Genomic DNA, 72,089 nt, shown 5'->3' with positions numbered 1-72,089 from the left:
GTATTTTTACCCTATAGTTACTTGATAAATTCTTGCCGCACGTGCACCAACAGGAATTTTCCTTTTTTTCCCAACAGGGGTTTTCTTTTTTTTTCTTTTCTAGACTTATCTCTTTTCTTATATGATAAGTCTCCCCGAACATGTTTTCCTTTGCATATCATGTGGGATCTGTGCCTTTATTCACTATCCTATCATGCAATGCTAGATTCAATGACCCATCTAACACGTTTCTTTATGCAACACAGAATATGGGATTTGTTCGCCGTGTCCCTTCTACTTTTGGCACGTTGCTCTCTTCATTTGGTTCCAACCCCTGCGTCCTTTGCCATTCCACCTTCCCAAAACTGTCAGCATCTTATTCTTCAGCTTCTCTCATTCTCTTTTCTTGCTCTAAATAACTTTTTCATTCACCTAAGTCTTCCTTCTCTTGCCTTCAAATCTCCCTGTGCTTTTCTCAAATGGCTCCCAGAAATGTTTCTCAATACGCTTCTCGTCAAACATCTGGTGGTCTCATGGACCTGAATCCTCTCAACCCGCTACCTCTGAGCAAAACCGTCGGGTGGCGATCACTTCTCAAAAACTTTGGACTCTATGAGGGAGTGGTTCGACATTCCTAACTCACTTAGGTTGAACCTTTCCTACTCCTGTGACGGTATAGTCAGTCTCGACAGGACTGCAAGGCATGTCATTCTTAATATAGGGATGTTCCAAAAGGGGTTGAGGCTTCCCTTTTGTCACTCCCTCCAAGAAGTTCTAGATTTCTTGGAGACGGCTTTTACTTAGTTGTTGCCAAATGCCCGGAGGATTCTAATGTCTTGTTATGTGGTGTGGAGGCAGGCTCTCGAAGAAACCGGAGTTGAGAATCCAAACTTGGTTGGCTGCTAATTTTTCTACATCCATGGCATGCGGAGGCATGATGGGAATCAATGCACCCTCCGCTCACCTACTAGTTACCGTGTTATCCATTAGGAGTCTTGGTACTCCCATGTCAAGAATTGGAACATAACATTTTTCTGTGCATAAGGGGAAGGTTGGAGTTCTTGATTGGCGAGGCTACCCAACATGAGTTTTCGATCAGGTCCTCTTAGCGTGCAGTTCTAGATGGTCGTTGCTTTGTGGTGACCCCTACGCTTAATGTGATATTGCATCTCGATCTTGCTTACACATGGGTTAAGGAGAACCCCAACTTTTCCAATTCTGATCTTGATCTTACTAGGGAGAATATCAATTGCTTTCTAGTCATGTTGGATCGGTATGGTGTTATTGGCTACTTGGTTTCAGGGCCTATGAGTCTTAGGTAAACCTATGACCGTAAGAGGGCCGCCTTCCTCTTCAAACCCCAGGGGAAAAAGATCTTGCACAGAGGAGCCCGAACTGCGGTGAGATTCCTGTGCACGAGCCGACCCCACTAGTTCTAAAGGGGGAGGGGTGCCGTCTCTGCTTTTGAAGGTGGATGAGAGAGCTAGCAACCTCCACCTTCATTACACGCCGACTGCCTTGCGAATATGATAGGGGCCCAGGATTTGGATTCACTCTTGGATCCCAATTTTTTTACGTGATTCTAGACACTTTCTTGGGCTCCTTCCCATATCCTTCTCTTGAGAGGTTTGTGTCATCTTCCTCTTCTTCCCCGACTTCTAGTGTCTTGGTAGAGGTGATAAAGATGAGGGAAGGAACAGGTGCCCAAAGCACCACTGAAGGTGTGATAAAATGAGTTAGGGCGTATGTCAGGCCCTCTAATTGCAATGAACAGTCCACGACACCGGCCCTTGGTGTTCTGCTGGGCGTCAGTGATTTTGTTAAAGGAAAATTTGCTTATACTAAGGGGCATTCCGTTATGCCAGTGAGGCTTCTCAAAGTGATGCTCCAAGTATTGATGAACAAGGAATGGTTCTAGAGGGTGTGTCGGAGCAAAACAAGGTCCCTGTGGATTCATGGCCTAAGTGTTTGGACAATGACATTGTGTTGCCCCCAGGCTTGCCTTCTTCAAACTAGTGTCCTCTAGGGGTGACTACTATTAAGGGTGTTGTCCGAGGATCTCCGCCTTATCCAGATACCTGCTGCCCAGAGCTTGGTGAAACTTCTAGCCCGCCTGTTGCTGGGTGTGACCTTGTCCCAGAGAGCTTTGCAAGTTGGGATTTGGTCTCCTCCGATCTACATGTTGAGTCTCCTCTTGGTGCACCTTCATCATCTAAAGGCACGTCACCTTTCACCGGAAGTCCTCCCTAGGTGCCCATTTCCAAAGACATTCCTTAGAGTACTTCACCTTGTCCCTTGTGTCTTGATGCAAATTGCTTGCTGCCTCCTCCCCTCAACCTTGAGGCTAGTGAAACTTTTAACCCTTTTGTTGTGGAATTTACCTGGGAGCTTAGTGAATTCCTCACTCTGGCTACCTTATTCATTTGCGGGTTTTATGCATGTCACTGTTTGGATTTACCTTATACTTTCCGCGAGGACTATCCTCTCTGGCTCAGTGGATCACCCAGAGCTATAGCCATTAAGTGACAAGTTAACAAGGAGTTACAAGCTAGGTTGGAGGAGGTATCCAAGGTTGCCCAAGTGGAGAAATATCATAGTACAATATGTTTGCAACGAGAGAAGAATCACGAAGACAACTTTCCAATGACCTTAATTATGCCCAGGCGGAGCTAAAGGACCTCACAGTCCGTTACGGGTCCTTTCGGGAAGAACTCCACAAGGCCAATGGTAGATATGTGCATCTGGTTGAGCATAATGAGGCCATGCGGGGGAAGTTGGCAATGGCCTCGCAACAAACTTGGATCTACATGGTGTCTTTCCTAATGTGGCGGCCTTGGCCATACTGGATTATCCACGGGATGATGTGATGTCGGACACGTTCTTCACCCAACAGGTTCCTCTTCCTGATGGTGGCCCATGAACCTAGGGTCGAGGCATGTTCCTTCCTTTGTTTTGTGTTGATAATCTTGAAACTCGTATAGTTTGTTTTAGATTTATCTTGTAATTAACTTACCATGTTATGTACATAATCTTTTGGTGTTCGATGTATGTTTTTGGCCTATTGTACATGCGAACCTTGTTTTTGTCCTTTGTTTCCTTTTATCCCGCTGGCCAATCTGATTGTTGTTTGGGTGAAGGCTAACTCCGGTCTCATGCATGTACGTTGGCCTTTGGTCGCTGCCAATTGGTGGGAGTGTTAACTCTAACCACATGGGCATTGTTAATACTCAGTTGTTCGCCCCCAAGGGACACGTTGTGGGAGCAGGAGATTTTCTCGACCACAGTTTGGGCAACTACTAACCTTGGTCGCATGCATGTGCGTTAGCCTTTGGTCGCCACCGATTGGTGGGATTGTTAACCCTAATAGAATACTCGCTGTTAACACTCGGTTGTTCGCCTGAGGGGCGTGCTAAGGGAACAGGAGTTTTTGTCAACCGTAACTTGGGCGATGTCTAACACCGGTTGCATGCGTCTGCGTTAGCCTTTGGTCACTGATTGATAATTGCGAGTGTTAACCTTGATTGCATATGCGCTATTAACATTTGGCTGCTCGCTCGAAGGGCTCTAACGTTCTTGCTGAAACTCATTTGAAATGAGTCATTGCATGAAATATTGTGAACTCATAATTAGGTTTTTTTATTTCATATCCAAGTTACAAGGTATTAGCTAGACAAAAATTTTTCTTCAAGTGTTCTACATTCCATGGGTGTGGCAGTCTCTTTCCGTTCATGTCCTTTAAGTGGTATGAGCCTAGCCTATTGTTTGCTACTATGACTAATGGTCTTTTCCAACTAAGTTTGAGCTTTCCCTATTCTTGCCTCTTGGAGGTTGTCCCAGCTTCTCTCAACACAAGGTCTCCAACATTGATTGCCCAGTGCTTGACTTTCTTATTGAAGTATTGCATAGTTCTTCTCCTATAGGTTGCTGCTCTTACCTCTGCCTCTTCTCTCATTTCCTCCAATAGGTCCAGGTTGCCTTCCAAGCCTTTGTCGTTTGACTCTTCACAATAGTGTAGGACCCGACGACTTGGCATGCCGATTTCCACTAATATCAAAATCTCACTACAGTAGGTCATCGTGAATGGGATTTCTCCAGTTGTGGTCTTCATGGTAGTTCTGTACACACACAGCACCCTTGGAAGCTCTTCAGCTTGTGCTCATTTTTTTCGGCTAGCTTCTACTTCACTCTACGGAACACGAACTTGTTCATCGTCTCTAATTGCCATTTAGCCTAAAGACAGTCAATGGAAGAGTATTTGACCTTGATTCCCAACTCCACACACCAATCTCTGTAATGGTCGTTCGTTGTCTAAGGCTAGAGACCGTGGTATGCCGAATTGACTCAAGATGGATTTCCAGAGAAGTTTTATGATGCTTCCAATCGTGATTGTCACCAATGCCTCCATTTCTACCCACTTCATGAAGTAGTCAATGGTGACCACTCTGAACTTGACACCTCCCTTTCCCAACGGCATAAGTCCTACAATGTTGATTCCCCACTGTGCGAAAGACCATGATGTCGTTATTGTGGTTAACTCTTTCGGCACGCTGTGAGGCACAATCGCATTTGACTGAACATACTTCCTAACGAACTCCTTCGCATCCTTCAGTGTGTGGGGCCAATAGTATCCTACTCTCTTGGCATTCTACACTAGGGCTCTACCATCAGAGTTATTCCCACAGACTCTTTCGTGTATTTCTACCCTTAGATACTGCACTTCCTCTATAGAGATACTATGCAAGAGTGGAGCAGAGAAACCTCCTTATATAATACCCCTTCTATAACGGTAAATCTAGTTGCCCTAGATTTCATTTTCCACACTTCCATTCATTCGTTCGAGAGTTCCCCTAGGGTCAAGTATGTCGCCACATCGTGTGCCCACTAAGGCATAGTTGCTCCTACTGCTAATACTTTGCTTCCAAAAGATAGGGTCTCCAATACCTACATCGTTATGTCCTATAGGGGAAGGAGCCCTCCATTCCTAAGGCGACTCGTGCGAGCTTTTCCACCAACCAATTTTCTTCGTGCAGTATTTGTCAAATGCTTAAGTATTGGAATCGGTCATGCCACTCCCATACCCATTACAAATACATTTTCAGCCTTTCTCCTCTCACCAGGTACTCCCCCATCACTTGGTTCACCACTAGCTAGAAGTCTACATATATGTCAACTTCGTTTGTGCCCAACCTTTTGGCCACGACAAGTCCTGCCAAAAGTACTTTATACTATGCTTCATTATTGGTTGTCTCGAACACTAGTGTCACGATGTAACGAATTTCTTCGCCTCTTTCGGTTACAAGGTAAAGGCCTACTCCCCCGCCACTACGACATAAGCAGCTATCAACATACACTTTCCAATGGGTTCCTTTCAGTGCCGCCTGTGGCTTTTCTAGGAAATTAATAAACTCTGCAACAAGTTTCACTAGGATTATTTCCTTCATGGCTCTTCTCGGCAAGTAATTGATGTTGAGCTCACTAAACTTGATTGACCAATTCACCAGCTGACTCGACGTGTCAGGCCTGTGTAAGACTTTCTTCAAAGGGCATTCTATCAGCACTAAGCCTGGAATTAGGACTTTAATCGGTGCATTGCCACCATTAGAGAGGACGCTAGCAACTCCACTTGTGGATAGGGGTGAGCACTGACTTAGTCAGAGTTCATGGACTCCAACTCCAACTCCAACTTGTGTAGGTTCTAATCCGACTTCAACTCCGACTTGTAGGAGCAGAGTTGGATTTGGGCTTTCAGCTTTGGGCTTCTTCTTTTTTAGCTTCATATTTAGCCCATTTAAAAAATAATTTTTTGTGTGCTTTCAAATATCAATTTTTTGAAAAAATTAAAAATTAAAACTAAATCATTCGCTGCTAATTTACTTCTATACTAAGAAAATGAAGTCTCCTCTCTGGTTTTGCCTTTGGCGATTCTAGAGGTGGTGTTTTCAAATTTCGAAGGGAGTGTGTGTGGTAGCCCCAAAGCTACGCAAGATGGAAGATTTGGAAGATCGATGGAAACAACTATGCCTCTATTCGGAGGAAGAGGTAGTTCTTGAGTTACCTGTTGAGGAAGAAGAGGAAGTACTATGTAAACGTGAACGTAGTCTCATTGGGAAAGCATGCAGTGATCATGTTATTGGAAAAGATCTTATTTCAAATACGATGGCTAAAATTTGGAGGATTAGCAAAAGGGTTGTATTCCAAGAGGTGGATAAGAATGTTTTCGTCGTAACTTTTGAAACGCATGCAGATAAGAACAAAATCTTAAAAGGTAGGCTTGGCTTTTTGATAATATGTTGTTTCCCCTGCGTCCTTATGATGGTAGGCTGAAACCTACTTAGATTAAGTTTGAATCTGAGATCTTCTGGTTACAAATGCATAACCTACCTCTGGGGAAGATGACATAGGAATGTGGAGAGCAGATAGGTGCCTCTGCTGGCAAGGTTTTAGAGGTGGATGCAACGGATGATGGTGTAGGGTGGGGACGATTTCTTCGAGTGAAAATTGATATGCCTCTATTTAAACCTATTGCTCTTGGGAGATTTATTCACTCGATAGGTGGGAAGCTATGGGTGCCTTTTCAATATGAGAAACTTCCAAAGATCTGTTTCAGGTGTGGATGGCTGGTTCATGATGATGCTGGTTGTTCTAAAAGTGGACCAGGATTTGTCATGGATGATAACTTCTGTATGCAGTTTGGTGCATGGCTTCGTGCGGAGGGGAGTACCCTTCGTAAATTACCTCATTTGTCTCCTATTGCAAAGGAGGGCACGAAGGAGGGAGACGGTGGTGTGGTGATGGAGGAATAGGTTCATCAGACTACGGTGGTGGAGGAGATGCAGTTAGTACAGAATGAGGGGGTAGGTGGTCATGGTAGTGGCAATTTCACAGGCATGGATCTCGGAGAGGGTCAACTACTGTTCAACAATTGGATAGTGGAGGAAAGGATAAGCCGGTGCTGAATGAACGTGGATTCTGTTTTGGTAGTAGCAAGTTTTTAGGAATGAAATTCGGGAATGAGCCAACTTTACCTCAGGAATCTGAAAGTGTGGGACTTTCAAAACAGCGGATAAATGAGACCGATAGTAGTGTGCATGCTACTCCTTTTAACCCGCAAACTTCTGTTGAAAACACGATACAATAGAAAGGCCATGATGGGCTTTCGCGACCTGTCCAGACGAAGATGCCTAATAGGTTACAACACAAAGGGGGAAGGCCCAGCAACCCTGCATCCCAAGTCTCAACGGACTTAACGGCTTCTGTGTTAGATACATCAACCTATCGGTAGGTGGTACAGGTGAGTGAAAGTGATCCTATTCAGTGCTTACAGACGAAGGGTGGCAAGTGGAAGTGACGGGCCCGTCTTCAAGGCAAGTCTGCTTCACGACCTACTTCTCAATCTGGTCGAAAAATATTAGTTGATGAAGATGACGAATTGTTCCCAGATGCAATATGCTTGAAGAAAGGAAGACTTGAGGGGGATCCATAAAATGATTTGGCGGAGGCTGTGTGTCAGCCCCGCCAAGCATTATGAAAATTCTAAGTTGGAACTGTCAGGGGCTTGGGAACCCCCGAACAGTTCAAAGCCTTTGCTCCATAGTGAAGGCTAAAGGACCCGAGGTGGTATTTGTTATGGAGACGAAGCTATCAGTTCAGCGTGCATGATTAATAGCAACAAAAGCAAGGTATGACAATTGCTTGGGGGTGGATGCTATTGGCAGGAGTGGTGGTCTTATGCTTATGTGGAAACATGATAAAAATATTGAATTGCTTAATTACTCTAGTAGGCATATTAATGTCGTGGTTTCAGATGCTTGTGGTAAAAATAAATGGCTGCTTACTTGTTTTTATGGTCATCCAGAGGTTAGTCAGAGGAGAAGATCTTGGGATTTATTAAAATCTTTTAAACTTGTTCTATCAAGTTGGTGTGTCATTGGAGATTTCAATGAGATTCTCTCCAATGATGAGAAGGTGGGAGGCTGTGTGCGAAGTGAGAGTAAAATGGAGTTGTTTAGACAAGTTTTAGAACAGGGACGGTTACATGATTTGGGCTGGAGAGGGGAGAAGTACACGTGGAGTAATCCTCATGGAGATGCTACCTACACCAAGGAGAGACTTGATAGAGTTCTGGCTACTCAGAACTGGATAGATGGTAATAGTCAGTATAAGGTTGAATCTCTGGCAGCTATTTGCTCTGATCATCAACCTATTCTACTTGAATGGGGTTCGGGCAGTGCAATTTAGAGATGAGGTTCTAGTAGTTTCAAGTATGAACATAATTGGGGTAGAGAAGCTGGTTGTAGTGCTTTAGTAGCATTAGAATGGCGAAATGGAACTGTGGGGACAAATATGTTAGAAACTGTGCAGTCCAAGCTAAAGTATTGCAGTAAAGAACTAAAGAAATGGAGCAAGAACTTGGATAGTGAGAGAACTAAATTCATAAAGGAAAAATCAATATTGTTGGATTAGCTTCAACAAAATGAAGACCCGTGTTCTATGACTACTCAGAAACAGCTTCAGAAGGATATAGATTTTCTTCTGGATCAAGAGGATATCAAATGGAAGCAAAGGGCAAAGAAACATTGACTAGAAAAGGGGGATCGTAATACTAAGTTTTATCATGCATGTGTCAATCAGAGGAAGAAGAAAAATTCAATCCAAAAAGCTGTCACTGCTGAAGGGGTGCTTTTGACAAAACCTAGAGAAATTTTGCTTGGCTTTGGGAAGCATTTTTCTCAGGTATTTCTTTCTACTCATCCTCCTAGAGATATCATTTTGCAGTGTTTAGCAGGAGTGGATACTATAATTTCTGATGTCATGAGACTAGATTTGGAGAGGGGTTTCTCAAGTGCAGATGTACTATTTGCATTAAAACAAATGTCTCCTTTTAAATCCCCAGGGGCAGATGGGTTTAGTGCTAGTTTCTTTTTAGATCACTGGGATATTGTGGGAACGAATGTCTCTAATGTTGTCTTGGAGTTCTTGAGCAATGGAATTATGCCTGCAGGACTAAATCATACTTTGATTGCTTTGGTGCCAAAAGTTAATTATCCTTCCTCTATGCATGATTTTCGACCAATTAGCTTATGTAATGTATTATATAAGCTAATTTCAAAAGTCTTGGCAAACAGAATGAAAAAAGTGTTGTCTACGGTTATATCATGGAACCAAAGTGCATTTATCCCAGGTAGGCTCATAACTGATAATATTATGGTAGCCTATGAACTCCGTCATACTATGCAGTCTCAACAAAAAAGTAAGGTGGGAAGTTTGGCCATTAAATTAGATATGTCCAAAGCATATGACAGGGTGGAGTGGGATGTTTTGGAATCCATGATGTTGAAGTTGGGATTTGGTAACAAGTGCACAAGTTTGATAATGACTTGTGTAAAATCTGTTACTTATTCTATTAAGGTAAATGGGGTTCCAGGTAACATTATTTTCCCTTCTCGACGCCTTAGACAAGGAGACCCATTGTCTCCTTATTTATTCCTCCTATATACTGAAGACCTCAGTTCTTTATTCCAACAAGCTGAGAGAAATGGTCTTCTTAAGGGTGTTGCTGCTTCAAGGGGAGGCATGCCCATTAATCACCTTCTTTTTGCAGACGATTGTATCATTTTCTATGAAGCAAAGCAAGAGGAGTGGAGTCACGTAGAACAGATCCTATGGCTGTATGAGTGTGCTTCAGGTCAGACTATGAACAAGCAAAAAATGTCTATACTCTTTAGTTCAAATACTGTCACTGCAGCAAGGGAGTTGATCATTGAGTCTACAAATGGGGTACTATGTGGCAATTACAACAAGTATTTAGGCTTACCTACAATGGTAGGTAGGTCTAAGTACAATACTTTTAGATGTTTGAAAGAGAAGGTTTGGAGAAGAATTAATAGATGGAAAGCATAAATGTTATCGGCAGCAGGAAAGGAAATTCTTATAAAGAGTGTTTTGCAAGCTATTCCAGCATACACCATGAGTGTGTTTAGCTTACCATATGTTTTGTTAAAAGAAATATAAGCTATGATTTCTAGATTCTAGTGGAGTCACAAGAAAACAGGTAAAGGTATTCATTGGAGGAGTTGGGCAAGACTAGGGGAAGTAAAAAATAAACTCCTTAGTTTCAGGAATCTAACTAGTTTTAATAGGGCCCTATTGGCTAAACAAGTTTGGAGATTACTTCAAGCACAAAATTCCTTGGTGGCACAGATCTTCAAAGGGAAATATTTCCAAAATTGTAATATTTTGGACTCTAAGCCAGGTTATTCTCCTTCTCACATATGGAGAAGCATTTGGTCTTTTATTAATTTGGTCAAAGAAGGGGTAGTGTGGCGGGTCGGGAATGGACATAGCATTCAAGTATGGCATGACAGATGGCTTCCACAGCCTCTTATTTATCGAGTTCAAACTCCTATCAATAGACTATCTACAGACTCAACAGTGGCTGAGCTGATTGATGCTGAATCTTTAACATGGAAGACTGACTTAGTAGAAGGAGTATTTAACTCTGATGCGGCACAACTAATCTGTAGTATTCCACTCAGTCTGAGGAATGACAGTGACCAAATGATATGGGTGAGAAATGCAAAGGGTGTTTTCTCTGTGAAGAGTGCTTGTTTCTTGGATTGCCTTATGACAAAACAGTCTGTTGGTGAAGCTTCGAATGGAGTGGCTGTAGAAGAGCTATGGAGGAATTTATGGTAGTTACATGTTCCAGGGAAGATCAAACACTTTCTATGGAAGGCACTTACTAACATTCTACCTACAAAACAGGTGCTACTGAAAAAGCAAATTGTGGAAGATGGCCTCTGTCCTATCTGTCAAGTAATGAGGAGAATGTTATTCATGTTCTTTGGAATTGTTCTGCTGCTATGGATGTTTGGGGGGAGAGAGAGAGTCCTCTAAACAAATGGAGCTCTGATTATAAGGATTTCAGATTGTTATGGTTGGATATGGTTAATAGGTTGGATGTTGTGCAACTAGATCGAGTGGTTGTTATTCTTTACAAGATCTGGGCTAGAAGGAATTATTTTTTCTTTAAAAAAAATTTTAATAGTCCACTTGCTTTAGTTAAATCAGCTTTGAATGATGTAGAAGTTTTTCATGAATCTCAGTTGAGATTAACTTATGTTGCAGACAGACTACCTCCACAGATCACTAAAGTAGAATGGAGGCCACCAATAGATCCTTTTTATAAGTTAAATTTTGATGCTGCCTTTGATTCTGAGAAGAGGCTGATGGGTATTGGCATAGTGGTGAGGAACAGCAGAGGTGAGGTGCTAGCCGTGGTTTCTGCTCCAAAAAGTCATGTTTGTTCTGAATTTTCTGTAGAATGCTATGCACTTTTAAGAAGCATCAAGTTGTGCCAAGAGTTATGCTTATACCAGGTAGTGCTTGAGGGCGATGCAAAGGCGGTAGTGGATAGTGTTAATGGTTATAACAACAACCATTCCTGGCAAGGGCTTTTGATTGACGACATACAATTTTTAATGAAGGGAAATGCAGATTGGAGCTTGATGTTTACTAAGAGACCTGGAAATAAAGTTGCTTATGTTGCAGCAAAGTTAGACATGTATTTAGATAGTGAATCAGTATAGATAGAGGAGGGCCCTCCAGAAGTTTTGTCAGTTACTTTGCTTGAGAAGCCATGTACTGTTTTGATTTGAAGTAATGGAATTATATTCTCTTTTTTCAAAAAAAAAAAAAAAAAAACTTCTATACTAATATCTAATTTATTTTTATACTAGATATATACTATAGTGTCTAATTACATATTATCATACTATAGTATTACATATTATTTTTAGTGTCTAATTACATATTATTATACTATAGTATTACATGATATTATATTATACTAATGTCTAACTTATTTATATACTAGACTTATTTCTAGTGTCTAATTATATGTTATTATACTTTAGTAAATTGGTATTATGTGTTATTAACTTATTATACTAGACTTATTAGTTATTTTGATACTAGTGTCTAATTTATTACTATACAAGACTTATACTATAATGTCTAATTACATGTCATTATACTAATGTCTAACTTATTTCTAACTCAATTATATACTAGACTTTCTAGTGTCTAATTACATATTATTATACTTTAGTAAACTAGTAGTATGTATCATTAACTTATTATACTAGGCTTATTTAAAAACTAGTGTCTAACTTATTTCTATACTTGATTATGTATGATAGTAATACTATAATGTTTACATCTACTAAACTATCATTAATCTATTTATATTATAGTATAAGTATATCATTTTATAATAATTAGCTCATAGTAGTATATTATTGAATTTAACTATTTAAGTTCTATAACTATAGAATTATATTATTATATATGATAAATATTATAAATACATATTTTTATAACATATATACAATATCAGAGTAGGTTTTGGAGTCGGAGTCTGAGTTGGAGTCGGAGCATAAAGTCAAAGTTGGATCAGATCGAAGTCGGAGTCGGAGTCAGAGTAGGAGTCGGAGTCGAAGCATAAAATCAAAGTTGGATCAGATCAAAGTCGGAGTCGGTTCAGAGACACCTCTGACTCCATTTTGTCGGAGTTGGATTCTGAGTTGGATTTTTGGACTTTTGCTCAGCCCTACTTGTGGATAGCCTATTTCTACTTCACTTAAGGCCTTACTCATGTAGTACACTGGCTTCTTCTTCCTTTCTTCTTCCCTAACTAGAGCAGCTCTTGTAGCCTCCGATGCAACAAACAAATACAGATAAAGGTCTCCCCCTGTTTGGTTTGACTCGGGAGGCGAGGGTTGGACAGGTATGCCTTCAATTGCATGAACTTCTTGTTGCATTCTTCATCCCAATTTTGGGTCTTCCATAACACTCGGAAGAATGACAAGCATTTGTCCATTGATCTTGACACAAATAGGTTCAGAGCCACTATTTTGCCAGCTAGCTTCTGTACTTCTTTTAAGCTCTAAGGGGCTTCATATCCATTATTGCCTTGATCTTTTCTAGGTTGGCTTCAATTTCTCGTTCTGACACCATAAAACCTAAGAACTTACTCGATCCCATGTTGAAGGCCCATTTGGCCTAGTTGAGTAACATCTTATATTTTTGCACCACAATGAAGGCTTCTCGCAAGTTTGCTACATGGCCGTTTGCCTCTTTGCTCTTAACTAGTAGGTCATCTATGTAGACCTCCATATTGCATCTGATCTGCTATTTGAATATGCGGTTAATTAGCCTTTTATGCATTGCCCCTACATTTTTCACGCCAACGGCATTACTTAATAACCATACAACCCCCTATTCGTTATGAAAGACGTATTTTCTTGGTTGCCTTCATATATCCGTATTTGGTTATAACCTATATAGGGATCCATAAAAGTCAACATCCGGTGGATTGTTGTTGAGTCGACTATCAGGTCAATCGTGACAGGGGAAACTATCTTTTGTGAATATCTTTTTTTTCATATTGGTGAAATCTACACACTTCCACTACTTACGTTCGCCATCTTTACTAACAGGACATTCGAGAGCCATTTTAGGTATTGAGCCTCTCAAATAAACCTTGCCTTTAAGAGGCGTTCCACCTCTTCCACGATTGTTACATACTTCTCAAAATTGAAACTTCTCTACTTTTGCCTCACTTTCTTGGCTTCCAGATCAATGTAGAGGTGATGTTTTATGACATTTGCATTTATGCCAAGCATGTCCTCATGACTCCATGTGAATACGTCTATATGCTCAATGAGGAACTATTTCAATCGTTCCCTGAGTTCCAATGTCATTTGTGTCCTTATCCGATTCGTCACATTTGGTCGATCTAGATACTTAACTACTAACTCCAAGGGCTTAGCAACCTCTCCTTGTTTTAGACTCCCTTCTTCCTAGGTCTCTATAACTCTCTCAATGAGCTTTGGTAGTGGATGGGTTACTTCTTTAGTCACTGCCTCTTCAACGGTCTAAACCTCCACACCCCCATTCTTCAGCTCTTGTATGTAGTATCCACGTGCCAACACTTGCTCACCGAGGACCTCCTCAACACCCATATCTGTCAAAAACTTTATTTTTAGGTGATAAGTTGAGGTAAATACCCTAATCCTATTCAGAGTTAGGCGACTAATGATGGCATTGTATGATGAATAGGCTTTAATCACCAAAAAGTCTGTCATTGTCGTAGTCATGCAGGACCTTGCTCTCGCTGTGACGGGTATGCACCTACCGGTTGCACTGTCTCTTCTGAGAATCCCTTCAAAGGTGTAGGGGCAGGCTATATTCTATCATGCTCAATGCCCATCTTCATAAATGCATCCTAGAATATGACGTTCTCTAAACTCCCATTATCAATTAAGATCCTGCATGTAGTGTAGTTCGCGTCGAGTAGAGTCACCACCAATGCATTATCATACCGGTACAGCACACACCCGTAGTCTTCGTTGTCGAAGGCTATAGGATTAGTCTTACCGGTTTTAGTTTGATTCGATGGTCTACCAACAACAAATACTTCTTCGTATCTTGACTTTCTTGTGTAAGTTTTTCTCGTAAAAAATTATGCTCCGCCACTGGTGAACTCTCCTACAATGGTTCTAATTTTACCTAGTGGTCAATTTGGTCTAGTTGGGTTGCGGTGGGGGGAGAGCTCCCTTCTAATGTTGTTGCCCCTCTTTGGGCTTTTGCTACTATGCCAACCTACCGATATTTCTCTTCATTTCCCGGCTAGCTGTCTTGGTGGCTACTCATGTTTAGCAATGAGTAGCTCCAATTATTTGTTCTCCCACATTACTTCTATATGATGTTTGAGGTTGTGAAAATCCTTAGTCTTGTGCCCCCTCATTCTATGATAAGCATAGTAGCAGTCGGTTCCCTAACTGTCCAAACCTCAGTCATCGTTTCGTCTCTCCATGCCTCCCCATTCCCTTTTTCTTTTCTCCGCTCGTAACTGAAATTTCTCGCCCTGTCATTAGGTGTGGAAATATGTGATACGATCCGTAAACGCAACACGACCATGACACAAAATTAGCAAGTTTGAGTTTGATATTAATGGGTTTGGATCAAAACTAGTTGACCCGTTAAGACACTATTTATAAATGGGTCAACCTCGCTTAACACGAAACCAACCTGTTATGACCCGTTTAGATTTTTACTCACAATCACAATTTTATTATTGTTGAATTGTAATATTGAAACTTCTCAATATGCGTATATTTTTATTGTTGGGATTGTAATTATGAACATATACTCATTTGTTAATATCGAGATTGTGATATTGATTTTATTATAAGTTAAAATATGAAAGATATTGATTTTTTTGTCAGTGGATAGTCTTTTTTTTTTTTTTAGATCGTGGCTATTAATAAATATAGATTTTAAATTTTATGTGAAGTTATGTTAACCAGGTCAAATAGGTTATGAGGATTAGTTCAACTCATTTATATGAAATGGGTTGAAATTAGTCATGTCGTGTCAATCCATTTCTAATTAATTATTAAACATGTCAAAACGGTTTACACGACACGATACGACTCATTATTCAAATAGGTCATGTTAGGGTTTGAAGATCTTACACGTTTAGCTTAACGGGTCGAGTTCGAGTTGAGTCATATAGTCCAATATTCAGGACTTGACACTACCCAAACACAAATTGCTACCCTTAGAGCACTGGCATTGGCCTAACCAAATGCCAATGACTCATCAAATTATAGCCAATTATGCCAAAATTGGTCTACATTGAACTAGCCAAAGCTCAATGGTTTGAGCTTTGAGCTACAGTATTTCCTACTATTTTTCCAAATTTGGCCAGTTATTGTTACTCTTCCAAACATTATTTTATTGACTAAAATTGGCTCCCAACGTCTCTTTCTTCCCTCATTTTTCACCTCCCTCATTTCCCTTTCTTTCTTTTTCTTTTCATTTTCTCTTACGCAGAATCGCACCCTCTCCTTTCTCCCTCCCGCTTTCATCTTCTCTATGCACCCTTGCCAAACACCATCTCCCTCCCGAGCCTCTGTGTTTTTTCCTTTCCTTTCTATCTACTGCAACACTTTCTTTCCTTCCAATCCTCGGCTTCTATTTGTAGAGAACCCAACTGTCCCTTTCCCTCCATTTCATTTTCTCTCCTTTTCATTTGCAGAGAATACATCGAAGGCATCTGCAACACAGAGTATCTGGACTTCTTTACAGTTACGATTTTTGCCCTAGACTATCGAGATCAACATTTTATCTTCCCTTCACAACTATTGTGCTTCACAAGGGTAAATTTAATGTTATTTTTTCCTTCAAATATCAAATTTTCACCTAGCTTCTTTTTGCTTGAACTAGTCTGAATGTTGTGGTGGTTGGGAAAGCATGTTCATGGTTGTGACTTTTTGTTTGCAATATTTTTATAGGGCTTCAGAACCTCCCACTCGGTCATGAATTTGTCTCTAATGGATTTTTCATGGTTGCTAATTTTATATTCCTTGGGTAGGTATATTTAGTTGGAATACATGCTTTCCTGTGGAGAACATTCAATTCCTACTTCTGACCTAAAAAAGTATATATAAGTCTCTGCCATATGAATGTCATGGTTTAGTCTGTTATGACTTATAAATTTATATAGTTAGTGACCAAAATTCACTACCAGTATAAAATTGCATCTTGCATAATATTGGCACATTGAGTTTATCAAGTGATTATGGTATTTGTGCACAAACCTTCATCTTTCTACCATCAAACATGACTTAAAAATTTTTAAGTTTCATTTTACTTGGTAGATATTGTGATTTTGTTCTATAATCAAATCACAAAGGTTCTTTAATCAAATGCAATGTAATTTTGTGTAGATTCGGTTGGCGGGCCATTTTGAATAATTAATTACTCATTCATACTCTGGTCATGAATTGCCCACTTGAGACCTAGTTACTCTTCTTGAAAGTTACTCTTAGCCTGCTGAAAACTTAAAAAGACTTGATTGATCAGTACCAATAACCTGCAAAGTAGTCATTTATGTGTGTTTGTTTGTATTATTGGTTGGACCATTTGTGGATTTTGGTATTGAATATGTCCAACTACCCCCTCTCTTTCCCTTGTATTTTCCTTTCTTATGAAATGCTACCCTCGCTCTTCTCTCCTTCTTCTCTCTGTTTCTCTATTCCTCAATCGATTGTCTCTCCATTCCTGGATTCAAAAATTCTTGAGTCCCTTTCCTTGCTAGTTCCCGTCATCCTACGGTTGTACGATTTCCTCTCTCTCTTTCAGCTTGGCTCAAGAACATACAAAAGCACTCTCGCTTGGATTGGGTTTTGCCACTACCGAAACTTTATTTGGGTAAATACATTGTTTTGTATTGAGTATTTTTAGTATGAAATGGGTATGAATTTGTGAAATGGGTATCAATATACTGTGCAATGGATTTTTCTTCATTTGGTGCTTGTGCATTTTTGTGAAAGTTGTAGTTGCTGGTTTTCAACCTTCTTGTTATTATTGTTGTGTTCCAAAATAAAAATAGAGGGGCACTGGGAGATTGAGAACCAAACAGTGGGCTTTGTAGAGCGAGTGAGAGAGAAAAGAGAAGAAAGAAGAAGAGAGAGAAATGGGGTTTTCCCTTCTTCTTCTCCTACTGATTACAGGGAGACAAACAGAGAGTTTTTACTATTTTAGAGATAAAGAGTAATGTTCCAAATGTAGAGATGCTTCATTACATTTATTGTTGTTGTCCCCAGCAGATAGGTATGGAGCTGTCTGTCATATATGTTTATGAAAATTAACCATTTTCCTAAACCATCATATAAAATAGGAGAACAGACGAAATAATATTGGTAATTGGTGATTTTTATTTATTATTGGCAACATAGGATCAGTACTACACTACTGCCCTTTCTTAGGAGATATGAATTAATGATGGAAGCCACCTACTTGAATTCTGATTCAGTCAACTATGTGGGAGTTTGAGGCAGGCATATATGACATCTATATATTGGCAACATTTATTTACTTTGTATAACATGATTTGCTGCTTTGTTGGACTTGAAAATTTTTAAACTTTTCCGACTCATTGAAAATATAATATTTTTTAAGGATGAACACGCAAATTGATGATGATCACTTCTTTACTACTCTCTTACAAAGTAGAGGAGAAGGTTGTGATAGCACCCCAACGCAACATTCTAATGTTATAGTAGTGAAAAAAGGCATCCTCCAAAAAAGTTTAAAGGGGTGCATCTTTCACTACAGAGGAGGATAACCTCCTCGTCTCAGCTTGGCTCAACATTAGTATCGATGCGATAAATCGTACTGATCAAAAGTCTACTCAAATGTGAGACATAATTTTAGAATTTTATCATGAATATAAAAAATCGAACACTGTGAACCGTTCTGTAAGCTCTTTGATGAATCGGTGGTCCTCTATTAAAAAATGCACAAGTAAGTTTTGTGCATTTTTAGCATAGGTAGAGTCATTGCACCTGAGTGGTGCAACAGAGTAAGACAAGGTAGGTAGCATTTTCCTTTAATTATGCAATTATGTAGGACTAATTTATTAACTAACAATATTCATTCACCTTTGTAGATTGAGAAGGCAAAGATTTTGTACAAAGAGATGGAGAGGGCAAACTTCACAATGGAGCATTGTTGGTGTTTTATGAGAAACTAACCAAAATGGTAGCAATACATCTCCACCCTTGGTACGAGGAGAAGGCCACAAGAAAAACTTCACATTGAAGTTGTTGTTGACACAATGGAGGAGAACATGGAGGTTCTTGGTAACAGACCTCGAGGCAAAAAAGCTGAGAAAGAAAGGAAGAGGAAGCGGAAGTCAATCGAAGGCCATGATACTGAGATCAACATTACCTTAGCTAAAATGACCGATGATAGAGCCGCATGCATGGTAGAGTGGAGAAATGTTGTGTTGAAGGAAGATCACGATAGATGGGCATAATTTGAACTAAAGAAGAAGAATTTTGTGGCAAAGATGATGAGACTAGATCTTGCTGGCATGAATGCCATGCGGCAAGAATATTTCCTTAATATTTAGCAAGCAATTTTTTAGGCATTGAAGTCCCATTCCGAAAGTACATCTACATCTACATCGACACCTTATGAAGGTGTCTGACTGGCTGTTTTGGTAGATTTTTTTATTTTATTTTAGTGGCTGCCCAGCCACATGCGGGTTGGAGAAACATGTGGCTAGGTAGCAACTAAAGGGGTCAGATGTTTGTGTTGAGGTTGGGGTTAAACTACAATTATTTTTTGGATGCAATGATGGTAGAAACTGCAATTATATGGTAGAACAGTGTTGCTAGAAATTGGAATTTGTTTTTGTGGTTTGTGCTGGATTTGCAATTATATGGTACCAACTATGTTGGTAGATTTGCAACTTTCTCATTTTCTGTGCTGGTAGAAAATGTGTTGGCATAGAAACTTATGTAAAGAGGACATTTATCTTTTGTATTTAATCATAGTAAACTGTATTTTTCAAAATTTGTAAACTTTATGTTTTGTATGGTCTATTTGCAAAATTTACATCCAAGTAGTATTGTGATTAAAAGCAAGAAATTAGTAAACAACTTTATGTTTTGTATGGTCTATTTGCAATCATGTCGTTACGGTCAAATTTGCAACCAACTTACATCTAACCAACGTCATTATAAAGAAATTCTCAACAAATTATGAACAAATTGGCTCAAGTAGTAGAGGGACAAATTATGGTTCAGGTAGTTGGGAAATAATAAATTTTAATTAAAAATTAAATTATTAATTAATATATGAAGTGTATTTGCAAAATATTACAATTTTTTTTTTGTAAAATATTATATTATTATTTTGACTTTAAGATAGCTAGTTCAATGTAAATTCACCTAGCCAAAGGCTAATGTTATAGCCAAAACTTGAAGTTCTAGCCAAAATTTGGACTTGTCAATGGCTAAGTCATTGCCAATGCTCTTACCTGTCACTTCTCCCTTCCTTTGCCACCTTTACTCACCTCTTTCACCTTCTTGTCCACCTCTTCTACTACAGCCCTTTGCAGGTTTGTCAACGCTCTAAGCATGTCTTTCGCATTGACAAATTCGTATGCCTTATCCATATTTTCTCATAGCGTCTTCCTTGATATAACAACAATTGGCCTTTTAATAAGACCTCACACAATTGCTTTGTCACCTCTTTTCCTCTCCAAATATATTTAGTAATGTGTACTATGAGTATACATATATTTTGAAAATTAGTCTTTCAATATAACAACAATTGGCCCATGTAAGAAAAGTGTCCAAATATCGGTCGCTATACCTTTTGGATATGTTTGGTTATGGATAATATTGAGAATGTGTGAAAATTTTTTAAGATGTATTGTTTATTGGAATTTTAAAAAATGAGAGAAAATGTTGAAACATTTTTTAAAATAAGTTTTGTATTGTAGTTTGTAAATGTGGATGAGTAGAATTTAAAAGATATTTAAATATAATTTTTTAAGAGTAGTTTTCTGCCTTGTTTAAACATCTAATGGTTTCATGAATTGTGTAAAAGTACATGTTAATAATAAAGAAGTTTTTAAGATGATGGTTTGATAGAGTGTTAAAAAAGTAAGGAAACTCATAATAAAAGTATGCTTGGATGTAAGATCCTTGTAAAGAAATTATGAGGGCGAAATAATAAATAATATTAAAATTTTTATTTAATTTTTATTTTAAAAAATTGTAACGAGACTGCTATCACCACGCTAGCCAAAAGGCTTTTGCTACCATGGGGCAACCCAAGGCTACCAAGTTGCCTTTGGCTGCCTTACAAGGCAGCCCAAATCAGGCCGCCCATGGAAAATAGAAAGCTCTAGCCGCTAGAGTGGCCATTGCCACGCCGTGGTGGATGTTTGAAAAAAATTGAGTTAACATTATAGATATTTGTACGCTTGGATGTAAGACCTTTGATTGAAAAGTTGTCTCTAACTTTAGAGACATTTTTAATACCACAAACCTTTATTTTGCTATTTGTAAAAGTTTTTTTTTTATTATATTTTAAGTTTGAATAATAATTGAGTTATACTAAAATGAAAAGTTAGAAGTCAAAATAGTTTATTTCTTTTAGATTAAAAAATTGTAAGTTTAAAATTATCAATTTTATTGAAAACTTCAAAGAAGAAATAAGTAACCAAACAAGGCCTTATTCTCGTTTGTAAAAAATTAATCTACTATTAGCATCTCTAAAAATTTTGACACCCTTTTTTCAGGGTCAAAAAGTAAGGAGGAGTATTAGATTATTGAGATTATTTCCCAGTATGCATACCAAGTGCTCAACAGAATGTTCAAAAGAAAACATTAATTCTGATTCATTGTTTTTACACACACTCTATTGTGCCTTTACAATCATTTATGTAGGCAAAGTTTACAAGTAACTAATTTACACATTTTTTGAATCAATCGACACTTGTCCTACCAAAAAGGTATTCTAGTTTCTAGTAGATTCCTTACTTCTCTGTTGTGCATTTCTATCCCCTACTGTGCGTGGCTTGGTAATTGCACTAGTGGTGTTACTTGCTTCCTCAAGTATTGTTGGACACCTGCTTGCTTAGTGTCTTCCTTAACAGCCCCCCTTGATAGAAGTGGCACTTGTGAAACTGTAAGACCGGATCGAAGAAAAAGGAAACGAGTTGCTGATAATGGTTTTTTGAGAATATTAGCTAGTTGATCTTTGCTGGACACAAAGGAAACATTAAGGGTCTTGGCTGCCACTAGATCCCTGACAAAGTAATAATCTAGTTCTACATGCTTGGTACGAGCATGTAGAATTGGATTTACTGTCAAATAAGTTGCCCCAGGTTATCACACCACAGAGTTGGTGGATCAGCTAAGTAAATACCAAGTTCCATGAAGGGATTGAATCCAAAAGATTTCACAAGAAGTGTTAGCAATAGCTTTATACTCGGCTTTAGTGGAGGATCATGCAATGGTTGGCTGCTTTTTGGAATCCCAAGAAATAAGATGAAAGCCAAAAAATACACGTTTAGAAGACTTAGCAAAATGAATACCAAAGTTAGAGGTGAGTGCTTGCGAGTTTGACTGCTTGCCAGTAAGAAACTTTTGGATTATGCATGTATTGGCACACTTTATTGATGACAAAAGATATGTCAGGGCATGTGAAAGCTAAGTATTGCAAGTTTTCAATGACACTTCGATATAAGTGAGGATCCTCAAAAGAGGTCTCCTCAAATGCCGTGAGTTTAAGATATGAGGACATGGGAGTGGAGACAAGTTTGGCTTGATGCATATTTGTACAATGGAGGAGATCATAAATATATTTAGATTGACTTAAGTACAAGACTTGATTATTTTTACAAAGTTCAATTCCTAGGAAATAATGCAGTAGACCTAAGTCCTTAACAGGAAAAGACATATCAAGAGCATAAATGAATTTTGAAATTAAATGAAGACTAGACCTAGTGACAATAATGTCATCAACATATATGAGAACAAAAATAATATGAGATCCAGAGAAAACAACTTGTTACTAAGTTTAGAAAATCAGGCCCGAGGGACCTGTTTTAAACCATAAATTTCCTTTTTCAATTTGCACACATGAGAGGAAACATCAAGGGAAAGTAGGAGACGGATGGTGGTGGGTTTGACTACAGGAGAAAAGGTCTCAGTATAGTCTATTCCGCCTTGTTGGTGAAAGCCTTTAGCTACAAGGCATGCTTTACGCATTTTCAAGGTGCCATAAGCTTTCCTTTTGGTCTTGAGAGTCCATTTAGGACCCAAGACATTAAAGGAAGGTGATGTGGGAACCAACTCCCATATGTGATTATGTAAGAGTGCATGAAATTCAGTTTCATGGCTTCTCGCCATTTTGGAAACTTAAAGGCCTCTGTGTAGGAGGTGGGTTATTCTGGAATCATTGTGGGTATAGAGATGGTGAGTGACAGTGAGTCTTTTCGGTGAGGCCATGGTACAGTGTCATCTATGCGTGTAAAAAGTTTCTTAGTGTTTACCTTGGCTCATGTGACCATTGGATGGAAGTTGTGAGGTGGAGCTGCCATTGAAGAGGCCGAAAGCGATAAGGTTGAGGAACTCGCTGAATCTGGAAATGGGGATTTTAGGGATTGAGGTGAGTTTGAGTGTGATGGAGAAGTGAGTTGTGAGTTGGGAGGGGAGAGAGAAGGTGGGTTTGGACTTAAGTGTAATGAATGTGGGCTAGAAGGAGTGGAATTAGAGTTGGATCCAGAATGAGAAAGAGTGGGCTGAGTGCAGGCTTGTGGCAATTGAGTGAGTGGGTCATGTATTTTTTATGGGAGAGTGGATTTAGTGGATTTGATGTGAGGAAGTGGCATATTGTAATTGACGAGATGTGGGGTAGCAGATTGAGTGTGATGTGGCCCAATGTTGTATTTTGATTGCATGTGAGAGGATTAAGTGGGCTGAGCGAAGGGAAACTAGGCTTCATTAAAAATTACATCTCTAAAAATGTAGGTCTGCCCTGAAGGAATATGAAAACAATAGTATCCTTTATGATCTGGGATGTAGCCCATAAAAACATAAAGACTTGATCGGAGATCCATCTTATGACGATTATAAGGACACAAATTTGGCCAATAGGCAGAGCCAAAAGTGCATAAAAAACTATAATCTGGAGATTTTTTAAAAAGAATTTGAAAGGGAGATTTATTTCTTAAAATTGGGGTGGGCATTCTATTAATAAGAAAAACTGGTGTTTGAAATGCGTCAGACTAGTATTTAGTAGGCATTGATGCTTGTGTTAAAAGAGATAGGCCAGTTTCAACTACATGCCTATGGCGACGTTCAATAGTCCCATTTTTTGCATGCAAATAAGGGCATATAAGACATGAATAATGCCAAAAGATTGAAGAATCTTTTTAAGAGGCCTAAATTCATCGCCCCAATTAGATTGGACCGCCAAGAGATTTGAAGCAAAATAATTACTAACATATCTAAAAAAAGGTAATAAAAATTGATGAAACATCCGATTTTGATTGAATTGGAAATAACCAAATGTACTTAGAGTGATCATCCACAATGGAAAAATAAAACCTATAGCTATTGGTGGATAACACTAGGGTCAGACCCCATACATCTAGAAAAAGTAACTGAAAGGAATGTTTGGACCGAAAAGCTGTGCAATGTGGAATTGATGCGCATGAATTAATGGGAAGGTTAAAACTATGAATTATGAAAGCAATAATTCTTGGTGATGGGTGTCCAAGCTAAATATGTCACTAGAAGGAGGTACGTTCACCAATGTAAGCTTGAGGAGAAACCGAAGCTGAGGATGAGGTAGTGTCATATGCAGGTAAGACATACAATCCATCTCTAACAGTGCCTTAAAGGAGAACCCGTCAAGTTTGCAAATCCTTCATAGGAAAACAATTAGAGTAAAACTCAAAGCAAACTAAATTATCATGAGAAAACTGATGAACATATATCAATTTTTTTGTAATTGAGGGAACATGAAGTAATTTGGAAAGCAAAAAGTTGCTAGAGGAAGTGTGAAGCTGTGCATAACCCATATGCTAAATCGGCAAAGTAGAATCGTCTTCATTGTTCACTTGATTTGAGCCCTGATATGATGAAGAATCCACATTAAGGTTGCTGAAATATGAAGTAAAATGGTGAGTCGCAGCAGTTCAGGAAACTAGGAATGTATATGAGGTGAGAATGGGGGTACGGTGGTGAGATTGGCTGAAAGAGAAGGGGGAGGTGCATTTTGATAACTGTGATTAAATTGGTGATTACAGGCACTAGCACACACTTGACAAAGAGGGCGAGTATTGGATTGATGTGGGGAGAAAGGAGGATGAAACAGTCCTCCCCCACACTGACCATGAAACCCTCGAGAGCCCCTACCTCGATTAAAAGGAACACTAGAAGAAGACGGTTTGGTAGTGGTGATATGGGCTGCTAAAGAATGTCCACTGAGGAGAGTTTGGGTTTGGTGAGCCAGTCGAGACTCGTGATATAGGAGAAAACTGTAGATTTGGTGAGGAGAAAGGGGATCCGCACGGGTGGTGAGGGAGGTGACTAACGAATCATAGTCTATGCCAAGCCCTGCAATGAGGTAAACTGAGAACTCGGTTGGACCTAAGGGTTGGCCAGCGGCTCCTAAGGATGTAGCCAGACTTTTGGCTTTATGGTAATACTCGATAATTGACTCAAAGCCTTTTATTAAGGTTGCTAATCGATGGTGAATTTGCATTACACGTGCAGAGGACTGAGAAGCAAACAAGGATTGTAGAGTGTTCCAGACTTTGTTTGAAGTGGTGCACTCGAGGACTTGGGCAAGGACTTGGTCAAACAAGGAAAAATTGATTGCAGAGAGTATGAGCTAATTGAGTAGCACCCATTAGGTTTATTCTGGATTCAGGTGACCATCTACATGATCGAAGAGTTGGTGTCCCTTGAGAAAAGGTACTATTTGTGCTTTCCATAGAAGAAAATTGTCAATGGTAAGTTTAATTGTAATAAAATGATTTGCAGAATTTAGAATAGAAGGATTGACAATGGGGGATGGGTTTTGTGTTGTGGAGATTGGAGATGAATCTGGGGAAGCCATTCAGCTCTATGGTAGACCAGAAAAAAAAAAAAAATATACGTGAGTCTTACAAGGCTCTTGATACCATATTGAGATTATTTTCCAGTATGCATACCAAGTGCTCGACAGAATGTTCAAAGGAAAACATCAATTCTGATTCATTGTTTTTATACACACACTCTACCTTGCCTTAAAATCATTTATATAGGCAAAGTTTATAATTAACTAATTTCTACATTTTTTGGATCAATCGACACCTATACTACCAAAAATGTATTTTGGTTTCTAGTAGATTCCTTACTTCTTTGTTGTGCATTTTTATCATCTACTGTGCGTGGCTTGGTAATTACATTGGTGTTGTTACTTGCTTTCTCAAGTATTGTTGGACGCCTGCTTGTTTTAGTGTCTTTTTTAACATACGTCTACACTTAGATTTTACATAAATAACTTTACATATTAACGTGACTTAATGTAATATATTAAATTTAATTTAAAATAAAAAAAAAAGTTAGCATATGATAGATCACATTACTATATAAATCTTTATAAATATTTTCTAAAATTAAATAATAATAATAACTTAATAAAACTAAGTCAAAGGTATAATTTCCCAAGTGGAAAAAAGTAGAGTCAGAACAGTAGGAAAAGCAGATTGAACAAAGTTGACTTACGTCCAGATGACGTGGGGTGGGTGGGGGGGCGAAATAAACAAAGGTGAGCCGTAGGATGGAAGGTGAGAACCACAGATGCACGTGTAGTACTCGCTGTTTTCTGGACACATTTTGTGGACATATATGAATGTCATCACATGTGACGTTGATGTGTCGCAGTGGATCAACGTGTGTGCCCTCTGCTGTCACACGTGGGACCCACTCGTGGGGGACTCGGAAGATAAAACGACAGTGGAACGGACGTTTTCTTTATGAAGTTTATTTTGGAGGTATTCGGGGGGTGGGTTTTACATCTAAGGGGCCCCACTCTGGCTCAGTGGGGACATGTGGTGTGGGACCCACCCATGCCATGTGTTGTCAATGTATATACCTATAATTAATGGGCGATGCTACGGTCACCGTTCATATTTACCGTTTTGTTTTACCGTTTTATGTGGCATGCCACGTATTTAAAAAATAAAAAAAAGGCAAAGCTGATATCCTGCCCATCATCTTCTCCCGCGGCTCCTCATTTCTTCTTCAGAAGTAAAAAATCTCCAACTCCCGACAAAAGCAGAAAAATTCGGATCATTTTGGGCAAAAACTCAGCCTAGTAAACGAAAGTAGGTACTTTACCACCAACATTCTTTCTCCCACCGTCTTTTATTATAACCAATATTAAAAAACTGTCTAGAGGGATCAACCTTGCAGTCCAGCCTTCAATCTTTTTGAGGCCTACATCAAAACGAGGACTAATAACGCCACAATTTTACCAGACTTGTGGTCGTCAACATACTCAAACTCTCCAATGTGACCATGCTTCTTCATAATAAGGAGGAATTTGATTATCACTTTTGAGGATGGCTTGATCATGACCTGGCGTTTCCCACACTTCTCAGCATCGTACATGCTCTTAAGAGCATCATTCAAAACACTAACTCGCACCATTGTTACGTAAAGGAAGCTTTCTCATACGTCTGCAGAAGACGAGGTGGGCGGAATGGGCTTCTCCGTAGGCTTATGCTAAGATAACAGACCACGTGAAATGCGAAGAAGGTGGGCGGAATGGGTTTCTCTGAAGATGAAATGCGAAGTCGAAATGGGTTTCTCTGAAGATGAAATGCGAAGTAAAAATGGGTTTCTCTGACTTTTTGACAAAGCTTGAAGACTACGAAATGGAGGGACAATATGCGAAGTCTAAATGGGTCTCGAAATGGATTTTTCTGGCTTTTTGATGAAGCTTGAAGATGATGAAATGGAGAGACAATACAGGTAACTGTAGCATTATTATTTTTTATTTCTAAAACATACAACGTGGGCATACCACGTACAGCGGGAAGTTGGAGCGGGACAATACGGGCGGTGGGCGTGGCATTTCTCATAATTAATTATGTGATTTCACTCCCCATATGAAAATAATGCTACTATATTTATAAAAAAATAAAAAAAAGTTTTATATAAATATATATATATATATATATATATCACATCAATAATAATAATAATAATAATAATAATAATAAAATATAAAAGATTCTTGTCAGTCTTTAAAACAAAAAGATGTGAATGAAAATAAGTATGATGGTAATAATTATTTATAATGAAAATAGATTATTTTTTATAAAAAATAATTGAATATAAATAAATAATTTTTTTTATAGTGAATAGGCAATATATAATAATTATATACCCTTATAAGGAATTATTGCAAGAAAGAATTCGTATACTTTTTGAGTTTCTGGGCAGGAGGTTGGTGAAGCATATATATGATCTGATGATCATCGAGCAAGCGGGAGACTCTCATTTTCTCTATTATTCGATCGGTATACGCAACAGGAAAAGAGGGTTGTAGGCCGTACAGAATTTCCTTCCACATGATATATACACCAAATTTAAATTCTTCTGAAATTAAAAAGAAAAAAAATTTAAAAAAAAAAAAAAGAAGAAGAGCAATGATAGAATGGATCTCGCTAGACGAGCTAGCTAACTCAAAGTTGCATTCCCCTTGTTTCTTCTCGAATTGTCGGTGCCAACTAAAATACAAATTCGAGCATACATTCTACTATTTATAAATTTATAAATCTCAATTACTAGAACTACTACTTTCTCTCTCTCTCTCTCTCTCTCTTTTTTTTTTTTTTTCCATCGAAAGAAAAAGGTACCATTTATAATTAGTACCATTATCATTTAAAAATAAATGTAATATCACACACATGCTGCATGCATGATGACTACTGCATAATATATAATTTAGATCAACTCAAAATCAAAAGATTGTGCTTGAACCATATTTTTCTCACCTTCAGCAACTTGCAGTAGTGTGGAGTTAAGGCCGCTGGACATGCCTTGAGATGAATTATTGAGGCCAATATCCGGCAGAGGCAAGTGGTTTTCCGGTGCGGTAGTAGTACTACTACTGATCAAGTGGTTTTCCGGCCCTTCGGAAGGTGCTATAACAAGAGTTCCTTGATTGTACAAAGTACTCAACTGATGAAAATAAGGGCATGTTCTAGAGTCAAGGGACCTCTTTTTGTTAACATCCTTGGTTTTCCTGAAATACTTATTTATGTTCTCCCATTTCTCTTTGCACCTCTTTGCGCTCCTCTTGTAACCCAACTCCAGCATCCCTTGTGAGATTCTCTCCCATAGAGGACCCTTGGCTCCTAATTCCTTGTCCTCAACATTGTTATAGAGACTGCATCTCAGGTTTATAAGTGCCAAAACTTCATCTCTTGGCCATCTCTTTCCAAGGTCATCTTTGACAATATTGGCTATGGAGTTTGGGGAGTCTTTATGTGTTGAAGTTGAAATGGGTGTAAGTGGCATGTTTTGAGTATTCGGAGAATTACGGTTTTGGGATGATAGGGGAAGAGTAGGTGAAGTACTAGTGGGTACTTCTGGAGTGTTTGGGGCAAGAGTATTTAGACTAGGGTTTTGATGACGTGCTAGGGTTTTGGTTATTGAAGTGGGTGTGATCGAGTTCCCTTTGGTGGAAAGAGAGCTAAAATTATGATGACCTTGATGATCCATTGCAAATGAAAGCTGGGGTGCTTCAACTGTATTTTGGTTATTGATATCAGAAGCCGGATTAGGGTTTGGTGCTTGAATTAAGGAAGATGAATTAGTACTGGGAGGATATGAGTTTGAACTCTTTGTTACCTTCAGAGAATCGGCCTGTATATCATGTCTTTCTTCATTGAAATATTGGCTTCCGAAAGAACTCGATGCGATTTGCTTCAAGAACTCGATGATTGTAGCCTGTCTGTCTCCTGCAATAGCCTGTTCATGTGACATGATTTCAAGCTCCCTATTCATCCTATCCATCTCTTGCTTCTTCCAAGCTTCTTCTTTGGCAACCTTTTCTTCATCTCTCTTCGCCAAATCTTCAAGAAGCTTATGATGCATCTCCTCTTGTTGAGCCATCATCTTACTCACAATTTTCTCACATAAACCCTTGAGCATCTCAAACTTCTTCCTCTTTCTCTTTTTTCTCTTTGCTTTTCCTGCCACAGTTTCAGTACCAATATCCTTGAAATGTTCTCCAACTGTTCCATCTCTTGAATGATCTCCTTCTCTTGAATGATCTGCTTCCAAACTCTGCCCCAAGTTATGATCTTCTTGGCTCCCTTGATCATGACTTGGCTTTTCCATCTTTTGTCCATTCTTTTCGGTCCCAACATGATCATCAGGGTTTTGGTTTCCATGATAGAGCTCCTCAGGCTCACTGAAAAACCTGTAACTCTTGCCGTAGTTAATGTTGCTATTGAAATATCTACTTTCCTCTTCAAACTTTTCCTTGCACTTCGCAGCACTCCTCTTGAACCCAAGCTCTGCTAACTTCCTGCACCCACCATAAATATATAAAACCGACACTACCAGCTATGTGTATGAGCATTTATTTTCAGTACTCGACTACTCCTAAATACAACATACGTACAGTCAGTTTTCTTTTAAATCCCCGGCCCTTTCAACCCTTTTTAAAGTATTCGAAAATTTTGCTATTAATGCCTGACTCATTGATCAAAGATCGCCTGTAGCTCAATTCCCATGTTTTTCGAAGATTTAAAAGGAAGAACGGCCCCTTGTTAACTTTCTTGAAATTCAAAGCAATAGTCATGACTACTACTTAAAAAAGAAGCCAAAGAAAAGTTAAGTCTGGATAATTACCTTGAGACATGTTCCCAGGTGAACTCCGGGAACCAATTCTCCATGCTAGATCTGATTCTCAACAGTGCAATCACTTCTTCGTTAGTCCAAGCTGGGTCGATTGGCTGCTGTACCTGTATGGATCTCTCTCTTTCAATGTCTAAATTCACAGACACCAAGTTGTTTTCTTCTTTCTCTTCATGATCTTTGTGGGTGGGAGATTGGTGGTGCAATGGCTGCAGAAGGTTTGGGTGGAGGGCTAAGGCGGCCTGATGATGATGAGAATTTGGAGGAGGTGGCTCGTAATGATCATAGGGAGGGAAGGTAATATTTTGGGAGGGATTAGAGGCGGCGGCGGCATGAAGAGGAAAGGAGAGAGGAAGAGGGAGAGTGGTTCTTGATGAGGCTATGAAATGGTGGAACTGGTCCGGTACTCCATCAAACATTGTTTGTTTTGCGTGTGTTTGATCTTTCTTCTCTTTCTTTACCTCTATCGATCTATCTCCCTCTGCACACTGTAAATTAACTGCAAAAATGCTAGCAACGACACTAAAAAACACCAAGGCTAAGTACTATCTCTCTCTCTCTCTCTCTCTCTCTCTCTCTCTCTCTCTCTCTCATTTATCAAGGACTTTGTCCTATCATGGAATAGAAAAGATAGCCCACCACACTCTTATAGACGAAAGTGAAGTCACCCTCAATGGAGAAATTATTCAATGCAATGGATGCTACCAGCTTGTAGCCTTATCATCTTGCAAGGAGGGAGGCTACATCGATCAAAACCATTTTTTGGTTTAGAGACTTCAAAAATATGAGAAACACACCTTTGATGAATAGATGTTCCTAATTGTATATATAGATTCGTGATCAGTACTTATAAATACACAGACTATATATATAACCATGCATGCATTATTATTACCATGACCGCCATTAACTCGTGAGATTTGCTTCAAATCTAAGTCATAAAACTGAGTTGGAATGTTTAAGTAATGAGATTATCTACACCCAGATTTATTCGCAAAGATCTCATGTTATAAATATAGTAGATCTTGGGTGGGTTCTGGCCTTAATCTCATGGCTTGGACATGCAAATTATATTAAATATATTGCTGATCTGATGATTGAGGCTGCATGCATATTATCATATGCATGAATGTGATCTGCACGCCCCTCAGGGGGCGAGTGGGGAAGAGAGCCAAATGGGCTGGAAAATGATACTACGAAATTTTTTTTTGGTATCATATGGTCTTTGTTAGAATCCTATGGAGTAGCTGATGCTGATGATGGTGTAATTAACGGCAATGAGATGGCAGGACACGTGAAAACATGCAGAGACTGGGACCAATTCTTTATGAAGGTGGAAAGAGCTAGTAGTCTTTTTTTCACATGGTACGAAGTCTATTTCAACTATGCTACACCCTCCACCATCATCCAGAAGCCCTGGAATCATTGATGCATGCATGGCCGTACGTAATTGTATGTCATGTTTATCAGGACTCATATACCTAAATCCACGCAAAAGTTTCGAAAAATAAATATTATCTGTGACGATAATAATTATTCATGATAAAAATAAATTATTTTTAATAATAAATAATTTTTTATAATATCTTTAATTCTAGCTTAACCTTTAGTTTAAATATTATGCATATCATCCATGAGTGGCAGAAGTAGTATTATTTTTTTTGAAATAATATTTATAATTTTAGTATATTTAAATTTCATACATTCCTTTTAAAAAAAATATTGACAAATTTTAGATCTATAAAAATAAATTAAATTTTTAATAATAAATTCCACTTCTTTTAAAATATATGTGCATGTTTAGCATTATTCTATTTTTTTTTAAGCTGCTATTTGAGTTTTTTGATCATATAATTCTGACATGAGTGACAATTAAAGATTGCATTTATGAAGATTTTTAAGGACAGTTGGTCAAATGGCAGGTTTTGAACAGGCACATGCCTATCTGCATGCAGGCCGCAGGATGGAACAACATTAAAATTACCAAGTCTCCGTTTAATTAATGATCAATGTTATATTATTAAGTGCGACGTTTACATGCGTTTTGCATCTCATTTGATTAGCCTGACGTACGTGGAGAATTCTCCATCCTATATTATATGTATATATGTCTTTTAAAGGTAATGAACGTGGACAGGTCGATATCTCAACTGCTGATCAGTACTATAATGGAGCCTTGATAAATTATTTGCGTGAAAAAGGGTATATAGGTTTGAACAGTTAAATGGCTAGTAGCTTAGCTAGCTCGATGATCTCATGCTGCATGGAGGTCCAGTACTAGTACTGCCTAGTTATTTATGTATATGTGTAGGACACATGCAATCCTATACGGATGGTTTTTCTTTTTTTTTCTTTTCTTTTTTTTTTTTTTGGTTGTGATATTTCATCAACTCATAATTCAAAATAAGATTAAGGGGAAAAATCCCAAAAAAATAAAACGTTCTAGCGTTATGATCATCTGATTGGATTATTGAGACATCAACCATAAAATGCTTGGGATTTTGTTTTTTCAAGCTGGTAATTTTTGTCACTCAAGCTCGGTTATCATCCATGAATAATTCGGCTTAATTTGCACTAAATTATCAAGTTGGGTTTCTATATATGTCCAACTCATATATTGTCAAAATAATGAAACTCCCGGGCCTTAAATTAATGGAAACATTTTGGCAATCATCAAGAAAAATTTTACTCATCATCCCCACGCATCATACACCATAAATCATTTTTTTTTATTTTTTTATTTTTTTCTCTTACCAAATATGTAGTGTATAAATAATGAGTAGAAGAATTCAATTAATTTAAAAAAAATAAATAAAAATAAGTGTAATATATAGTATATAAAAATGATGAATAGTAAAACTCGATGATCAATTCCTATCTACCAGTCTAGAATTTGATCATAGAGTCTATGATCCCAAGCACGAGCTAGTGGGGCAAGCCGCAAGTTCTTGTGCAACTTGCGCTACGAGTTGTTGAAAAGGACATTTATTACAAATCTCTAGTTGTTACGATCGGATATATATGTAGGTCGATGCATGTTTAGCATTCATGCCACTTTTTGACCACCATGACTGGTGTGAATTAGGGTCCATTTTTTTTTTTTTCTCATTTCTGTTTCAAAATGGATTTAACGTACCCCTTCCAAAGGAAGATAGTATTCGAATTGGTCTTAAAAATGAAAAGGGTTTTTGGCAAAAAGTTGTTTATGAATGATTGCTTAAATTATTGTCCTAATTGTAAACTACTTCAAGTTCATGATATTGGTAGTTGTACAAGGGTTTTAGGTGTTGTGCTGGGCAATTTTAACTAGGGTGCTATAAAAACAGAGCATTGCACCATTTGTTAACTTGATGAAAATAATTTTTTTCATCTTTCTCCCTTAAAATGAGTCCAAACTCCGAGACACTGAACAAATTCCATAGCGGAACTCCACTGGGACAGTTTTAAAATTTTGAAAAATTTAAATTATTTATTTTGTTGTGTAAAAATTTTAAAAAAATTGTAATGATGAGATGAGATAAATTGGAATGAGTCATAAAAACAAACGAGATTATATTTTCATGCCTTCAGTGCTTCAAGATGAGGGAGGCTGTTTCTAGTTATAACTCGAGTTCATGGCTCGCCTTGAAACCATAATTACGTAATCATGAGAGAGTATAAAACTATCTCACCAAGCAACGTGTATTTCTCACTAACTTCTTGCAGATAAACTTGTTACTTTCGGCAAGCCTCCAGACAAACTGTAATCTACAATGAATGCCTGGAATGCCCTACACGTCATGGTAAGAACAACAAAATCTACAGGAACAAAGATGGGTATATAAATAAAGAGAATATATTTGTAACTGTAAATTATGCAACTGTCATGTAATCGCTTTGAAAAAAATAAATAAAACATTAAATCTACGTGAAAAAAAAAAAAAATTATTTTTTTAATAGTAGACCTCACTCTTTTTCAAAGCGATTACACGGCGTTTACGCACTTCACAGTTGTATGTAAAATTACTCATAAATAAATAATAAAAAAAATGCCAAATCATCTGGAAAAATGTCTCTTGGTTCCACTCCCAGGCTCCAAATAGTTTATTAATAAGGAATGCATAGTTCAGTTTTGCTGTCACAAGTCAATGCATGAATCCAGCGAACATCAAGAGGATTAAATCCTAAAACAAAAAGGACAATACATAAAAATCTGTAACGCATTGCAGTATTGAGCGTCCCTTGTTTTCTCCTCCTCCGCTAGTTCTTCCTCGACTCATAAAAGTTAGTACTTTAGTCCCTTACAAAACCATCAGTAGGATTCTGATCAACCGGGCAACAATGTGCCACTAGTTTAATGTTTTGTGAAATGCAACCTGCAGCAGAAAATAACAAGTTACAAATGTGCATGTAAAGCTGGCTACTCAAAATCAACCAGATTGGCATTAGCAATGGTTTGACATGAGTACAGTTCAGTTTGAGATATCCAGATCTAGTTGAAGATCAGCTTTCAAATCGATTCGAATTGGGGTTGATCCTGGATTAGTTAATTTACCGTACCACTATATCAACCCGCATACAATGACAGGAGTGTTGCATATTCACTGCATGACTTAGCTGGGTGAGAAATAATATTTTTACCAATTTAAGATGGATAGCGGCCAGAACTGTTGTTAGTGAATATAGGCTAGGTTTCAATATGTAACGCTCCAAGTGAGGCCCAAGCCACATTTGGGTCCTACTCCAAAAAGACTAATTAATGGTACAATTGGAGCTCCATTGAATCATTATAAAAAGCAAGGTGAGTTCCTTGTAAGGTGAGTTTTTGCATGATAATTTCATAGCTAAGAATAGGAATCAAGAAAACAAGTACCCACCCGTGGGTAGCCCAAGTGGTAAGGGTGAACTTGTGTGCATAAGCCGCACATCAAAGGTTTGATTTCCCCTGGGATCAAACTACGATATAAGTGGAAGGTCATGGCATTGGGTTGCTGTGCTAGTCTCCCCAAGGGTTTAGGTTCCATGGGTGAGTCCTAAGGGCTCTGTGTCATGGGGTGGTTCCCCCGTCATCAAAAACAAAAAAAAAAAAAATTATCTTCCAGACAATATGAAATCTTATACACTACCCTACACTCATCACAAGCATGGGGTATCACAATCTCCCTCCCCTAAATACCCGATGTCCTTGTTAGACCATTCCATCATAGGTGGCACAACTCAAGTCCCACATTTCTGATTAGGGTTGACTCTGATATTATTTGTAAAGCTCCAAGGGAGACCCAAGTCGCATCTAGGCTTATACTCCGAAAAGACTAGTCAATAGGAGCCCCATTGAAATTATTATAAAGAGCAAAAACTTCTCATTCTCAAACAAAGTGCGATCCTATACACTACTTACACTCATCACTAGTATAGGGTATCACACAATACCATACCACAGATCAACAGCAAACCGCATATACACAGGCTAGGTACAAGACCCCAATATCTACACCATGGCATTAACCCTGAATGTGCCTTTACACACTGTATATGCAAACTGGCAAATAAAATATATATGGCCCTTATGGTAGATTGGAAAGATGGCCCTTAGTTTCCCCTAGTCATAAAGTAGTAATATAAAGCGGCTCATTGGCAGATAAGAAAACTTGCAATGAAGTACATACAGATGTTGAGGTCTTAAGAAGCTCTCTTATTGCCATCGTTGCATAACAGGAAGATGGCAGGGTAAAGCTCAACTTCAGGGCCATCTGGGCTTTCTGAGAATTAGAGCGGCAACGAGATTCAATATTTGGCAAACATTCTTCCCCTGCATCCTCTGCCTCATCATCATCTTCAACACCCTCTGCTTGTTTTACACAATCAATTTTGCCCTCATTTCCATCAGCAGGGTCCTCAACTCGAACCATCTTCACAGGTTTATAATCGGAAATTTTGTCCAAATCTGTCTCCACTAATGGTATATCACCATCAGTATATTCAAGTAATTCCCTGCAAAAATGGAAAAGAAAGCTTTTGGTGTACAGTTGTATCTGAAAATCAATAGTTGTGATTTTCATCTCGGAAACTACAGGGCCATACCATTCAAAGTCAACTGGTTTTTGAAACACCCGTCTATAACTTCCTGTCATATTCGTTATGGAGAATTCCCTAAAATCACCCATGTACATAACTGCAATAAGAACTAACAAAACAAGTGTGCATGTGGGAGGGGGAGAGAGGGAGGAAGTGTGTGTGTGTGTTGGGGGGGGGGGGAAGGAGGGGGATTCACCAAGAATAGGAGAGTTTGTGGCCACCTACTTGACACTATGTACACTTTCCGTCAAGCTGATAGCATCCTGATCAATACAGTTAACAACAATTAACCAGAGAAATGGTCTTAATACAGCATAAGCTTTAATTCCAATCAGACACCTCTTGGTTGGCTTGCTGTAGTCAGACATTTATTACATTCTATGCATCTTTAGAATATATCAGTTAATTACTTTGTCCTTATAGGTTATGGCCCACAACCCCATTCTCGGCCTTCTGGCTAGCTAAGATCAAAGTTTTTTTCTTTGTTCTTACCGGTTCCATACTTAACCAAATTGGACGATCATTAACATGTATATCAGGCAAAGTTTTTGTAAACCTATTAATATCTTAGTAAAACCAGGTCTGGCAGTATGTTTCCTTTATAAAAGTCACAAGGCCCAGAAGAGTTTTGTTTAGAAGACAAACCAAAAATAGGCCCGCAATAAGCAAGTAATCTGTTGATACGCCAGCCCAGATGCTCAAATACTATACTATTCGCAAGCAACAAGACATCATAAAAGATAAAACAGCTAAAGATAAAACTGTATTATAAGAATAATATCACTGAAATATAACTGACCTTCTTCGCCAAATCATGATACACATTGGCAGTGCTATTATTTGGATAAACTACCCTAGAACTGCCAAAACAACCAACAGACTAGTCAGAAAAGAGTGAAAACAATTAGGACTCAGTCAAAACAGGAGACAAATGTTAGTCCTTCCTCACCCAGGCATAGGGAGGACAACATCTTCAATTGTATAATTTCCAGTAACAATATCTTCAGTTGTTACAACCTGACAAATGTGTAGAAACAAAGCTCTCTTAATATCCTCACCTAGTATTAATCATATAAACAGTGACATAATCAGACAAATAACCGATGGCACAACCACCAGAATACCATCACATTTAGCTTCCATGCGTCAAAATGAGATTAAATAGTTGTACTTAGATAGATTATACTTTTTTTTTACAAGGAAGATAATTTTATTAAATTGAATGAAAAAGGTGATGCCCATGTATACAGGAAGTATACAAAAGAAAACACCTAAATACATTCTAAGAAGCGGAAAACATCAACAAAAAATCATGAGCAGAACCTCCGTCAATCATTAAAGCAGAAAACCAAAACAATAAAGAGTGCACAAAAAAATTCCGAGGATCCCCCAAGTACGCTCCTTATCATTGAAACACCGCTCATTCCCTTCCAACCATATACACCACATAAGACACAAAGGAACCATCTTCCAAGCCGCATCCACTTGAGAGCAACCATATAGCCCATTCCAACAAGCAAGAAGATCAACCACTATCAAAGGCATCACCCAAGCCAACCCTGTTCTACTAAAAACTCCATCCCACAAAGCCCTTGCCACCTCACAATGCAAAAGTAAATGATCCACAGATTCCCCATACTTCTTACACATAAAACACCAATCCATAACAATAAGATCTTGCTTCCTCAGATTATCCGTCGTCAAAATTTTCCCAAGAGAGGCAGGCAGTCCATATAAAAAAAGCAACTTTGGAAGGCACATGAGACCTCCAAATACACTTCCAAGGAAAAGGAGGACAATGCTGAACAATCAACAACTTATAATACAAATGAACCGTAAACTTCTTACTCCCTTGGACTTCCATAACATCCTATTCCCATCATTACCACCAAGTCTCAAAGACAAAAAAAAAAAAAAAAAATCTAAAACTTCATCAACTTCCCAATCCTGTACAGCTCTAGTAAAACAAACATCCCACTGAAAGGATTCATTAGAATGGACTAGCAAATCAGAAACAGATGCACGCTGATCAGAAAACAGATGAAAAATAGCCGGAAACACCCTGTTGAGGGCTCGATCACCACACCGAATATCAAACCAAAAACGGGTCCTAGAACCCTCTCCAACATCATAACTAACATGTTTAACAAAACCCTCCAAACCCTTTCTAATGAACTTTCCAAAGACACCATAAGCCCCTTTACCTCCCCCCAGAGCGACTCCCCTTCATATTGACATCTCCATAACCATTTCCCCAACAAAGCTTTATTGAAAATCCTCGAGTTACGAACCCCCATACCTCCATTCGAAATAGGAGAACAAACTTTATTCCACCTAACGAGATGGAATTTAGTTTCCTCTCCCATTCCACCACACAAGAAAGCACAAAATAGCTTCTCAATCCGGTTGGCCACCCCTGCAGGCCAACCTTAAATAGATTATACTTAAGGTAATTCAGAACACACATTGTTGTCTTATATAAAATGGTAAACAATATGCAGCATGCACTTTTTTTTTTTTTTCTGACAAGTAGAGTGTCATGCACACCTACCTGGTGGATAGAATATATGAGTAGACTCATTTACAGCTTACATAGACTGCGTGTCACTGGAAGTGGTAAAGTAATCTTTAGTTAAAATCTTCAAAGGTATCACCTCTCTGTTCACACACAAGGTTATATTCTAAAACTTTCAACCTATTACTGTTCACACTGCCTTTTCCTAAGGTGAACATAAAGGGAAATCAAAGAAAATGTCCACATCAAGTTTATCAGTGTATTGAAATGGAAGTTGATGGCTCACAATCAATGTGTGATTCCATAGGGTTGACATGAATTGTGGTAGCCCTAGGTGAGGCAAAACAATACCAAGGTATTTTCCAAATCTAAACTATATATTGTAAGCAATGGATTTTCAATAAGAAATTAATTACCAAATCATTGATTAACAGGTCTTATAAAAAAAACTTTAACTTAAAGTAAAGTTCAGGTAGTCCATTAACGATGTATCCGATAGACCATGCCATTCCAACGTGATGGAATATAGACCCCCCATATTGTGGGCAGTAATATCATGCTACTAAAAGCTTGATAATTTTGAATAAAAAAACTCCTTACTTTTATGCGCAGTTGAGAAAACACTTTATGATATTTTGGGGAAGAGCACAATAAAAAAACAATATTTTGGGGAAGAGAACAAAAAAGACATTCAGATCAAAGTAAAACCACATTAATTGTTGAATGGCTCTTATTGATCTTCTATAGGTTTAAAAAACCAATCACAATTGGAAAATTTATTTATACTAAATGTGCAGCTATGAATGAATCTGCAGTTTATTTCTTGTAACCTGTGAGATGGAACTCATATACTTGTTTAGATTTCTTCTAGATAAAATCTCAAAGAAACCATAGGACAGAATAGGAAAAACAAATTAAACCAACCTGAACAAGAGGAGACACTGCTCAAGGCACACCCTCTAAGTTAAGTTGGATATTATAGGGAAGCATCAAAAAAAGCAAATGGCCATAGAGACTTATTTTTCATTGATGTGAGCAGCCAATGAATTTGTGCTTCTTCCTCGTTAACTTGTAAGAAAAAAAATGCTATAACATAGCTCCAGCATAATAACTTGCAGGGATGTAAAATGATGTAAATTGTTTAAGAATAGAAATTCAATTATACCCCTAGGGATTGTCTCAGTGGTAAGAGCCTTTGGTCTTGGTGATATGTTCCCCCCAAGTCTAAGGTATGAACCTTTTGGTGCAAACAATTTCTACGGGCCATCAGATTAGGGGAATTTTCCATTAAATAACCCAAGGTGCACTTGCGAGAAACTCCTTGCCGAGGGCTTGTGCATGCCCGGAATTAGTCGGGACTTTGTTCCGGGCTCCTAGTGCCGAGAGAGAGAGAGAGAGAGAGTAGAATTTCAATTGTTTGGCATCCAAAAAATAGTTTCAATTGTTTGGCATCCAAAAAATAACAGACATCAAGGGATTGCATAGTTATAGAATACTATATATAATAAAAGGAAAAAGAACAATCCTAAACTGAATCAGAGGAGATGCTACTAGAAGCACAACCAAATGGATAGGTTAGCTGTTAGGGGCATAAAACTTTAAATTATCAAAGACCCATGATAGAACATCAAACCTTTATAAGGTTATTTCTTTCTTCAGGAACATCTGTTTCAGAGATTTCATCTGGATTATTAGAATCATATACATCGTTATGGTTGTCATCTTCGCATTCAGGATTGACATGTCTTGTCACCTTTTCAGTATCATCTCCTTTACGATATACCAAGTCCCCCAACACAACTTGATTATTTCCTGCCACATGGTAGAATAAAACTGAAGAATATTTTTAAATGAAAAGTCACCTTGGCAATGAAAATGATGAAATGGTAGCACAGCAACGGCGAAAGAAAGAATTAGAAATTTATAGTCCAAATATACAGATGACAGCATACCATATTTTTGCACCCTAATGCTTGCTGCATGATTCCACAGATAGCTTTGGTAACTATGTACATACCTGACCAATTAGGCAGCATGCATTACCAAAAGTAACAAATGAAAATATGATTCTCTCACCTCTCTTCATTTATGCTTCTGCTTGTGTGTGTGTGTGTGGGCGCGCGCAAGTGTCTCAAAGTTGGTGAAAGCGCTAGGCACACTTAATTGAAGTAAATTACACATTTTTAAAAATGATATATAATAACAAAAAAATATTAAATACAATAAAAAAAAAGTGGTTTAAATAGAAAGATGGTAATTTATTTAGCCTACTAACTCAGTTTATTAGAGGATTATGCAACATTAAAATTAATTAATCAAAAAATTACATAAAGTTTAAACTAAAACTATACACATACATGATATTCAATAGCCATAATCAAATAGAAGTAGATGGTTGAATTAAAATATACCAAAAAGACCATGACCAAAAGCTCAAGAATCGTAGGTATTGATAGGGCTGAAAATAAACAATACTACTCGATAGGCAGCTCGAATTTGGCTTGATTAAACTTGAATTTGACTCCATTTGATTATTAAATAGGTAGTTAGCGAAAATAAATTGACTCAATTATTAAATAATACAAACTCGTATAAAACTCACCTGATTCAATTAAATTTCGTGAACATTCTCGTATAAAGCTCGGCTCAACTTGTTAGCTCGCTCATATATTAGCATACACATATATATTAACACAAAATAAATCACATTATATATGGATATAGTTCACTATATATGTCATATATATAGTAGTTATTATGAATACTGATAAAAAAAAAAAAAAAAATTATGATGAACATATTTGAGTATATATAATTCACTAATTTATGAGTATAATTATATAAATATTATAAATATACTGATATGTTATACAAGCATAATTTATTAGAGTTGGATAAGAGCCAAATAGCCATATAGTCTTTAGCCATTTAATCGTATTTGTCAATAATTGTGATTGAAGAATAAATTTGTATTTAATTGTAAATGGTGACTAACAATATTCTTTTACTTTATTTTTTTATTTTAAAAATCAATTTAAAAAAAAAATGATATACAAGTCAAGTGGAGTGCTTGATTGAGCACCTGACTTTATTTTTAGTCGAGTTTTGAGTCGAGTTTGAACATGAGAATGTCTTATTTGAGTCGAGTTCAAGCATCCAAAAAAACACAATTCAAATTTGAGTCAAGCTCGAGCCTTATTTTTTTAATAATTGAACCGAGTTTGACCAAGCACTACTTGCTCTAACTCGGCTCGATTACAGCCCTAGGTATTTAATTTTATGCTAGCTAACATAAGCAATTAAATATTAATCCATTTAGAAAGCCAACTTGGACTATTATACCAGGTTCAAAGCATATACATCACGTATGACAACACGTGGCACCATGGTATGTGCATATTCTTCAATATCAACAAATACCTGATAATGTTTATTAATAATACTTAATAACATACGGTGCCATGGTACATAAGCTCAGACAAAAAGCGCAAAGAAACATGCTTTTTAAATGCGCTTCAGTTTTGATAAGCAGAGCGTGCTTTTATGAACACTGGTGTCTGTGTGTGTGTGTGAAGGAGAGAGAGCAGAGTAAGCATAGAATTGAAAAAAGCATTAGGGAATCCTACCATCTCCATTCCCACCCCTCACTTTCTACCCAACAAAACAAAGGATAAAGATGATATCCACCCACCAGCCATTTTCCCACCACACTCTTCCTTTCCCCCCAATTTTCTTCTGCCAAACATAATGTTAATACCCAAGCAAATGAATTATGAGATACTGTCAATTTAGGCATTCCATCGATCTCCACCTGCACTTCTACTCTAGTTGAGGCCAGACCAACTGGGAAAAGCAAATTCCAACATATGCTGGAATAACCACTTACATCATTCTCAATGTCCTAGGTATAGCTTTCAGAGCCTGCAAGTAGTTACCAGGACATTTCTTCAAGCACTGCAACTGTATGAGACCATAACGAGAAATGTCAAGCTATTATCAGGACCAACATGAATCTTTCTTTGGAACTATCAAGCAGAATACATGAAAATCAAAATAGATATGGGGGAACACCCAACAGGCAATGCAGTGAATGCAGCAAATATGGTAGGGAAAGGACTTGACATAATGAACAAATTAGACTACAAGAAACTAATCAGCAGAAAGTGGTACTCAAGACACTATTTTTATTTTTTATTTTTATAAGTAAACGATTGTATTAATAAGAATAGGCATAGCCCAAGTACACAAAATGGTAATCACGAGGTAACACTAGAAGAAATGGAAACAAGAAAGTCATGAAAACCAAGGCCATTAAATATTAGCATAATCCAAGAATACAGACATGCATAGGCAACCAAAGTTGGAATCTTACTATAGCCCTTTCCGCAACCAGATGCCGAGGTAACTGCCTCAGAGTCCCTTCAATGTCGTTACTTTCTTTGTAATATTCTCGTGCTTTTGCTATAGGATTTCGTTGTATTTATAAATCTAAGTTAAGAAAAACATTTGCTCCTGTAATGCAATTGAGAGTATGCAACAAACCTCGTGAGTTGGAAAGAGTTGAGTAGACAAAATTCCCCTCACAAGATACAGAAAAAAAAAAGTAAAATAAAAAGGATATCCCCTTCTCTTGGATCGAGAATCATGCTTACAGCAGTCTTCCACTCTCCTCGAAGTAATGTAGCCCCAATTAGGTGAGTTGGCACAGAACCACTTCCAAAACGCTGAACTCATTTGCATATATTTCAAATAAATTATTTTAACAAGAAACAAAACCTGCATCTACTATACAAACATAAGGTGCATGGCATAGGACATCTCAGGCTGCACATTACTGGATGACAATGATTTTGCAGTCTTTTACAAGTGTACTCATAGTGGACTTTGCCACATAATGGAACTTCAAAGAAATTTTAAAGGTTTAATTTACCTCAAGTATATTAATTGACATTTAGCTCAAAAATTAGTATGCACTACTCACCAATACTTATATAACACGATCTGTTCAATTGAACATCCAACATAAAAATAAGAAAGAAAAAATACACACTTATGAGTGACGATTAAGAAAGTACTTGTAAACCAAAGTAGTTGATAAATCCAAGCTTTCCCAGGGCATCTGCAGATAATTTGATGGTATCTTCAGAATCTGCAACAACTCCTCTGAGAAGATACGTGAGTGCAGTGAGTGGATAAGATGAGATGTTGACCAACGAAAGTACCAATGAAAATATAACTTCAGGGAAAAACCCTTTACCGCAATGTGACAGTAAATCGGTTTCCCAGGAGCTGGCCAAGAAGAAGTCCTTCCCTGACATAGCTAGACAAAAACTCAGCTATAACATATGAATAAATTATACAACAAAAGGGCAGGAAAAAAACAAGAACTCAAAACTCATTGACCTTACCAGAAGTCACCGACTTTGATACCAATCAACCTTGCATTAAGAGCAGCTACTTTAGTTGCATGCTGCTTGAAAACAGTAACCTGGAAACACAAAAAGAACCAATCTACTGAAGCATCTTTCGTGAAATGACTAAAAACTTTGTACTACTTCAAGACTTTCATCCGATATTTATGCCCGAACTTGATTGCTAACCCTTTTTTATACAAGTAATTGCTAACCCATTCAATCTCTGCTTCTTCATTGAGTATTATTTTGCTTACTATACCCATTGTAGTAGCATGATAACTATTATTGTTACTCTTGCTACCATTGGGATAAATCTAACCCCTTCCCTGTTCCCCCCCATATACATGGGATATTTTAATATGAAAAATTCGCATATGCTACCAAGTCAGCCAGTGATCTATGATTCTAATAAGCATAGACTCTCCATTTTTGACAGTATAATATAGGGCTTTGAAATATATATATAATTAAAAAAAAAACCTTAAAATTTGAAGTTGGGAGTTGGATTCCATACATAAAGGCTACTGATCCAAAAGTTATTATGGTCTACTAACAATTGATATAAAACAAATAAACATAAACATACAGACCAGCAGGCCCCAACAAACTACAGCCTTCCACAAAGCCTCCCTTTCTTGTTGATGGCACTACAATCATTTCCCTAGAAGAACTTGATTGAATGCTGTCAGTTTTTCAACTCACCCCCAACCCCACCCCACCCCACCCCATATGTAGACCAATATTTGAAAGACTGCTTGTGAAGGTGATCCTCCATCATTTAGACAAGTACATTATTTTCCAACCAGCCACTTTCCACTCCAATTTTTCGATCACACTGTCCCAAATAGACTTTGAATTGAAAGAGGGACCCATGAGGAGGACAAGGTACATCATTGGGCAAAGAAGATACCTTACACCTCAAATTGCTAGCCCTCTCTCCACATTGAAAACGTTTCCCTCCAGAACCGACTCTAATTTTGCTTAGTTCACTTCAATCCAAAAACAGTTTCAAAGCATAGGTGGAGTGCCCTCAAAGATCAGATATGACCTAGATTTTTCCCCACACAATATCAATGTCATTTGCAAATAATAAATGAGAAATGTTGAGTGTGCTAAGATTCTTATTCCCTGCAGAAAATCCAAAACTGAAAGCGACATCAGCAGCACTAGAAATCGTTTTGCTTAGATCTTCCATGATAATAATGAAGAGTAACAGGGAAAATAGGTCACTCTGTCTCAAACCACGGGAACTACTGAAAAAAACCTCGATCGTGCCATTCATCAATATTGAAAAGTGACCTAAAGAAATACAATGCACTACACAAGAACACCATCTCCACCCAAAACTACATCTCTCAGGCAAGTAATGCAAGAATTTCCAATCAACATGATCATAGGCTTTCTTCGTGTCCAATTTACAAAGTAACCTTGGTCCTCCTAAAGTAAGTCTACCATCCAGGCATTCATTGGCTATAAGTGCCAAGTCTAAGATATGTCCTTTTTTTTATTAGTAAACAAGAATTTTATTAAAATAGGCGAAGCCAAGTACACGAGACATATACAAGAGCAACACCTATGCATGAGTGTCTAAAGATACAAGGAAATCATGTACATTCATGCTATTAAAGTCTATTACAATTGACCAATGGAATAAAGTATATAGAAATAAAGTTCTAATCTCGTCCATTGTCCATTCACGATTCTCAAACCTTTGACAATTCCTCTCCATCCATATGCACCATCATATTGATTGGGCTTATCTGAACTCTAAATCGGGAGGTATCCTATTGTTGTGGGATACGCGAGTGGCCAATCTGATCAAGGAGTATGTCAAGGAATTCTTGGTGGCTTATTCTTTTCTTAATGCGGATGATGGTTACAAGAGGTCTTTTGCCGGTGTATATGGTCCTAATGTGAACAGCAGTAGAAGGTTCCTTCTTCCCTACACATTCCCTTATTTCATCAACTTTCTGGAGGACCCAATCTGATTGAAAATCTACCCAGTGTGAACCAAGCAGCAACAAACATAAAGGGTTAAGGTCGTCCCTTGGCCCATCCATGCCATGGTGAAAGTAAGCATTACCTTCCTCTACCTCCCTACAAACCAACTGAAGATCAAGCTCCTTCCCAAACCCATTAGTTGCAACCCCCAGTACATTCTCAGAAGAGGAGGAAACCCCTGTCGAATCCTCGCATAACTCGGACTCATCTTGGATGTTCATCCCCACTCCCTCAATAAGACTCCCACAACTAACAATGGGCTGCAAAGAGCCTCCTAATACCTGTGGCAACCCATTTACAGCAACAGAACGAGGAAGGAACTCGATTCAAGCAACCTCGACAGTCTCCTTAGTCGTGCCTCGACAAATCTTGCTCGACGAAGCAGAGACGTGCTCCGGTGAGTCATCCACAGGGTCACCAATGTCTAAAGACCTTTACTATGCCGGCCCGAAGGGCTCTAGGGCAACCTCGGCAATCTCCTTAGTCGTTCCTCTGCAAATCTTGCTAGATGGAGCAAAGACGTGCTCCGGCGAGTCATCCAGAAGGTCGCCGACGTCTAGCAACCTTTTCTGTGCTGGCCCTAAGGGCTCTAAGGCAACCTCAGCAGTCTCCTTATTTGTTCCTCTACAAATCTCGCTCGATGGAGCAGAGACATGCTCCGACGAGTCATCCAGAGGGTCGCCGACATCCAATGACCTTGTCTGTGCCGGCCGGGAGGACAAATGATGGCGGCGCCTCGGGAGACATCACGCTCAGGCCTGAGGAGGAACCAGATGCTGGCTTGATTCTCCATTCGGGAACAGGCCCTTAGATTTGGGTCGGGCAGCCCATCTTCAGTTTCAGCCCAACCACCAAACTATTTCCATTTAACCCAGTCTAAACAGGTCCATCCAGCCCACGGCCCAAGCTCATAATTGAGCCCAATCCTACATCAACCTTGGCCATAAGCTCACGCCTCTCCTACACCCCCAACAGTTCAGCCTTCACTACCCACAACATCCCTTCGATGTCCCCCACTACCGAGCAATAATCTGACAACTTAAGCTAACAGTTGTCAGCATGTAGTTCGCCCACTCTGTTTATAGCATATCCTTCACTTATTTTTTTAACTTCCGATCAGCGTCCTCTGCTGGAGCAGGTACCATACTCCTCAATACCGCCGCGTATGACACACCTTTGGAGGAGGAAGGCCCAACCACGACAGATGATCCACCATTTCCCCTTCAACTAAACAAGGGGAATTTCACTCTATTTTCAGTTGAAGAAACAGAGGATGAAGTACCTTCAACCATTCGAACGTTATAAGCAAAACCTTCCCAACCTTGACTGTTAATGCCTTTTGGAATAGCCAAAACACACCCATTGTTTCCATTCCCGAACTCAGTTATCAACAAGTAACAGCCCCTCGAATTTATGCTACATTGGATAGTGAGAACACCAACATCCAACCGTAACTTTTTGAAGAAACCAGCTTTCCATGGATGTTTGAAACAATCCTCCACCATCCCAGCCACCCAAGATGCCGTCGAAGATTGAAGATAGATAGATTTTAGAACCCTCCTACTCTTCTACGGTTACCACCCTCCTTCACAAAAACAAAAACTCCACCCGAGAACTCCTAACACCCGACATCAACTCAGTTCTCCAATAAGATGACTAATAGAGAAGTAAAGAAAAGGAAGGATATTTCCAACGAGAAGCATCAAGAAATCAGAAAGAAAAGGAGGAGAAGAGTCAAAGAAAGTAACCAGAATTGAGTAGGGAGATTAACTCCAATGAGGAGCGCCGGAGATGGGTATAAGAAAGGTCATGGAAAGGGAAACGTAAAATCCATTTTTGAAACATACATACTTCCAGAGTTATTAAAAATGAAGAATATGGATGTGTTCATTTTTTAATTTAACCAAGTTCTTGCCTATGTCATTGATTCACTAAAGAAAATTGTGTGCTTGTCTACACATTTGGCTAAAGAAAACTACATGCATATGAGAATGTTAATAAAGGACTCAAAAAAAAAAAAAAAAAAGTTGTTGCATGCATCCATTATAGATGAAGAGACAAACAACCAAACAACTTTCAAAGGCAACACAAGTAGTTATGGCAAGAATTCATTACCATCTGAGTAGAGATTGCCCGTTTATCCTTCGTACCTGCGAACCCAAATGATCTTGGCTGTAAAAGAAAATTTAGAATGAACTTAGAAGGAATATGGGAAATAAAAATGATTAACAAGTTTTACATTTTTGAGCCATCTCAATTATTGATTTGTTTAGAGATTTTAAAAAACAAATGAAAAATGGAAAATAATCCCTAATTTCTCAAAAAAGTTTTAATCATTGCATTTACTTTTTTTTTTTAAATGGTCATTCTGTCTGGTTTTTATCCAAAACTGTCACACCCCAAAAACTCGGGTCTATATTTTGAAAATTAAGAATTTCCTCCCATATCTAGAATTTGGATTTCTAGAAAGGAATTTTTAATAATGGTGTCAAGAGATTCTTTATGTTTTATTTGTTAAACTCCGTCTATTTAGAAAAAAAAAATACAGTAGAAATTAGAAGATAAGTTGGTTTAAAGAGCGAATGAGAGCTGCACAAATGAAGTCCTAAAACTTATCTGCAAGAGCTACTGAGGGCTGCACATAGTACATAAGGGGCTCTTAGAGAGTCCTGAAAATTACAAAGTTTATCTAGCATATACTTGTTACGTTTTAAGAGTCCTTTTTCTAAGAAACTAGGAGTCTTCTCCTACCTGAGTTAGGAATCTTAGAAAGCACATCTTTCATGCATGTCTTCCTCTATGACCTTCAGCCTTACAAAAGGGACTTCAAAGTATGACAATTTGGAATAAAACTTTTTTTATAAGTAAGAAGATATTTTATTGATGTTGAAATAGGAAAATTTGGAATAAAACTGCAGCCAGCCAAGAAATAATACACCCAGCTAACTTTGTGACTTTTCTTGATATTGCATTGAGAATAGGAAACTAATGAATGAGATTCTACGTTTCTGGAGAAGGAGAAGTTCTCACCTTTTATGGTGATTTAAAGGAGCTCCAATTGTAACCTTGACTAGTTCTTTTGGAATATAGGCCAAGTGTGGCTTGGGTCCCTTGGGTCGTTACATTTCCCTTCTTAAAAATAAACTCTAGCCATCTAAGGAACCGTAAACACCCTCTCCCCAAACTGTCAGCCCTCTATTCTCAATCACTGGTAAGAGAAAAAAATTATTAGAAATCATTTTTAGAAGTTGTTGTATCCTAGGGGTAAGGAAATTCATTGATTTCCGGCAACCTTTTCCTTCAAATTTCTCTAGAAACAAATCTGAACGCCTGTCATTAAATTTGTCCAGATTTAAAACTCCAGATTTCAGGCCTTAAATTGCAAACTTTCTTCCCTCTTGCTGCTGTCACTTATTGGTGACAGAACTTCAGAGTTTTCATCAAGTTTCAATCTTAAATAATCTTTAAATTATCCCCATCAATTGGTTCAGTTTGATATTCTAATTTCCCTAGCACAACAATACTTCAACAGCCTTTATCCAAATCCTAAGAATATCTAGACGCTGCAAACCTTTTGTGCAACCTCTAATCAGATTTAAGGAAAGTTTTCTTCAAGAATTCCTTTAAAATTCTGATTATTTCTTGTTTCTATATTTTATACGTTTGGATAGTGAAAGTGTTTGAGACTGTTTGAGAATGTTTGTGAATAGTAGTGAAAAAGTAATAATAAAATATTAAATAGTAGTGAAAAGTAATGAATAGTAGTAAAAAGTAGTTGAAAAGTAAATAATAAAATAAAGAATAGTAATGAGATATTCTGAGAGTACCTCAGTACCCAAACCTGTATATAGTTAAAGAGTGCAATAACTCAGTTTTTGTGCAAAGGAAAGAGGTGGACAGAACTGGCATCTAGTCTTCCCTTGGGGCACAACAAGGTCTTCTAGGTAATAACCTGCCTTAAATCCCTATCTGCTGTGATGTATAGTCTATGCTAACATCAATTCTCAGAGAAAAATGTCCCATGAATCATAGATAGGAGCCAATGATAAGAACTAAGCCATTTCCAATACAAAAGAGTTTAACATACCTGGATGCCAAGCATTTTTCCTATCACTCCTAAGGCTTCTTGTGTCTCCTTGTTCTCCTTGTAAAGATGAAATCTGAGTATTTATATTGACAGGATATTTCAGTTATTGCTCAAACGCCACCTAAAACACACATGTCGTGAATATGCTTAGTGGAGGTATGGAAGTTCAAATCTTGAATGTGCAAAGAAGAAATTGATCTGATGCTGTTCTACATTTCATACATGCAAGTTCAATGGGTTTCGCTGTGTCAAACATGAAAACCATATACAAACCAGGCTAGATCTGGTTCTTTAATGCACGAAGACTTCAAATCATTAAGAAACATTCAACTGGCAGAACGATGAATAAGAGTATAGCAAGAAAATAAGGAACTTTGCCAACATCACCTCAGGAACTTGCCATCAGTCTCTGACCAATTTTCGGAGCCTCTGCTATCAAAGGGCATATCGACTCTTTCTTTCCGTTTCTTGGAGTTTCTGCCTTTATTTTTATGACCTCCTGTATTTAATCTCACGCGGATGCATTTTGATGAGGCATCCGGTCCATCAACCACATCGGTGACAAGGAATTTGAAATTTTGCTTAAAAAAATTGTGCATTGCCTGAAAGACACAAAAAAGTGAATGTTAAGGGCATGTTTAACATGGAACTAGGTGAAAGACTTGAACTTTAGGTTTACAGAAGTGTAGTCAGAAACAGAACTAAACAATCTGGGCATGGCAATGAATTTTTGGAACCTAAATCCAAACTTAAATTGGCAGCACAATAAAGAAAACCAAACCAATTTGACTGAGATCCTGTCAGTTAGGTTTGAGTTCAGTCAGTTGAGATGCATGCATTCTTTTCTTAACTTGTCTGTGCTCATACCCCCCCCCCCCCCCCAAAAGTCCTCAACCAAAAGCAAATCATTGGAATGGTTGGTCCAATGACTCCAATCCTCAGGTGCAATTGCACGAAGAATAGACCTAGCAAAAACTATGTGCCAAAATTCGTCTCTCACCAAAACTAGCGATTTTCTCAAAGTCATGAAAAAGCTCCACCAGACACATATGGAACATAATGGATGTGAAAAAGAAGACCTATAAATGAATTAAATGAGTCCAAACTCCAAAACCAACCGTTCGATGAGATTTATCAGAATCTGGGGAGAGAATGATTGGTGAAACACTTTCTTCAACACCAGTATTAATTTGACTAATAAGAGCTTCCAAACGCTTGGCATCAGAGTCACCAGCTAAAGATCTAAAAGTATCAACTTCAGAAGCATAACTTTTACTATTAGCTGTATCATCTATCTTTGTCACGGTTTCCTCACTGATCTGAGTAGATTAGAAAATGATGCTACAATCAGAATAAAGACTAAAAGTATAAAATGAAACCAATCCATAAATAATATCAAGCTTAAATACCTCTGGTGGAGCATCCAATGAGGTCAAATGAACAACGTTTCCTTCCTTATCTACTTCATTTACAATAAAATCAGAATACCTAGATCAAATTCCAAGAGAAAGAAATAGATGAGTCCATTAATATAACTACAAGACAGCACCAACTTATAAAAAAAACTACGAGACAGCACCAAATAGTTGTCTGATGGGCTTAAGAGTATGTCTACAACTTTCTTCTAAATGATGTAGAATCGTACGGAAATGCCATAGAATTGAACTTGCTTTGTAATACGATGTGAATACATAGACGACAATAAAAGAAATTAAAATGGTTATTAAAAAGTTTACAAGAATGGTAAAGTCGTTCAATAAGGCTAATTCTTTCGAAGCCAAGAAGAAAAAACAGCAACGTAGATTAGATATAATATGCAGATATTAAAACAGCAAAAAAAAAAAAAAAAAAAACAAGCCCTCTCTTTGGTTAGAGAGAGAAAACAGAGGACAAGAAATATCTAGGAAAATAACTAGTAGACATCAAGCCATAAAATAACAAAGGATTTTTTTTTTTTTTTTTGTATTAATTTCAGTTCAATATGTTTCATACATCTTTCAACGGTCAAGAAGAGCAGTGATTTTAAATCTTTAGGTAAATCATTCGAATGCATGACCAAGAAATGAACTAATAGAGTAATCAGATTTCTTCTAAGACCTTTGTTTGAGAATTCCACGAAAGCCAGGGAGCTTTGAGATGTAGCAGAAGATTCCCACGTCCGATTCTTCGAGGGTTTTCGCTGCCATTAGGGTTTTCGAAGATACCGTAGTGGTGGTGTGCGAGTAGGGTTTTAGAGCGGAGAAGCACAATGAGTCGGTTCTAACTTATGCCACGTAGGGTTTGTTTTGGAAATAAAAATTTAAAATGATATTTGCAGTGCGCAAATTGATTACTTAGAGAAAGTTGTAAGACAGTTTAATTTGATTGATTGGCTAGAAGGAGAGAGGGATGGCCAGGTAACCGTTATAGAGACCACGAGCAATAGAGAAACATGGAGACAAGAAGAGAAAGAGAGAAATTTGGGGGGTTTTTCCGCATTGTATTTAGTATTCAACTTTTAGCGACGGTCCATTTGTCGTCGTAACAGACTTGAGAATTTATAATAAAGAAGTGCTATATACATATAAGAGGATTGTATTACAGGACTGTATGTCCCAATGTATAAAATGATTAGATTGTCTCCATTTTTATTTTTAGGCTATAAATGATTACATTATCCCTTTTTCTTCTGCAACCTAAAGTCAAATGAAAATATTTAAAATTCTGCAATACTGCTAGTCGCCTCTGCCACTCCCCCTCGACCAAATCTCCACCATCGTTGACTACCACAACCCAATTTCCTCCACCATCGACGAAACCTCCACCTCCACCATCGACGAAGTCACATACTCAAGGTTTGTTTTCTTTCCCTTTTCCTCCACCATCGACGGAACAACTACATGTTGTTTATTTTCTTTCCCTTTTTCTCAAGGTTTTTGCTCTCAAGCTCTACCTCACTCGTTTATCTTTTCTTCCATTTTGGTCGTTTGCAGTTCTTGTTTTCTAGGAAACGAGGAGGGAGATCGATTGCAAGAATAGTGGCCATCCTTTTGCACATCACTTGCTTGAGTTTGGTAAGTTCACCTGGATCACTTGACACAGTTCTAGTGTGGTAGGGAAGGTCTGAATGGCTGGCATGCCTTGGTGGTGTTTCATGTCGTAGAAAAAAAGTGACTTAGATATAATAATTCTAATGGGTTGCTCGGTTGCTTGAACTCGAACCCAAAACTAGTGGGAAGGTGTAGATGATTAACAATCATTGAAAACTCCAGACTCTTTGTTTTTGAAACATAAAAAATCCAGATTAATTGCAAAGATGTTGCTTTCTGTTGAAAATTATTTTCAAATGTTGTGCTCTATGCTCAAATACTTTGGTTAGTGAGATTATCTCATGTTTGGTTAGTGAGAAAACAGAATTGTGTCATAAGGAAAAAAAGGCACTTAGGACAATTTTTTTATCTTTTAATTTGTAAACTGGTTTACATATCAAACTGCTTAAATATATTCTTTTTCTGTCTTTTCCTTGCCTAACTTGAGTACTTTTTTTTTTTCCATGTTGTGTTTAAATATATCAAGATTGTTCTTGATGGAGAAAATGGAAGAAAGCACATCTACTCAGCGACCACTACTTTTTTCGAAAAACAGTAATTACATGGATACCTCAAATGTTAGAGATGATGAGGAAGTAACTGATGATCATGATGTAGTACTGGAGAATGATGACGATAATGTGATTTTGATTTAGTTTTAATGCATTTATTTTTAAGTTATTTAATTTTTTTATGTATTCAAATGTAGGCAACATCACGTATGGAAGATGTATTAAATCTCATAAATTCGGTAATACTGCATGTTACACCACAAAGTGTTGTATCGCAACTGCCTGGTACACAACAAAGCATTATTTCTTAGGTCTATGTTAAATAATATTCCATTTTGCACCTATCTGTTTATATTCTTCTAAACAAGTAATGCCAAGTAGTTTGCATGATTTTTACAAAATATTTCAAACTACTTGCAGGTGAACTTCGAATATCATAACCCTCTTGATGATTGATGAAAGACATTGTAGACTGCTGCAGAAGACATTGTAGACTGTTGCATTTTGACTATTTAATGAGATTTGAAGACGTTGTAGATTGTACATGTTGACTATGTTAACAACTTCAAACTCTCATCAGTTGTATAACTCTGTTTTGTATTCTTCTAAACTTGGTATATTGTTGTGACGTTAGATATTTTAACCATTTGATTGGTATGAAGTTATATAAATTTTGGTGGACATGGGATATGTTTCCTCATTTTCGAAACAGTTACAGGTTGGTCATGTTAATGAGATTGGTGGAGATTAGATTGGTCATTATAATTTTCTAACTCTCATCATTTTCATCATGTTTTATTTGTCATCATTGATATTTTTAGTATTGAAAACATAGCAATCCAAATTATCTAAAAGCATAACAACAAAGAGTTACAATATAACGAAGGATATCACAGATTCTACAAGTTTCATACACAACTGTTGGATTTGTCCCTTGTACAATATTGATAAAGGTGGTAAACCAATTTATTACAACCTACTTAACAACATTACATAGTTGGATACACATTTACTTAATCTGTAATTGTTCTTGATTCTATCCAACAACAAAATATTAGAATTGCAAGTCTCCAATACACACAGGGTCGCATGCGTGCATGTTTAATATCTTTTATTAGACCATGAAATTCATCCCAATCATTTTGGATGTGCTTCTCCGATTTTTTAATCTGTACTCTTGCACATTGGAGTTCTTTCTCCCTCTTTTGGAGTTCTTCCTCTCACTTTTAGAGTTCCTTTCTCTTTTGAAGGCAACATTCTCTTTCGTAGACAACTTTTTCTTCATTTTCTACTTCAACATCTGCCCACAAAAAGTACTCGTAGTATAACCTTCCCTGCAGCAAACAGATTGTATAAATCATTGTGGGAAATTACAATGCCAAAGTTCAATGTCTGAAAAAAGTTGCCCAAACAAGACTAATTAGTGTTTACCACTTGCAATACGTATGTAATGTTAATAACTCATTCACAAATGTATTCAAACGCATACACTGGAATTATCATATGGAACTAATTCAAATCTTTACAAACAACTAGAGTGCACACAGTCAAAACTAGAAAACACAAACCAGATGTACATAAAGATCTTAACACAAATTTACAAACTGACTATTCGTACATTTCATCTGCATAATCTACGATTTTCCAGAACCAAACACGAATTACCATATGAATTACCAAAACCAAACACAAATTTTCCAGAACCAAACATGAAGGGAACCACGAAAAATATGAAAAATGTCTAGGGCTATACCTTACAGCTATACCTTGCAGCTATACCAAACACGTTCTTGAGAGCGTGGATCTAAGGGACTTGTTTCCTTAAGAGGTGATGTGTATAGTTATGACATTCTACTGATGGAAATTTTTATAAGAAAAAAGCTCACAAATGATATGTTTACCGAAGAAATGAGCTTGAAATCTCTTGTAGAGGAGTCATTATCCCTTTCAATAATTGATGTTGCTGACACCAAATTGTTAAGAAATGAAAGTGATTTTGCTGCCGTAGAGGAGTACTGTCTATCATCTACTATGGGATTGGCTTTGGGTGGTTGAGCAAATTCACCAGATGAGAGGATTGATATAAAAAAAAGGTTTCCGCTACACTCAACAAGATCAAACTAAAGTTTCGTGAAAATATTGAAGGATGTGTAAGATTCACTTTCTTATTCACAGCTCTTAACTCCCTATATATATATATATATATATATATATATTTCTACACCACATATATAAGATTTTGAAATGTTTGACGACCTGCAACTTATTTTTCTTCTACTTACATGGTTACAAAAAAAAAAGACAAAAGCAAAACATTTCTTCCATTAATCCAAGCTTGAGAAAATGAGGCAATTATAAATTAGAATCCCTAATTGACCATGCTTTCAGTGTTAATTTTACTATCTAATTTGTCCCAATTACTGGATCGGAGATGGAACCCAAACTAAACTCAACCAACTTATAAAGCTAGCTTATGGCCAAAAAACGTGAGAATGGATTGGCTAGAATTGGTTGTGGCTATGGAATTTGATTATATTAGGGTTAAATCATATAGGTTTTGTTGGAAATTCCATAAGCTAAGATGTTTTGTATTTTTTTTTTTTTTAAGTTGGGGAATTGGGTTTTGAACTCTATAACTCCATTTTGAGGTTGGAGGTTATGTCAATCACGCCATAGTCCTTTGGCCACATAATCTAAGATGTTTGTGTTAGTTTATTTGCTTACTATCTAAATGTCTTTCAAGCTAGTTGCCAACGAATAAAAGCAAGAACATGAGTTTGATCTTAGAAGTAGTAGAGTTCTTCGGTTTAATTATCCAACTTAAAAACACATGACAAGTAGCTTTGATGTTCCTGTACATGCTAATATAGAGAACATTAAAGATCTCTTGCTATCCTAATATTGGTCTTGTGTGCTCATTTTTTTTCTACACCTACTACAACAACCCTTGAACATCTTTTCATTTCATTCGTTTCGCTTGGCTTTCCTTTCCTTTGTCTCTTGCACTTCTCATTCAATTCCTGCCTGTTGGTCTTTCTCATTTCTCTGGATGAAGCTATTAAAGAAGGGCGCCACAGAAGATGGGAGATCAAGAACAGTACAAGATAGGAAACATGATTGGGACTTCAAGAGAGTTAACTCTCCATTCAGCCTAGGTAGTGTCTTATAGGAGATTGGGGGATCAATACAACTAAGTAGCTCATGCTGGTAGAGCTAGGATTCTCGGGTCCGATCCTATCGATAATGGAAGGATGTTCGAGACACAAGAACCCAGTTCGTTCAAAGTCTCAAAGATAGATATCTGGTGTGAATACTTAGTTTTTGTGAAGAGAAGGCTCCCCTGGATGTAGTGTGCAGCAAGTATGGTGAGGTCCCATGGAGCCAGGTTAAAAGGGCACTCCGATTGCATTATGAACTTGTAATTAATAATGCAACCAATACAGGATAATATTTATATTCAATAATAATTATTTGAGTGCTTTATAAATTATATATTTGATTCACTCTGGTTCAAACGTTTCATAGAAATATTAGAAAATATATTAAATTAAGATATTGAAAAGTTTATTGGACATTCAATAATTAGTTTTGTTATTCATCATCCCACACACCACACACCAAATTTCTTTTTATTTTTTTGGTTTTATTCCCACTAAACTAATTGAGTTCTTTTATTCATCATTCATACACTACATATTTGGTAAGAGAAGAAAAAAAAATCATGTGTGGTGTGTGGTATGAGAATGATGAGTAGAGTTTTTCTTCAATAAATTAGATCGTTAAATCTTTTCCATATTTATTAGTGTAACGCCCGTCCTTGTGGTGGGACTTTTTCCAAAATAATTTTATAAAAGGACGACGGGAATTACCATCCTATTTAAAATTTTTCACTTGCATACCTAGGGTGCGAGACTCCACGTTTATAAATTAAAATGTGCTTTGGATTAAGAGAAGTTTACAGCGAAAAACATAAATCTTATAATTAAAAGGTCTCTCGTACGTTTAAAACTCGTGCCTAGACTTCCGTGCTCTTCCCCATGGCCGTGTCCGTCCTGATTATGTAGTTCCTGTGGAGGGAGGGACATGCATAAAAACTAAAATGAGTAAAAGACTCGTAAGCATTACTTCATACCGTTAAAATATAATAACATAGATTTTCATTCATGCATTCATCACTCGTACATACTATTACGTGCATGCATACGTGCTTACATGCGTTCGTTTGAAAACTTCACTGGACGGGATTTTTCTCTTTAAAACATGGGCATCATTTTCGTAAAACATTTCTTCCGTCAGTGCCTTCATTTTTTCAAAAGTTCGTGCATGTTTACGTGCATACGTGCGTTCTTTTGAAAACTTCACTGACGGGATTTTTCTATTTAAAACATGGGCATCCTTTTCGTAAAACGTTTCTCCCTTCAGTGCCTTCATTTTTTAAGAGTTCGTGCATGTTTACGTGCATACGTGTGTTCTTTTGAAAACTTCACTGACGGGGCTTTTCATTTTAAAAGACTTTCCTTTCTTTAAAACGTGTCTCTTGTCAGTACCTTCATTTCTTAAAGGTTCGTGTGTTCGTGCGTTCGTACATGCATACATACATCCATTCGTTCTTATCACTTTCATAGGCCAGTACACACTGTTACGTTCCGTGTGTTTAGGGTTAGCGATCTTCCTTTGGACCCGAATTCTGCCCGTGGCCACGGGTTGGAAATCCCTTTCATAGGGGGCAGCACTGGATGCACTTCCAGTACTACTTACCAGGCATTGCAATCTGCCCATTCATTGGTACCCTTTTCATTCATTCATGCGGCCGTTACGTATCTTCATACATTCATGCTTTCATTTCTTTCTTTCTTGCTTTTCGTTCATTTGTTCATGTAAGTTCGAAAGAGCTGGAGCTTTCATTCAGTTCGTTCTTTCATTTAACAGTCTTTTCTTTTCATGAGAAAATATTTCCTTTCATGAGAAAATATCGTTTGGGGCGTAAGCCCGAAAATCGTCTTTTCATCTTTCAGTTCATTTCAATCCTATCCTTTCTTTAACAGTTCGTTTGTGGAAAATTTCATTTAAGAACATACATGGGCTTAAACGTCAGCTTTCGTGGCATCCATAAGCGTCACCTTGAACGTCGTCAATCATGGCATCCACGAGCGTTACCTTGTGGCGCACATGAGAGCGTCGGTTCGTAGGATTCACAAAAGCATCCGCTTTCATGCCTTTCATGCATCTTCATCAGTTTATGGATTTTCTCAGAAAATACATACAATAGATACAGCGCATATTCATCCATTCACATGCGTACAATTAATACTTTGGTTGCGTAAAAATGGACTGCCAAGAAGGGGCCGTACATACTTATACCTTTGAACACTTAGCATTTTCTTTCTTAAAACATCTTTAGTCTTTTCTTAAGGCATCATAAGGAAAAGCTTTCGTTTTCATTTTTTTTTATCGTATAAAGACTCTAGAAGAGTATGAACGTAACACTTACCTGGACTCCACGCTACTTGCATGTCATTCAGTCCATTCATGTGCTTGTCAGATGGCAACCTACATGCATACACATACCTTAGAATCATTTTCTATCTAATGCATAAGCAACTTAAACTAGAAATAGAGCTACGCTTTACTTAGAACACTCTGCTTCTATCCCATGCACTTACGTGCCCTTCACTATGTTAAACCCTTCGGAGACCACTTACGGACACCACATCTTCTAACTCAAAGTCTTGTCTCGAGTGCTCATCCACTAAAGTGAACCCATTATTCACCTTAGGATTAAGACACTAAGACATTCGTCTTACTCTTCTTATTGAACTCATCTCGATGCATGACTCAGACCGACTAAGTCACGCATCCCAATCCTAACAATACGCCCGTCACTACCTTCATGCATCTTAGCCCACACTAAATTCTCATTCTCATCCATACAAGCCACACGACTCTAAGCCAACTCTGAGACTTAAGCACCATGTAACTGTACTAATGACAGATTATCCATTACATATGGTGAATTCGTCTGACATACGTGTCTCACCATGTTACACATGTGCCTAACCCCTTTATCACTTAAGATCAACATATATAACACGTTGATCACCTGCTCGTAGGGACAAGGGCCATACTCTGATACCAATCTTCTCTTAACCCGGCTAGCATGACTCTTCATGCTACCCGTCCCTTTTGACAGTTCATTCCAACACTTAACACGACAAGACTCCATTCATAACTACGTCTCATGTCACGTCACATAGCCCGAGATTGCTCCCAAGTTGCAACATGACCTTGTCACGTTACTCAACATTCTCCTACATCAACTCCTGACTCATCACGAGTACGGTTCCTCATGTACTCCCGTCACATCGTGACATCTCGTCACGTTCCCGTTACGCCATTCATACACTCTAATACTTCACCCATCATAAGCATGACTTCCAACAACCACGTCATTTCGTGACGTTGCCCAGTCATGCTTCCGTTGCGTATTCTTACACTTGTTCTGACACTTCAAGCATACTCCTAGCCATAAGTCCATCACAGTGACACTTGTCACCTCAGACTACAGGTTATGCCATAGCTATTTCAGGACACTGATCCCCAGTTCCCGACACTATCCATCACGTTCCACGTCCATAAAATACATAACCATCCTTATCTCTACGACACGCCACGCGGAGTGTGGCTGCCACGTGGAGTACACTCCGTGTATACTCCATTCATACACACTACGTCACATCACCACCATGGCATACCCGCCATATGGTACATCACTATATCACATGGAGTACACTCATTGTGTACTCCATCCATATGCATTACGCCACATCACCATTATGGCATATCCACCACATGGTGCATCACCCATCAAATGGAGTACATTCCACATGTACTCCATTCATACATATCCCGTTACATCACCATTATGGCATATCCTTCATACGATGCGTCACTCCACTACATGGAATACACTCTGCATATACTTCATGCACGTTACGCCACATCACCACTACGGCATACACGCTATATGGTGCATCTCACCATCACATGGAGTACATTCCACTTGTACTCCTCACATATATAATACGCCACATCACCATTATGACATATCCGATATATGATGCGTCACTCCACTACATGGAATACACTCTGCATATACTCCATGCACGTTACGCCACATCACCACAATGACATACACGCCATATGGTGCATCTCACCATCACATGGAGTACATTCCACTTGTACTCCCCACATATACAACACACCACATCACCATTATGGCATATCCGCCATATGATGCGTCACTCCACTACATGGAATACACTCTACATATACTCCATGCACGTTACGCCACATCACCACTATGGCATACACGCCATATGGTGCATCTCACCATCACATGGAGTACATTCTACTTGTACTCCCCACATATACAACACGCCACATCACCACTATGGCATACACACCATATAGTGCATCTCACCATCACATAGAGTACATTCCACATGTACTCCTTTTACACGCACTACGCCATTGAGTACACTCCACTTGTACTCATCCCGTTCCACAATATGCCAGGAGGGTATATTTTACATATACTCTCCTTGTCTCATATTATGCCACACATAAAGTACACCCAGCTTGTACTATTCTCATTCCACATACGCCACGCCACCATTACAATACAATCCACAACACAACACAACACACTTTCCAAATATACCCAACACTTCACTACACAGAATGCCCAACACTTCATTACACAACACCACATCATAATACTACAACTCCACAATACCAACAGCACAGTCCACAACCTAGTCAACTAATCAATATCCAACATAAATACGAGGGATAGAGGGTTATACCATCGACGGGATAACCCATGCATTGCTCGTTGACCGTCATAGCCGATGATGCCGGAAGAGTCGTACGTGGCGGCTAACTCACGTACGGTGATTGTTTAGGCGTTTAGATAGCTAGGTGTGGTCTTGGAAGGACTTGTGATGGCCTTGTGATGGTGGTGAGGGGCATAACACGGCGGCTCTAGTCGTGTGCAGTGGCAGTCAATCACGCGCAGTGACTGTCCATCACGTGCAGTGGTTCCCCACCACATAAAGTGGTGGTTTGGACCTAGGGCTTGGCTAAGGGAGGTGCGGTGGATCTCGTGGTGGCATCGAGGTGGCGCCACGGTAGTTCACGGTGGCAGATCTGGCCATACAGTGGAGGAGAAGCCGTGGGAGAGTGAGAAAGTGTGTGCTCTCATGGGTGGCAGATCGGGGCCATGGGTGGTTGGCTTGGCTTGGTGGTGGTCTGAGGAGGCTGGACGTGGTGGTCCTATGCCGTGGGTGGCGGTGCACGGTGGAGCACGGCGTGCAACCTGTGCGTGAGAGAGGGAGAAACAGTGAGGTGGAGGAGGGGGCTTCTGGCCATGGGTCACGTGGAGGAGCTCGGGGAGGAGCCATGGTGTCGCAAGGTGGTCATGGGTGCTGCGCACGGCGGCGCTAGGGGCCGCGCACGGTGAAGCCGTGCATGGGTCTTCTTGCGCATGCGTGTGTGCGACGGAGGGAAGGTGGCTGCATGGGAGGGGCCAAGCTCGCTGGGGAGTGGTGGCCGGTGGTAGAGGAAGCTGCCGAGGAAGTGGTGGCGCCGAAGGACGGCGCACGACGGTGCTACGCGCACCAAGCCCATTCGGGCTGTGCAGTTCCAAAATGGAGAAAGGGAGAGCGTGAGAGAGAGGGGCTCGGCTAGGGAGGCTCACCGGCATGAGCTGGAGCTGGTGGTGTCGGCAGTGAGGATTGGCGACGCACGGCGGCTCCGGGCTTCGGCGTGGAAGCTTCGGCGTGGAGAGGGAGTCCGCGTACGTTGTACGCTGGGGAGAGAGGGAGGAGAGAGAGGCTATGGGGAAAAATGAGGGGGAAAGAGAGGGGGTCTGGGTATTTAACCTAGTCCTTTCGTCTGGGGATCCACGTAATGATCTAACGACGAGGGGTTAAACACTGGTTTGAAAATGCGTAAACGTTAACTTAATTAAAAGCACTTAGAGGAATTAAGGTAAATATTATTTTAAACTAACTTTAGTTTATAAAATAATATTTTTCGTCATTAATAAAATGATTAAGTCTCACTTAATATATTTAAAACGACTAAACCTATTTAATTAATAAAAGTTCTCAACATAATTTAAATCTCATAATATCTTAAATAATCGAAATCATTTTAATAATAATATTAAAATAATTTCCGGCAATTATAATATTTTTGGAGCTCTTCAATAATATTATGATTATCGTATTTAAGATCAAATCTTAATTCAATAACAATGGAAATACTCCTTATAAATATTTCCAGCATATTTAAAACACTGGGCATGCCCTAGAAGTTACACGATATCTTTCGAGACACACCATCATGGTTCGACACGTATAACGTGGCTCGTAGTCGCTAGTGAGAAGGGCAGATGATCACATAATTTCTGTCTTCGGGATTTGCTTACGTCATAAAGACAAAACATACGTCAGAAAGAAGAAGCGTACGTAAGAAGAAGGAGCAGGATATCACAATTAGAGTCAAAACTCTCTTAAGCAATGATTAATTTAGTTGTTAATATTGCATAATTTCAACCTACGTGGGTTTGGTTATATGAATTTTAGACATTAGTGCTATCTTTTCAAGTGGCAGATTCTGCATCATGCAAAGGATGAGCAGGCTGTCAATTCCCTACACAAAATAGAATAACGCTCCCATGAAACACTCTATCGGGAAGCAACTATGGAATATTGCAATTGGAACACAATACCAAGATTCTACTTTAGATATAGGCTATTGCCAACAAGAAACATGTACATAGCATCATCTTAGCAAAGCTTACACATCCTCAATCCATCATCTATTTAAACTCAACGTATAATAACAATACATGCACCTTTCACAAACTTAACACACCACACAATCTGTTCAGCTTAATGTATCAACATAAACATACATGATTGAAGTTAAAAACTCAACCTCAAATATGTCCATTCCATCATTTATACATAATTTAAACTTAACATACATCAAACAGACAAAATAATGTCCATTCAATCACCTCCCTGGCATGATCCATGAAATCCAACACAACATCATTCAATTATATAAACATAACAGTCCAGAAAAGAGAGTAGTAAAGATCTAAATACTTACCAAACCCCATGGTCAAGAGTTAGGCATATGGTGTGGCTAGACAACCTCTATATGTGGCAGAGAGAGACCAAAATATTGGACATGAGCTACTAGTTTGGTGGCTTGTATAGAGGGAAGAGGAGAAAGTGAAGTGAACATGGGCAAAATAGGTGTGTCTAGGGGTTAAACAAGTGGTTCACGAGTGCGGCAAAGGAATTTAGCTAGTATGGGGTGTTGTACGGGGTTGACTAAATAGCCTTCCATGGCACACAAAGCTGGACATAGCTAGGTGGCTAGCTGGCTCAAGAAGATGAAGAGTAGAGGCTACTCTCCTTACTACAAGACTTGATCACAGTGGAGGAAACAAATGGAGAAACAGTTTGGTCTCATGGCTGGTATGTTGGTACAGTGGCATGGCTGATGGCTTGGTTGAATTGAGTGTGAAGTGTGGTTCAAGTGCTAATCCTTGTAAGAAAGTAAGGGAGGGAGAAAGGAAGCTGTTGTGCATAGTTGTCGTGGATATTGGTTGCTGCTGCGCTGCTCATGGGGGCAAGTTATTTGCTGTTTCTTCTTAATTTGCTATACAGTTACTGTCATGGTGGCTGGTAAGGCTACTACTGTGGATGGTGGAGAACAATGAAAACTATAGAGCATGGACAAAATGCAAGTGTCGGAAGTGTAGCTAAAATGGAGGAGAAATCGATTTGTTGTTGTCGACTACTTGATGCAGCTATCGTGACTGCTGTTGCTTGAAGTTTGGAACCATGATAGTGGCTGGACTTGTAGCAGCCCTGGATGTGTGTTGTATTGGTGGCTGTTGACTTGTGCGTGTTGTGAAGAAGAAGAGGCCTCTTAGGAGGAGCTCGAGTAAGCTGAGAGAGTTGGGAAGTCGGTTATGCTAGTTGAAATCTAACTGACCAATGCCAACCATTAGCAAACACACCTTTATTTTAGGCTGAGTTATTATCTTCTTGGTTCTATGAGTTACTGAATTTTCAAATGATTATAATACTTCTCAAGTGTCAAGACACATAAGATTTCTCTTGCAATCATTTTCGCTAAATGAGGTATGTTCGCTTTAGTTCTTCCTAAGGTTGACATTTTAGGTTTATCTTTGTATTGATTGATTTAATTTACCTTTGTTAATTGGCTCAAGAGCTGTCACATTTGTTAGAAGATGACAGAGTAGTGCTGCAATGGTTTAAGAAATTGGAATTTTTGCATACAAGGATGTCTAATTATGAGATGCAAAGAATATTTATCCATTTTTTAATAAAAATGAAAAGTATCTGCCCTTCTAAATTAAGTCAGCATGCATTTTTCACTATCAAATGCTTTTATTCTTGCATTATGCAGGATGAAAATAAAAAGCATAAATAAAAGATCATTAGACTAACTAGCCAAGAAGCTTAAGAAAAGATCCAATAAACAAATCTCTTAAGAAAATAAAGGCTAATTTCTACCTAGTTTATAACAATAGTGTCCTTATAAATCTTAACTTTATAAGAGGTCGAATATTATGGCGCCCCCAACACTTGCTTGTGACTTGGTGGGAGCCGCGACGTTGGGATGCTGGCTGCTCAGGTCATACACTTCTCTCATATTGTGATAAGTGTGTGCTCACACATTTAAATAATGTATACAATTAAATCGTAGCAAAAAATAAAAATATAGTTATAAAAAATCTAATTAATAGTTCAGAGAAATTTAAATTACATCACAATCCTAGTGCACATAAGCCATAAGTCTTCTAACAAAAGAATATTACAATTTATAGTTTTCCAAGAATAACAAAGAGCCAAAAATTAAAAATTAACCTTTATACATTCACAACTCAAGCAGAGACGGACCTCCGTACTCGTACTCATCCTTTGTATCAAAATGCAAGTTCAAAAATAAGAAAAACTTTAAAATTAAAAAATTGAAATTGAAATTAAAATATAAAATATTGATAAAATAGAGTTACACTCGGTATGTATAATATTGTACGTAAAATTATGCGTACGTATAATATTACTCTTCTTTAAAAGATAGTAACTTTTTCATTCTTGATAAGTTATACTTATTTTTAGAATTGAAAAAGTTAGAATTTTTGAAGACAAAAATGATATTCCAACTGGCCAAGACAAATAACATATACAAGTTATATGTGGTGTGTGGTGTGAAAATGATAAAGGGAGTTTTTCTATAAATTATCCAAATAACTTCTTCAGAGGTTGAATAGTAAATCTATTTGCCATGGCTTTAATTTGAATTATAAAAAAAATTAAAAATTTAGCCGTTTCTGATCTTCCAAATTCCAATAATGACCCCCCCAACACTATATATATATATATTGTATGTAAAATTATGCGTACGTATAATATTACTCTTCTTTAAAAGATAGTAACTTTTTCATTCTTGATGATTTATACTTATTTTTAGAATTGAAAAAGTTAAAATTTCTAAAGACAAAAATGATATTCCAACTAGCCGAAGACAAATAACATATACAAGTTATATGTGGTGTGTGGTGTGAAAATGATGAATAGAGTTTTTCTATAAATTATCCAATTAACTTCTTCAGAGGCTGAATAGTAAAGCTATTTACCATGGCTTTAATTTGAATTATAAACAAAATTAAAAATTTAGCTGTTTCTAGTCTTTTAAATTCCAATAATGACCCCCCCAACACTATATATATATTGTAAGTAAAATTATGCGTACGTATAATATTACTCTTCTTTAAAAGATAGTAACTTTTTTATTCTTGATGATTTATACTTATTTTTAGAATTGAAAAAGTTAGAATTTTTGAAGACAAAAATGATATTCCAATTGGCCAAAGACAAATAATATATACAAGTTATATGTGATGTGTGGTGTGAAAATGATGAATATAATTTTTCTGTAAATTATCCAAATAACTTCTTAGAGGCTGAATAGTAAAGCTATTTACCATGGCTTTAATTTGAATTATAAACAAAATTAAAAATTTAGCCGTTTCCGATCTTCCAAATTCCAATAATGACCCCCGCCCCCCCACTCTATATATATAACACTGTATATTCACTATTCCTCACACAAACAAATAGCCGTTAGAGAGAAAGGAGGGAGGGAGGGAGGTGGAACACGAGAACATACGCCTGCATATTGCGAGAGAGCTCATGCTTCAACGGACAGAATGGTGGTTTTCACGGCGATCAAGACGCATCGGATGATCCAAACTGTAAGCATTGCAGTAAATCTGTTGCTGGTTTGATTCGTATTCATCGCGGAAGGCATTTCATTGATTCGACTAAGGGATTCACAATTGGACCTGATCCCAAACGTGGCCATGCTCTCTTCTCGATCGTTGCTCCATTGAGAAGACAGAAGGTCCCCTCAAGTAAAATCTGTTGAACACCCAATCTTCCGTATTTTAGTTTATTTTTATAATTGATTTTGAGTTCATTTTTATTTATTATTTATTATATATTTAGTCTTTTAGGGACCAAGAAAGACGGAGACCTTAAGGTTGGCCTTTGGTATTCTTGGTGGATGAGATTTATTATTCTTGGCCCTTTTACCTCTGAACCGTTTGAATTTAAATCAATTTTTTTTTCCCTTTTTAAAAGAAAACCAATCTACCAGTTTTAACGCTTGTCGTGGAGCATATTGGTGCTCGAATTTTATGGGGCGGGGACTGTTGTTACTCTAGTTCAGAACCGTGCCATGGAGGGCTCTGGAGTCGGAGTGTTACTCTACTTACGCTTCTTGTCTAGACTCTTGATGAATTTAATCGCTCTCGCTCTTGTCTGTCGTTCTTATAACTCCTTATAAGCTATCTTGGACTATGCTGAGATTCTTGCTCTGTATTGCATACACTCTTCTTGAGTTAGTTTCTGCACAGATATGGAATATAAATTATTTGAATGAATATAATCATTGGTTGACAGGTTCGGGTCTGCTTGTGCAAAGTCCACTACATTCATTAGTGTACATCATATCAAACCAACTCCTCAAATAAACACCTAGTGTTAATAATTGTGCATTACCTCATCTGATAGGATAAATTTGTATGCTCGAGTATTTATATAGGGTTCCTCGTCCTGGAATTGTCCTCTTAAGTTGGACCAGGATGGGGTCTCATGGTCTTTTCACTCCGAATATTCAGCATGCTCATGTATGCCAATTGCAAGGGTATTTGTTATTTGCCTCCTCCGGTTGAAACCACATGAGACTCTTAAGTTTTGTAAGATGATTGCCTCGTTTATGCTCTGAAGAGCCTCCATCGATAATAATCTCAGAGAACTTTGTTTAGGTTAGGTGGTCATGCAAAAAAGCGATAATGTTAAAACTAATTCCATTTTTTAGAGAAATTAGTAAGTGAATTATATTAGAGATGACTTGTCGGCAAACTGGTGAATACAATTGTTCTAATCCTTTCATCATTGTTATTAAACCATTATTCCAGCGTCTTACAACGGTGAATACTTCTGGCTCAACTTTTGCACATCATATTATATTATTCTTTTTTAATTATTCTTTTTAAATGAGATACTTATGGAAAGGCTAGAAAGGTAGCCTAGTCCGAGCCGCTGTGTCTATGGAAGATACTTTGGTACGTACCAAGAAAGCTCCCACTAACATTTGGATCTTTTTTGTATGAAATATTCTTTACAGCTCTCAAACCTCCTGCATGGTGCTTCATATCTATACTGGATGTATGAAAGGCAGAAAATTGTCCTGGGTAGATATCTCTCTTCTTGTTGAACTTAAATCACTTCTTTCTTTAAATAAGGTGAATGATTTGATTGCAGATTTTAAGATCAATGTTCCAGTATAATTTTTTAAAACTTTGGAATTTGTCTGGCCAAATATTTATTACTATGATCTTGGAAAGAAGTCACTCTTTGCATTAACAGATACTGACAACTGCATTATGATTACTACTGTTCTATTGAGGAATCAACACGTATACTCATTAGCTGTTTTGTCTCCAGTGACTCAACTGTCTTCAACCATTATATTTTCTTTCTGTTTGTTATTCTTTCTATGTCACGCAAAACAACAATACTATTAAAACTAATTTCATTTTCTAGAGAGAAATTGAAAATGAATCATGTTAAAGATGGCTTTTTGGGTACTAGTATTACAAGTGTTCTAATCCTTTCATCATTGTTGTTGAACCATTTTTCCAGAGTCTTAAAACAGTGAATATTCCTGGCTCATCTTTTGCACGTCATATTATATTATTCTTATTTCATTCTTCTGTTTAAATGAGATAAGACATGTGAAGTAGCTAAAAAGGCAGACTAGTCAGAGACTGCCCTGTCTATGGAAGATACTTTGGTATATACCTTGCTGGTACTAGAGGGAGACTCATGAAATCTCCCACTAACATTAGGATATTGTTTTGCATGAAATATTATTTACAGCTCTCGACCCTCCCACGTGGCGTTTCATATCTTAGCTAGATGTATGAAAGGCAGAAAAATTGTCCTGGGTAGTTTATCTTTCTCTGTTCTAGTTGAATTTAAATCACTTCTTTCTTTAGGAAAGGTGAATAATTTGATTGCAGATTTTAGGATCCATTCGCTTGTATAATTTTTTATATGTTAGAATTTGTAGGTCCAAATATTAATTACTATGATCTTGAAAGGCAGTCACTCTTGACATTAACATTTATTGACAAGTACTGCATATTGATAATTACTTTGCTAGCAAGGCATCAATAGTTATAATCGTTAGAAGCTGTTTTTTCTTCCGTGAGTCAGTTGTCATCAACACTTTGATTTTATTTCTTTTTGTTATTCTCTTTATGGCTTTATAGATCAAGCACTTTGTCATTTTACTTAGGTTTTTCGATTGTCGTGTTATATGACTCTTTCCTTCACTAACTTTATTTGATTACAAACTTTAATTGTCGTGTTTAAGTGTGGTGTGTAATGTGTAGGGATTGAAGAGTAGCAAATCTCGTTTCCTTTTGTTATTTTTATTGTCTATATTGTTTTCTTTGAAGCATGTATTCACTATGCATACATGAGGTGCTTTATTTTCTCTTTAACACTCGTATTTAATTTTTAAGGCATATTATTCTGTTATTTGATAGTTCCTTGACTTTTGTGCCTATATATCAGTGTTTTATGATTGCATTTTCATATTGTTGTCTTTTTTTCTTTGTCAATCCACTGAAAATGATCTCATGAAAAACTTTTTTCCTTTATATGCGGCATGCGGAGAAATATTCCGTGGCCCATATTTAGGTCTTTTTCTGTATGAAATATTATTTACTCTTAAACCACCTACATGGCTCTTCATATATATCTTGGATGTATGAAGGGCAGAAAAATTGTCTCGGGTGGTTATCCTTCTCTCTTCAAGTTGAAGTTAAATCACTTTCTTTGTAAGGTACGGTGAATTCAGATTTGGGATCGATGCTCTTGTATAATTTTTTATATGTTAGAATTTTTCTTGCCAAATATTTTTTTTATAAGCTCAAAGGATTTAGGAAAAGCTAAAGTCACACTGAGAGTTGGGTCCCGATGAATTCTCCTGACAACTTTTTTTTTTTACTTAATGATTAAAGAAGTGTTTCTAATGATATTGTGATTTTCTTTTTTTTTAAATATTTAAGGGTATAAAATGAATGAAAAAAAAGGACATTTGGCCTTATCGGGACTCATCTTCGAGATACACTCTCAGTGGGTGCACAACTCAAGGATTTATAGGAGATGGAGCTCCCTGCAGGGCACGAACTTTTGTACATCAAATCGCATTTATCTCGTTTGTGGTTATTCCTATACTATTCTTTATATTCTTGAACTTATTAATTCTCCTCCATCTCTTCCTCTACTCGTCCTTCATGTCCTACTCATCCTCTTTTTCCTTCTCTATTTCTTCTTCTCCTCCCTTCTCTCATTCCCTTACTCGTAAAGAGTCCTACTCATACTCTCTTCCTCCTTTGCTTGTCCTCTTTGTCCTACTCCTCTCTTCCTCATCGTCTTCATCTTCGTCTTCTTCCTCTCTTCTTCGTCCACGTCCTCCACTTCTCTTCCTCCTTCTAGATGTACTAGCTACACAGTACGGTTTTAAAGATTAGTTTATTTATTTTTAGATGTGATTATAACTTTGGTTTTCCTTTTCATTCTCACGTTTTTTTATTTTTTTAAATTTTTATATAATAGTTACAAAAGCTTGAGATTTCTAGAGGAGGTCTTACGCATCCATGCAACCTTGATTGGATTGGTGTACTGGCTAGCCTTCGGCCTTGATCCTTATGCGACGAATACTCTTTGTATATAGTTAGTTATCTATGTCTTCTAATTTAACTCACTTATTTCTTTAGGTAAGGTGAATAACTTGATTGGCGAGTATGTATTTATTGTTAATTTAGTTGTCTCGTTTATAGTTATTCCTATAGTATTTTTTATATTCTTGTTATTGTTCATTTCTCCTACTCCTTTCCTTCTCCATCCTCTCTTACTCTCCTCGTCCTACTCTTTTCATCCAAATTCCTCTCCTCCTCCCTCCTCCCTCCTCTCTTCCTCTCCATGTACTCCTCGTCCATGTCCTCCTCTCTTTCTACTCTCCCTGTCCTATTCTTCCTACTCCTCTCTTCCTCACTGTCCTTGTCTTCCTATTCTCGTCCCCTCGTTTACGTCATTTCCTCTTCCTCCTCCACATTTTTGTAGATGTACTATCTTTATTGTATATTTTTAGAGATCACTTTGTTTTTGGTTAGATATATGATTAGAATTTTGGTACTCTTTTTTCAATTCTCTCAAGTTTTTAATATAATAGCTACCAAAGCCAATGTAGAGGAGGCCTTACGCATCCCTGCAACCTCGATTGGATTGGTGTACTGGCTAGCCTTCGACCTTAATCCAAATGCGACGAATGCTCTCTGTATATAGGTGATATTTTTATATGTATTTTTTTTTTGTATAAAATAGTATTTACAGCTTTGTATGCTCTCTAATAGTTGGGACTTTTTTGTATGAAATTTTATTTGCAGTACTTCACCCTCCTA

General features: G+C 37.8%; 2 protein-coding genes across 3 annotated transcripts; both read right to left on the bottom strand.

Annotated features, from left to right (window-relative positions):
* Positions 1-28,238: 28,238 nt before the first annotated feature.
* Positions 28,239-30,876, bottom strand: LOC109005501 (trihelix transcription factor GTL2-like). The gene is made up of 2 exons (XM_018984468.2): positions 30,279-30,876; positions 28,239-29,952 (listed from the first exon to the last, which is right to left on the bottom strand). Exons 1-2 carry the CDS (start codon positions 30,701-30,703, stop codon positions 28,362-28,364), a joined length of 2,016 nt encoding a protein of 671 aa, XP_018840013.2. The 5' UTR covers positions 30,704-30,876; the 3' UTR covers positions 28,239-28,361.
* A 3,447-nt stretch (positions 30,877-34,323) lies between these two features.
* Positions 34,324-52,761, bottom strand: LOC109005500 (multisubstrate pseudouridine synthase 7). Of its 2 annotated transcripts, XM_018984465.2 has the most exons (20): positions 52,453-52,761; positions 51,765-51,843; positions 51,474-51,674; positions 50,743-50,957; positions 50,356-50,428; positions 48,384-48,440; positions 44,262-44,341; positions 44,111-44,173; positions 43,929-44,016; positions 43,475-43,577; positions 43,226-43,329; positions 42,740-42,813; positions 40,806-40,870; positions 40,487-40,665; positions 37,288-37,355; positions 37,138-37,198; positions 36,564-36,601; positions 36,345-36,413; positions 35,930-36,254; positions 34,324-34,639 (listed from the first exon to the last, which is right to left on the bottom strand). In XM_018984465.2, exons 1-20 carry the CDS (start codon positions 52,539-52,541, stop codon positions 34,613-34,615), a joined length of 2,058 nt encoding a protein of 685 aa, XP_018840010.2. In that variant the 5' UTR covers positions 52,542-52,761; the 3' UTR covers positions 34,324-34,612. The 2 variants fall into 2 exon arrangements, with proteins under 2 accessions (XP_018840010.2, XP_018840012.2); XM_018984467.2 differs by lacking the exon at positions 51,474-51,674 and having other exon boundaries at positions 52,453-52,759.
* Between the last annotated feature and the right edge of the window lie 19,328 nt (positions 52,762-72,089).

Source organism: Juglans regia, chromosome 11 (genome assembly GCF_001411555.2).
Source record: "Juglans regia cultivar Chandler chromosome 11, Walnut 2.0, whole genome shotgun sequence".
In the NCBI taxonomy this organism is placed as follows: domain Eukaryota; kingdom Viridiplantae; phylum Streptophyta; class Magnoliopsida; order Fagales; family Juglandaceae; genus Juglans; species Juglans regia.
The sequence above is the reverse complement of the archived record's forward strand: the minus strand, read 5'-3'. Positions and strand labels throughout refer to the sequence as shown.

Coding starts and splice junctions, on each gene's coding strand:
- LOC109005500 (XM_018984465.2), bottom strand. CDS start 52,541: ATGGCAGCGAAAACCCTCGAAGAATCGGACGTGGGAATCTTCTGCTAC. Junction 44,017..44,110: donor CGATTTACTGTCACATTGCG/GTAAAGGGTTTT, acceptor GTATCTTCTCAG/AGGAGTTGTTGCAGATTCTG. Junction 43,578..43,928: donor TCAACTACTTTGGTTTACAA/GTACTTTCTTAA, acceptor AAATGAGTTCAG/CGTTTTGGAAGTGGTTCTGT.
- LOC109005501 (XM_018984468.2), bottom strand. CDS start 30,703: ATGTTTGATGGAGTACCGGACCAGTTCCACCATTTCATAGCCTCATCA. Junction 29,953..30,278: donor ACCTGGGAACATGTCTCAAG/GTAATTATCCAG, acceptor TGGTGGGTGCAG/GAAGTTAGCAGAGCTTGGGT.